The sequence below is a fragment of the Zingiber officinale genome, chromosome 7A (assembly GCF_018446385.1).
Source record: "Zingiber officinale cultivar Zhangliang chromosome 7A, Zo_v1.1, whole genome shotgun sequence".
NCBI classification, from domain to species: domain Eukaryota; kingdom Viridiplantae; phylum Streptophyta; class Magnoliopsida; order Zingiberales; family Zingiberaceae; genus Zingiber; species Zingiber officinale.
The window spans coordinates 25650580-25719312 of NC_055998.1; the positions used below are offsets into that span (position 1 = coordinate 25650580).

The following is a 68733-nucleotide window of genomic DNA, read 5'->3' on the forward strand; positions in this document are numbered from 1 at the left end:
TCCGTGGATCGATCAGCAGCGATCAATAGCTCGATCGCTTTCGATCGCCATGGACCGATCGATAACTTACAAGAACCACTATTTGGTTAGCGAATACCAAACCGATCGATAAACTGAGTATCATGGATCGGTCACCGACCGATCCAATGCCTTAGAGCTTCCGACCCTAAATCCTAAAGCCTTCTCGGTCCAGAGAACGAGCCACCGAGCCCTCTCGGACCTAGTCCGAGAAACGAGCCACCGAGCCCTCTCCGACTTCCATGTCCGGTCCAGAGAACGAGCTACCGAGCCCTCTCCTAGTCCGGAGAACGAGCTACCGAGCCCTCTCCGACTTCCACGTCCGGTCCAGAGAACGAGCTACCGAGCCCTCTCTGACCTAGTCTGGAGAACGAGCTACCGAGCCCTCTCCGACTTCATCTGCTCCAGAGAACGAGCTACTGAGCCCTCTCTGACCTAGTCCGGAGAACGAGCTACCGAGCCCTCTCCGACTTCATCCGGTCCAGAGAAAGAGCTACCGAGCCCTTCTGACCTAGTCCGGAGAACGAGCTACCGAGCCCTCTTCGACTTCATCCGGTCCAGAGAACGAGCTACCGAGCCCTCTTTGACCTAGTCCGGAGAACGAGCTGCCGAGCCCTCTCCGACTTCATCTGGTCCAGAGAACGAGCTCCCGAGCCCTCTCTGACCTAGTCCAGAGAACGAGCTGTCGAGCCCTCTCCGACTTCCCATGCCAAGCTTCCATACTTGGACTTCTCCCGTGCCAAGCTCCCTGCTTGGACTTTTCCGTGACAAGTCTCCATACTTAGACTTTTCCCGTGCCAAGTCTCCATACTTGGACTTTTCCCCGTGCCAAGCTCCCTGCTTGGACTTTTCCGTGCCAAGTCTCCATACTTGGACTTTTCCCGTGCCAAGTCTCCATACTTGGACTTTACCGAATCAAGTCAACTCAAGTCGGGTCAACCAGGTCAACCTTGACCAAAGGTTGCATCCACAATCTCCCAAGTTTATATTCTTGTCAAACATCAAGATACAACTTTTCTATTCTCGTCAAACATCAAAATACAACTCGAGTCAGGTCAACTCGAGTCGGGTCAACCTTGACCTAAGGTTGCACCAACACTTGTAACATTGGCAATGCTCCTAAACCCATTTAGAAGCATAAGTAATGAGCGGTATCTAGCAACACATCATTACTACCCAACTTACAAGAATGTTGAGATCCAACTCGTGTAAGCATCAACTCGTGTTGCTTCTGAAGCTCAAAGTTCATGTTCGCGAGAATAAGACATGGCACATCTAATGTGTCATCTTGATGCTTCTTGTAAGCATCACGATCAGCTCACGTGGCAGTGGCAGGAGGTGTCTCAGGAATGGGCTACTCTAGGACGTACAGTTTTCGTTCCTGTGTGAGAACTATTCTCAGGTTCCTGTACCAATCCAGGAAGTTAGCTCCATTGAGCTTGTCCTTATCGAGGACAGAACGCGGGGAGAAGGAGTTCGTGTTTGACGACATGGTAATCTACAACAGAAAAATGCAGAAAAATAAATATCATATTCTAATTAATCATCTAATTAGGCCTTTAATTAAATGATGCTCCCACTGAATTCTATAATTCAAGTGGGACAAGATCCACATCATACTACGCCTTGAGTTAGCTTTGGCTAAATAGCCCAAGACTTAGTATGATCGGTAGGTAACTAATTACCAATTACATCTCTATGCAACTCTTGTTTATAGGATCAAGATCCGCATTTATATTAAAACTCGAGTTAGCTTTGGCTAATACGCCCAAGAGTTAATATAAACGTGATTTTGTCTCATCTTCCAACTATTGGATAAATGCCTACAGTTAAACTTGATTTAACTAGTTGTACTCAATCTAATTGAGTTTTTACTCACCCATGCGTTGATAGGCGGGACCAAGATTGTCCCTCCGTACCCTACCAAGATAATATGTGTTGCTCTGCTTTGGCAGATTCAACAACAACATGTGATCGAGGTAGTGATAAGTATCACGGCATAGTAGGCATTTTTGAGTTGACGCGATTGAGATCTAATCTAATCGACGATGTGTATCATATACTTGATTTAGATCTAATCTAATCGTGGAGGTGCATCATGTGCGCGACTTAGATCTAATCTAATCGTTAAGGCACTAATTAATTACTAATCTAGCATGCATCACATAAACACATACAAGCAATTAATTAATTTTGTGATTAGTCATGACCCTACTACGATCTTCTCAAGCGAATGAGAAGATCGGATGGTCAACCTAAGGTCAACAGCTTCTTAAGCTCCTTCCTTTGACCACATTGTGTTGCTCGCACCCTCCTCATAACTCCGTCTCGAGTGAACCTTCCACCGCCTCATTTTGTACATTACAAAAGGTGAAACTCAAGTTACATTCGAGTCTAAACTATTTACAACAAGAATAAATAAATAGAAAGGCACGACGCGGAGGTTGCGTATCAAATATACAACACCCACAATCACATGACGGTACGCATGCCGTATTATAAATTACAACACAATTTCCAATAAAATTGGGGTCTTTTGGGTCATGAACATCACAAAATGATACACAATTCTAAATTATATAATTTTCATAAATTTCTGAAATTTTTGTCTAATATTTTTATGATTTTATGAGTAAAAATTCCCGGTGGTCCCGTTTAGCGATTTTCGGGTGCAATCGCGGAACGAAGCCCCTTGCGGAGTTAGGGGCAGCACCCGTACCCGTGATATAACCATCGCGAGCGTTCCTAAGCGATCCTATAGCGCCTTAGCCCGCTGTCCCAAAACGATTTGGGGCGAAACCTTGCCATTTCGGAAAAAATTTCTCGGTAGTCGAAGCCTACAAGTGTCTAAACTCTTGTGCTTCGCTTCTACGAGAAAAATACCCATAAAATCTATAAAAATAGTAAATTTACAGAATATTACAGAACTGATATTTTTCATAAAAAACAAATAGAAACTCGTACGCGCTTCGCACGTGGCTCTGATACCACTGTTGGATTTTTTGGGCCACAAAAATCGCTTTTTGCGTTGCGGAAACCCTGAAACCCCGCCACTGGATCCGTGCGAAGAAATAAAATTTACGTAAAACTTCAAGTACGAGTTTCTAGCCTAGATCTAAACTAGATCTACAAAGGAGAAGAGTTTTACCCTTAATGTGATGCCCTTGGCTAATCCCGCTCGTCTCAGGTTCGTCGGATCTCGAGAGTATCAAAGTAGATACTCCTTTATGTGTATCCACACAAACAAGAGATGGAGAAACCAAACAAAAGGTGTGCTAGCACCTTTGAAGGTCTCGGCCAAGGAGGAGGAGAGGGAGAGAAGAAGCAAGGAATGAGGAAGAAGATGGGAGTTACACCAAGCACATCAAATGCCCACATAATGTGGCCGGCCACATCAAAAGGGTTTTAAACCTCCATGGGATACCAAGGGTCACAACTCTTGGTCTCACTCATGAGGTGGCACACCACATAAGCAACCATGATGATGTGGACAATCATCATTGGTCCACTGTTTGCCAACTTAAAAATGAGGTGGCAAATGGTCAAGTCAAACTTGACTCTTCATCTTCCTCTCAAGTCAAGTCAAACTTGACCACTTCTCTCCCATGGTTGATCAAATCTAACCATTGGTTTAAGTCAATTTTAATTTAATAAATCTCTATTCATTGAATTAAATTGACTCAATGAGTCTAAGTCCAAATTAGACTCATCTAACACATGAACCAAATTGAGTCCAACTCAATTAGCCTAATTTGGATTACTCTTAATCCAATTTGGTTCATCACATGGACCTAATCCTTTAGGTTCATCAAATGAACCTAATCTCCATCTAATTGCCCTTTGTGTGTGACCCTATAGGTTCTTGTAATGTTGGCAATGCTCCTAAACCCATTTAGAAGCATAAGTAATGAGCGGTATCTAACAACACATCATTACTACCCAAGTTACAAGAATGTTGAGATCCAACATTATCTTGTGACTACTAATTGTGACTCTTCACAATATATGACAAGTGTCCTTCTATCCTAGACATCTAGATTGATCAATGTGAGACATAGACCGTGTCATCCTCTAATCAATCTAAATCTTGAATCTCAAGTAGACTCACTCAAACAAATGAGCTCAACATCTCATATTGACTCATTTAGGCATGGCCATGCACTTAGTGGTCTCACTCTATTAAGAATATCGATGTCACTCCCATCATATAGGAGGGATAGATCCCATCTACATCACTCACATCCCTCCACATAATTTGTTACATACCCAGTAATCACCTTTATAGTCCACCCAATTACGGGTGACGTTTAACGAAGCTAAAGTATGTAACTCCTTATGTAGGAAACCATGGTGACTTCAGGTCCAAGAACTAATAGTCATACTAATAGCCACATGAGAAAGTATATCTCACTCATTTAACGATCCATGATACTTTCTCATGGCGGATCATTCAGTTTACATTCTCCAATGCATACCCATGTGTCAACTTGATATCTCCATATCCATGACTTGTGAGATCAAGTCATCGAGTTGACCTACATGCTAGTCTCGTCGCATTAACATTGTCCCTGAATGCTAATACTTGACTAGGAATGATTAAGAGTAGTGTTCCCTATATCATCTCACTATCAATTCAACTAACCGATTGATATAGGTAAGAACCTTCTACTCAAGGACGCTATTATACTTAGTTATTTGGCACCAATACAAGTAAGCATAATAACCATAAGCAAATTCCTTTATATATATAAGAATATGATACAACGAGTCCATACAACAATCATCAAATGATTGGCTCTAGGACTCTAACTAACAAAGATATCAAGTTGACACATGGGTATGCATTGGAGAATGTATACTGAATGACCCGCCATGAGAAAGTATCATGGATCGTTATATGAGTGTCATATACTTTCTCATGTGGCTATTAGTATGACTATTAGTCCTTGGACCTGAAGTCACCATGGTTCCCTACATAAGTTGTTACATACTTTGGCTTCGTCAAACGTCACCCGTAACTAAGTGGACTATAAAGGCGATTACTGGGTATGTAACAAATTATGTGGAGGGATGTGAGTGATGTAGATGGGATCTATCCCTCCTATATGACGGGAGTGACATCGATATTCTTGATAGAGTGAGACTACTAAGTGCATGACCATGCCCAAATGAGTCAATATGAGATGTTGAACTCATTTGATTGAGTGAGTCTACTTGGGATTCAAAATTTAGATTGATTAGAGGATGACACAGTCTATGCCTCACATTGATCAATTTAGATGTCTAGGATAGAAGGACACTTGTCATATATTGTGAAGAGTCACAATTAGTAGTCACAAGGTGATGTTGGATCTCAACATTCTTATAACTTGGGTAGTAATGATGTGTTTCTAGATACCACTCATTACTTATGCTTCTAAATAGGTTTAGGAGCATTGTCAATGTTATAAGAACCTATAGGGTCAGACACAAAGGGAAATTAGATAGAGATTAGGTCCATTTGATGAATCTAAAGGATTAGGTCCATGTGATGAACCAAATTGGATTAAGAGTAATCCAAATTAGGCTAATTGAGTTGGACTCAATTTGGTTCATGTGTTAGATGAGTCTAATTTGGACTTAGACTCATTGAGTCAATTTAATTCAATGAATAGAGATTTATTAAATTAAAATTGACTTGAACCAATGGTTAGATTTGATCAACCATGGGAGAGAAGTGGTCAAATTTGACTTGACTTGAGAGGAAGATGAAGAGTCAAGTTTGGCTTGACCATTTGCCACCTCATTGGTGAGTTGGCAAAGAGTGGACCAATGATGATGCTCCACATCATCATGGTTGCTTAAGTGGAATGCCACCTCATGGGAGTTACCAAGAGTTGTGACTCTTGGTATTCCATGGAGGTTATTAACCTAATTCATGTGGTCGACCACTTATGGATTGGGTGAGTTTCATTTTTTTTGTGTAACTCTCATCTTCTTCCTCAAGCTCTCTCTTCTCTCCCTCTCCTCCACCTTGGCTGGACCTTTCAAAGGTGCTAGCAAACCTTTTGTTTGGTTTCTTCATCTCTTGCTTGTGTGGATACACATAGAGGAGTATCTACTTTGATACTCTCGAGATCCGGCGAACCTTGGACGAGCGGGATTAGTGAAGGGCATCGCATCAAGGGTAAAGCTCTTCTCCTTTGTAGATCTAGTTTAGATCTAGGCTAGAAACTCGTACTTGAAGTTTTACGTAAATTTTATTTCTTCGCACGGATCCGGTGGCGAGGTTTCGGGGTTTCCGCAACGCAAAAAGCGATTTTTACGGCCCGAAAAACACAACAAACATGTATGCACACACAACACACAATAGATCAGAATCATGATCCATCAATCACATATACCTATATGTATGAAAAGATCCAACATGTGTCTACCAACAACATCTATAATACGTAGCAGCACCTATACACGTGTGCACACTAATATATGCATAATCAACATGATAACTCCTATAACACACACCAACCTCATGTGTGCACTACTGCATATAAACAATCTAAATGTAAATTTCTACCGTACACACCATACACATGTGCACTCTACAGAATAGGAATATCAAACAGTGAGACTGTATAGACAATAAAGAGATCATCTTAAAGATCAAGCATATAAGTATTAAACACAAATAAAATACGAGTGATGTCAAGATAAAGCAATCTAATCCATAAGATAATCCATGCACTAAGTTCAAAGAACTATAGAGGTCAAGGAAGAAGTACCCGCCTTTAATATGTAGATTACACCAAAAATATCCTCATATTAAATGTTGGTGTCGTATTAATGTCCTACACCACATGATACATATTATAACTAAGTTATACATAAACCCATTAGCTAACCCTAATCTTTTCCATACACAAATACATTAGGGTTTATATCAAGTTCATCACCCAAAACTCACCCAAATCCAAGATGGTCACTGATGGCTCATAGTCGGCGGAGTTCACTGCTAGAACATGATGGTTGGAACTATGGATAGCCTATGAACTGTGCTGGCCTGAGTTGTGTTGGCCGAAACCAAGATAGCACACACAACACACCCATTAGAGCATGCACAACCTCTGGTTCATGGTTGGAGCAAGGGCACAATGGCAGCGGCCGACTAGCTCAGTACTAATGAAGGGCGATGGCGCACAGGGAGAGAAACACCCAACAGTGGAGCTACACTCACTTGTTGGAGGATTCAGAGCCAATAGGTGGTCGTGTAGAGGGTGGCGATGAAGCGGAGATCCATGGCGACAATAGCAACGGTGGCTGATTGCAGTCATCGTGGTGCTTGTCGCGACCACGACCTACTCTAGCGAAGGTCAGTGCAACAAGGTCATCACCGACATCGATGACATCGACATCGGTGGTTAGCAATTGAGGGAGAAGCCGAGACGAGGGAAAATCTGACACTAGGGTTCACGCGAAGGAGGCTCGGTCGGCGCTGAGAGGCAGTGGTGGAGACTTGAGGGAGAGGGGATCGAAATGGGGGAAAGAAGGTCAGAGTTGACGGTGGGCTCACGGTCGGTCAATGTGGCGACCATCGGTGTGGACGGCGATCAGCGTAGGGAGGGGGTGGCCCGATTTGTGCTACTTGGCCCGAGGAGGTCGGGAGAGGGCTAGCCTCCGCTCCCGTCACGGTCATGTCCAGAGTTGATGGCAGTGAAGGCTACGCCGAAGGTGTCCGACCCTTCATGGTCGTCAGCGTTGACGCACGGCAACGGCGCGCGAGGAGAGGGGAATCGGAAGAAGAGAAGGGGTGGCGAAGGATGAGAATCGGGAGAAGGGAGAGGAGAAAGGAATATACTTATGATGTGTTTGGTTGGGGGTTATCCTTGATAACCTTGATTATCCATCCAAGATTATCAACGAAAATCATGTTTGGTTTAGGTAATCGATGATTCTCGAGTAATGTTCCATGCTCGACACGTCAGCAAAAGGGGCATGCAACCAAGAATCGGAAGACTGAGGTTTTTCTTGATTCCGAGGTTAACAATTTTTTTTACCAAAAATATCCTCTAGAGAAAAACATAAAAACAAATTTTTAAAAAAACTTAAAAAAAGAAAAAAGACATAAAAAAAATTAAAAAAAAAGTTAAAAAATATAACAAAGAAAACGTAAAAAAATGTAAAAAAAACGTAAAAAATAAAAAATAAAAAATGTAAAAATGTAAAAATCAATTAAAAATAAAAAACTTTTAAAAATTTTAAAAAACATAAAATAAAGTAAAATAAAATCGTAAAAAAATAAAAAACGCAAAAAAAACATTAAAAAAGTTTTAAAAATAAAATAAAATTACTTAAAAATAAAAAAAAACGTAAAAAAAAATAAGAAAATGTAAAAATAAAAAATAAAAAAACACATAAAAAAACATAAAACAAGAAAAACAAAAAAATAAAAATGAAAAAAAAGTAATATGTATAACTTAATTGAGTGTTCTAAATGGACTTTCTCCGTTCAATCGATTCACCCTCTTAAATGTATAATACGGACTCTGTTTAAATTTTAAAAAACTTTTAAAAATTTAAAAAAAAATCTTATAAGATTATTTCTCTAATAATATTTATTATTTAATTATTATTTGAATATCGTAGTATTGACTAATTTTTTTACTAATTAATTATTTACATATGTACTAATTAATAACTACTCATTTATTATGTAGTTATTTTAAAATGCATCCATGAACGTACTAGTCGTTATTTTAGCAGTATGAGCTTTAATAGAACATATCTTGCGTAACTTAAATTTGTTTTATAAAAAAAAGCCTACATATATTTTCTTTAAGTAAAAAATGTTTTTTTTCTATAAAATATAGAGTACAAAATAATTTTACAAGAAATTAAATTTGTTTTTTATAATCGAGATGTTTGAGCTTTTTAAATTAATCTTAAAAGTACAAAAACTTTTCTCTCGCGTAGTAAGCAAATCTAAAATATGCACATTTAGAACCTCCAAATTATTATTTATTATTCACTATTATTATTATTATAGAGCATATAATTTAAAATATATATATTAAAAAAAATACTTTTATCCGATATTATTATATTATTATAATAGTTGTAGTTCAAAATATTATAATTAGAACAATTTTGATTAAATCTAGAATCACCACTCTATATTGTAATGTATTGATAAAAATAACTTTGATATTATTTAACAAGTTTTAATCAAATTAGATTAATTTTGACTAAATTGAAATATTTTAATTAATAGTTAATTAATTTTGATCCATATTAAAATTATTTTGACTGTAATTATTTAATAATTTTGTGTATGTTGGAATATATTTATAATGATGAAAATATAGTATTTTTAAGGGTGTTTCCTTCATTGATAACAAAAATAAGTGCTCTTCTCATTTCTTTATTCCTTTGTGTCTTTATTTGTTTTTAAAATAAAGTTGGATTACAAAGGTTTGTTTTTGGTAAACAAATGATGGAATTGAAAAGAATTATTTGATGAATAAGAATCCACAAGAAAAGTTTGATGGATTGAATGAGGTGTTGGTGGACTGTACAATCCAGATATTTAACTGGTCAAATCTATTAATTTTAGAGATAGAGAATCCGATCTCCTTAAAATTTTTATTGATAATAAGGATAAATCTATAGGTACAAACAACATATCTATCCGTGGTCAATATCCCAAGGTTGTTTTTCTATGGGAGGAAATTAATCTGTAATGTGTCATACGTAGAAATTAACCTATGAGTAGACCCGACTATAGCTCAGAACTGACAGTTCGACGATTCCTAGCAAGTTGACTCTTTACCTTAATCATCCAAATAATTACATTTCATCACAGTTTACCACAATTCAAGATTATTATAATAATCAAGTCTTATCCCACTATGTGAGATCAGTTATATAAATGATTATAAGTCATTAAGTTTTAACTTCTACTATATCATTATCTATATTTAAATAAATTTTATCATATTTTATTATTGCTAACTAAGACTTTTTTGCTCTTCCTTTTCCTTATTTAATGTGTATTTATTATAATTTTATATAATATGGGTCTTAGAGTTTTCTCTCAATAGATAAAACTTTAACTTTCTCTCTAATACTCTCATTTCTTATTTTATCCATCATTGTATGTCGACACATTCATCTTAACATCCTCATCACTATAACACTCATCTATTGTTCATGTACTCGAGTCATAACCCAACTCATTCAATATTATTATATTAAAAAAAATAAAATTGTAAATTCATTAAAAAAAAAAAAGAATAAGGGTTTGACACATATTTAAGTTGCCTATGTATCTTCTTAGAGTATAGGAGAACCAAAGTCTACATAGTTTTATTACCTTTTTATCCTTTTACCTTATGAAGTAATGTTGTTACTCACTTCCATTTTTCATTCCCGTAGTATTCATTCATTTGGTATCAAATTCTTCGACTTCGTTATTTGAAAGTTGTATTCCTTGAATTTTTTTCCCCGCTCTGGTTTAATCGTCGAGTAATGCTTAAGCTTCCAACAAGTCAGGAGACAAAGTCAATCATTGTTCATCCAATATGTTATCGTCGGCACTGAACGTATGCTCCATAATAATTATTGACACTGAACAAACTAAAATTTCTTTGATGATTATGGAAAGGAAGGAAAAACTTTGAGTCTTCTATAACCACCATCTTAGAATATTAAAATTGTTAGGACACTTGAGAGTTAGAGGGAAGTGAATAGCTTCTTTCACTTCTTGTTGATGATTTGCAACGAAAAATTCGAAGCAATGCTAATACCTTCATGTTACTTGGTCTTCACCTCCTTGAGATGACTAATCTAATGGTCCGCTTCTCACACTCACAAATGCACTATGAAACCTCCTTCCCAGAGGCGGAGAAACCTGTAAAAGATTGAATACAATAAATATAACAAGAAATGCAAACTAGGTTACACAAGAAATAAAAAACGATTACAATAATGAACCTTGTTTTGTTTGTTTTTTTCTTTCTTGGAATAACCTCTTGATGCTTGGAAAGTGCAGTAACACTTCTTTTCCAAACCCTTAAGAACTAGTGTGAATGATTGTTGTGAGTCGTGTTGGATCATAAAGATGCTAGAGGGGGTGAATAGCGTTTGTCGCTTTTTCAGAAATCATGAGAATACGCAGCGGAAAACAAACAAACTTAATATGCTAACATAGTAGTTTTTACTTTGTTTAGAGCCTTCGATGACCCCTACTCTAAGGTCCACACTCGCTGAATGCTTTCTTTGGGTAATTACTATAATCATGAAGCAATTACAAATTTTAAGTACAATTGCAAGGATTAAATTAGACCGACAATACATCTTTGAAAACTTGAGCACAGGTTGTCGGTGTAGCTTTTAGATATCCCGGAGACCTTTTCGAAGCAGCGTGTGAGTACAAAAATTGTAACAATTGTTCTTCTAAAGTTGCAGGTCAAAGTCTCCTTTTATAGCCCCATCCAGGCACCTGGATCCCCTCCAAGGCTCCTAAACTATGCTGACATGGTGATTTCTCATCGAAACTTCATCCTTGAAATTTATTTACCTCCGGGCGCCCAGACCCCTCCAGGCGCTTGGACTGTTGACTTGGGTTGGCTAGTTGTCACACTCTAACTTAACTTCTAGATAAACTTTTTTGGTTTGGACGCCTGGACTAACTCCGAGCTCCCGGACCGCCCAGGTACTTGGCTAGACACCTGCCCTGCCTCAAAACTGGTCCGGGTGCTTGGACTAATTCCAGGCGCCTAGACCAACTCTGGCACCCGAGCAACTCTCTTTCACCGTTCACTTTCGTGTAAAAAAGGGTTAGTTCAAGCAACCATAATATGTTTTTCCTATAAAATAGAGTTAGTACAATAAGGTAGTAGTATTAATTAGATCCTATCTCTTCGAAACCAGGATCTAGTCACGGTCTCAGCTTAGGTTTTCCTAAATCGGGAATGCATCCTCACTGGATTTCTTTCCTCCAGTGACTTACCTTACTTACCATTTGCAGACTTCCTTGATGTCAGGTCTTTTAACCCACCACGACTTCCTGCTAGATTTCAACAAATCTAGAATTCAGTCAGTTGTCAACCCAACTAGACTTCCTCTTGCCAGATCTCAACCAATCTGGACTTCCTACTAGTTGTCAATCTAACTGGACTTCAGCCTAGTGTTTCGATCCTCTAGACCCATCAAATCTTGCACACTTAGTAAAAGGTTAGATAAACAACACATCTAACTTTAACTTATTTGTCATACATCAAAACCTAATTATTAGTGCAATCTGCATCAACAATCTCTCCTTATTTAATGTAATGGCAACCTGAGTTAAAGTTAGAAAAAAAAATCAATGCAAATAAGCATTAAACATGTGATGGCCTTTAAGTTTTTTCTAAATTTGAGTAAAGTGAGTTGATTTTTCTAACCTAATACACTATCCTCCCCCCTTTGCCATAAATCAAAAAAATAACACAACGCATTCAGCACAAATTTTCAATTGTTCATAAAAGTTTTAAAAAAGTTAGAAATATTTAAAATAATTGTTTGGCTAATATTTGGAAAATTTTGAACAATTTAAATAAAGGTTTAACAAAATGAATAAACTTTCCAAACTAAGTTTTTCAAACAAGTTTTCAAATAATGATTTCAAATTTTTAAATAATAATTTTGAAAACGAGTTTTTGAAAACCAACTATTTCAAATAGAAAGTGCTATTTTTGAAAGAATTTTTAAGGGTAATTTTCACAAAGGTAAAGTAATTTGAGAGGAACTTTTTAAACTTTACAAAGTAATTTTGAAAATTAAATTTTGCAAGAATAAAATATTTTCCAAAGCTAAATTTTATAAAGCATTTATAAATAATTTTCAAAAAGAATTTTTTAAAAAATACCTTTTAAAGCAAATTTGTGAAAATAATTTATACAATATTTTTCAAAACATTTTACATAAAGACTTTGTAAAATATTCTCAAAGAAATTTTCAAAGTAAATAAATTGTTAAGTGAGGTTTTGAAATAGATAAACATATTTTTCAATATACTTTTGGAAAATAAGTATTTTTAAAGCATTTTTATAAATAAGTAATATTAAAACAATGATTTTTTTCAAAAGAAAAGGTTTTCAAGTATTGTCAAAGTCATTTTCAAAAAATATTTTTATAAAAATAATTTTAATCAATTTTCAAAATAAACATTTGATAAGTAAGTTTTTGAAGCCATTTTTGAAGTTATTCGTACTAAGGTTTTGACATGTTAAATAATTAGTTCAACATATTTTCAAGGCACTTTTTCTCCCTTAACTTAGCATCTTCTAATTATCTTTGTTAACTATAAGAAGTTCTACCTAATGTTCAAGAGAATTAGTATTAGTAACACTTATGTTTAGTAAATATATTATTTACATAAGTCTTTTCTATATACCTATTATAATTATTCATTTAACTTTGATTAATTAAAAAATATTATTTAAATTAATCATTGATCAATTATTCTTAAAAAAATTAACATTATATTAAGTTAATTAAGTTAAAATTAAGTTTCAAGTTAAATGAAATGATTTGTTACTAACTCAATAATAATTAATCATTATCAATAGTTTATTGATTAACTTTAACTTAATTCATTTATAACTTAAATTTCATATTAATTGATTAATGAGAGTATTAGTTTTAATTTTATATTTTAATTTACTTCATCTTCTTTAAGTTTTGATTAGATTTATCTTAAATTAAATTATTAATTAAAGTTAATTTAAATTAGGATTAACTAAGTTTAGAGTTAGTTAGATTGTAAGTTTGAATAAGTTATAATTTTAGCAAGTATTAACGATAGGTTAGATTAAGATAAATATTTTAATTCATTAAATTAAGATTGAGTTAAGTTTTAGATAAATTTTGAAGTATGGTTAAGTTAGATTAATGTTTTGAGTTTAATTCAATTAAGTTTTAATTTTTTAATGATTAATTACTTTAATTAATTCTTAAATTTAAGTTAATTAAATTATAATTGATTTAATTATTTATTTAATTAAAATTTAGGTTTAAATTAATTAATTAAACTTTAAGTTAAGGATTTCATTAAAGTTAGATTTTTAAAATACATTTTAAAGGATTTTTAAAATAATTTTTAAAATAATTTTTACAGGATTTTCAAAATAATTTTTTAAAACAATTTTAAAAATAATTTTTACAGGATTTTCAAAATATTTTTTTTAAAAATAATTTCCAAAATAATTTTTAAAAGATTTTCAAAATATTTTTAAAAAATAATTTCCAAAATAATTTTTACAGGATTTTCAAAATATTTTTTAAAAAATAATTTCCAAAATAATTTTTAAAGGATTTTAAAAATATTTTTAAAAGGATTTTTTAAAATAGTTTTTAAAAGGATTTTTAAAATATTTTAATGTAATACGTTAATTAACTTTGTTAATTCAATTTTAATTTTAAGGTTTAATTAAAATAATATTAATATTAATATTTAATTTCATTTTTATTTTATTTTAACTTAATTTAATTTGCTCTGATTTGTTTTAATTTAATTTAATTTTTATTTCAATTGAATTGAATTAAATTTAACTTAATTGAATTGAATTTAATTTAAGGTAATTTAATTTAATTTAAATTTAATTTATTTTTATTTATTTTAATTTTATTTTAGTTTAATTCTTATTCATCTTACCTAATATATATTTTTAATCAGGGAATTATATAATTTTGTAAGATGAGTTAAGGTTGAATTTCAAGGTTTAGTTTATCTTGTGTTAGATTCAAGTTTACCTTTAGGTTTAACAAACATGTATTTTTTAGATAAATATCTAAGCTGTGGTGAGTCACTTGGACATCATTAGAGTAACCATGCCTTCGAAATTTTTTAAATAATCCTGCCACTGAACTTAGTAAAAAATTTAATCTAACTAGCTAGGATTTGTAAGGGGTAGCTTTAGTTAGTTCCACTAAGCCAAATACATCAGGTTGAAGTCATATATTTCTAAACATACATAGATAGTGAGTGCTTTTCTAACCTACTATCATCCAAAACTTCTTCAATATTATTTGTCAAGCTAAACTTTTGTCTCTAATTAAACTAGTCCTAATTATCTAGTCGAGTAAACTATTATTTTTGGAGGTGCCAATTAATTTAAGTACTTCCTCTTGAATTATTGAACTTGGGCTATGCTTAATTAAGATTAATTAAGTTTTAGTTAAGTTTAATTAATTTTTAATTTAGTTTTTAAGGTCAATTTTAATTTTTAATTTTATGTTTATTTTTTAAGTTTTTAATTTTGAATTAATTACGTTGATTAAATTATATTTCTTTTAAAAGATTATCTTTAATATATAACTTTTTATTAATTTTAAATTTTAAATTAATTAAATGGGTTGTGTTTAAGATTTCGTTTTTAGTGTTTATCTTTTTAGTAATTTTGAATTAGTATGATGTAGTTTTGATTATACAAATTAATTTTATCTATAGGTTTATCCTTAAGATTTAAATTCTTATTTATTAAATTATTTTTGTTTTGGATAAAAATTCTTAGATTAATATTATCTAGATTATCAAATATTTTATTAAAAAATTTATCAATTTTATCTAGATCAATACTAACTTCATCATTTTTATCATTTGAATTTTTAAATCTATTTAAGTTTACATTTTTGTTATTATTTGAATTTTTAAGATTATTATTAATTTATTTATTTAAATTCAAATTCAAATTTGGTGAATTAATTAAATCAAATTTTTTATTAATTAATTTATTTGTTTTTATATTTTCTTTAATTAAATCTAAATTATTTAATATGTTTATAGGAGTATTTTCATAAATATCTAAATTATCATGCATATTTATAGAAAAAAAATTCTAAACTATTATGTACATTATTTAAATTGCTATTGATAGGGGTATTTTAGTGAATATTACTAACCTTAAGCACGGTCCCTAATTCTGTAGGTTTCTCCATTGGATTGAACTCGAACCTAGATTCATTTTTATCTTATTCCTCCAGTTTCAAAGGCTCCTTATGAAACTTGGTTAGGCGAGTTCAAAATTTGTAGGCATCTTGGTGTTCTCCAATTCTGCATGTAATTTCGTTAGGTAATAAATTTGAAATTAACTTTATTTCCTTTTGATTTGCTTTGGAGTTCTGAGAAGATCGCTTCAGTGCCATGCCACTTTCAAAATCATTCATTAGGATGAAGCTTTCCATTTGCATCTTCCATAAATTGAATTCATCCTTCTTGTATATCTCGTATAGAGGTGGTTGGTTGACATTCCACCCAAGCGTCTCTTTGTGCTCCATTTCACTTACACAACACAATTTCATAGAGAAATTCCAAGACTAGGTTTTGGGGTAAGTAGTGTGGGAGGATGGTAAGTATAAAAAGTAACTTGATTAGTGTTGCATCAATTCAGAGTATTTTGCAACGTGAAAAGCTTGTCCAAAAGAGGTAATTGCACCAATTTGAACTAGGTCGAAAATCTTAAAATCAAACAAGATTTAAAAAGAAAGAAAATAAACGAACCCCCTTTTGCTCGATTGGTGGTTGCACTAATTCAGAGCGGTACCTCGCTCTGATACCATTTGTTGGATCATAAAGACGTTAGAGGGGGGGTGAATAGCGTCCGACGCTTTTTCAGAAATCACGAGAATACGTAGCGGAAAACAAATAAACTCAACACGCTAATACAGTAGTTTTTACTTGGTTCGAAACCTTCGACGACTCATACTCCAAGGTCTACACTCACCAAGTGATTTCGTTGGGCAATCACTATAATCATGAAGTAATTACAAATTTTAAGTACAATTGCAGGAATTAAATTATACTGATAATACAACTTTGAAAACTTGAGTGCAGGTTGTCGGTGCAGCTTTTAGGTATCTCGAAGACCTTTTCGAAGTAGCGCGTGAGTACAAAAGTTGTAGCAATTATTCTTTTGAAGCTACTAATTGAAGCAATCTTTTATAGCCCTGTCCAAGCACATGGATCCCCTCCCGGGTGCCTGTACTATGCTAATGCGGTGAGCTCTCATCAAAACTTCATCCCTGAAGTTTATCCACCTATGGGCACCCGGACCCTAGGCTCCTGGACTGTTGACATGGGTCAGCTAGTTGTCGCACTCCAACTTAGCTTCTGGATGAAGTTTTCTGGTCCACGCGCTTGGACCAACTCCAGGCGTTGGGACCGCACGGGTGCCTGGCCAGGCACTTGCCCGGCCTTGAAACTAGTCCGAGCGCCCGGATTCTTCTAGGCGCCCAGACAACTCTCTTTCACCATTCACTTTCCTGTAAAAAAAAGTGTTAGTCCAAGCAATCATAATATGTTTATCCTGCAAAATAAAGTTAGCACAATAAGATAATAGTATTAATTAGATCTTGTCTCCCTGAGACTAGGATCTAGTCATAGTCTCAGGTTAGGTATCCCAAATGGACTTAAGCTTGACCAATGTCTACTGTTCCCTCAATCTAAAATGCATCCTCACTGGATCTCTCTCCTCCAATAATTTACCTTACTTACCATTTGCAGACTTCTTTAATGTCAGGTCCCTTAAACCACTAGAACTTCCTGCCATATTTCAACCAATCTAGACTTCAGCCAGTTGTCAGCCCAATTGGACTTCCTCCTGCTAGATCTCAACCAATCTGGACTTCCTGCTAGTTGTCAACCCAACTAGATTTCAGCCTAGTGTTTCAATCTTCTAGACCCATTAAGTTTTGCACACTTGTTAAAATGTTAGACAAACAATATATCTAACTTTAACCTATTTGTCATACATTATAACCTAATTATTAGTGCAATCTGCACCAACAAGTCATGCCTTTAAACCTTCACGAAAATCCTTTTCTAGGGTTCACTTGATGTCGCCAATCGATTCAACTTTTCCCTAATCGATTGTCATGTAAACTGACCATTTGAATATTTGCAGAACAACTCTTTTTGAACCCTTATCGATTGATGAGTCATTCCAATTGATTCAGAAGCTTCAAATCGATTGATCAATCGATTCTGAAGTTTACTATTTGCTTGCGAGCTCTTACCAATTGATTATGCAAACTCTTAATTGATTCGGCTCTTCGCAAACAACCTTCCCAATTGATTGGGTACCTTTCCAATCGATTCAACAACTTTGTGTGAAACCAGTGTGCTTCATGAAAATCACTAAGGATGTAAATGAACCAAACTGTTCGCAAGTTATTCGGAGCTCAATTCGGTAAAAAGCTCATTCGAGTTCGTTCGTTTATCTTATCAAGCCGAGCTCGAGCTCGATTTCGAGCTCGATAGTTTTATCGAGCCAAGCTTGAGCTTAAGGATATTCGGCTCATGAGTTCATGAATATGTTCGTTTATAGGCTCGCGAGCCAAAAAAACGATCCTTAAATCGAGCCAAAAAATGAGCCTTAAACCGAGCCAAAAAATGAGCTCTAAAACGAGCCTTAAAATGAGTTTTAAAATGAGTCAAAAAATGAGCTCTAAACGAGCCCGAAAACGAGCCCGAACTCGCTTAACGAGTTAGGCTCGTTAACTTTGATAATCGAGCTAATAACGAGCCGAGCTCGAGCTGTTCGTGAGCTTGATAATTCTAAAATGAGCCGAGCTCGAGCCTTGTGATAAAAGCTTGATTCGAGTTCGAGTCGATCTCGAGCCCGAATATAACTTAAACGAGCCGAGCTCGAGCCTAATACTGTTCAGCTCGGTTCAGCTTGTTTACATCCCTAAAAATCACACTCTAATCTATTGGATCAATTAATTGGAGGAGGCTTAATCAATTGCCCCAATCGATTCATAGCCTTTCTGTGTTCTTAGCCAAAACATGCTAATCGATTGACCCCAGCCTCACTATGCTCTTGCGAAAACCTCCAAATCGATTGTCCTAGGGTTGGGCAATCCATTAGGGTAATCGATTGGCTTAGGATCAATCGATTACCCTAATCGATTACCCAGCCCTAACTCTCTTGATCTAAGTCTAGGGTTTCCTTACCCGACATCTAGTTAATCATGACCTGTTGAGACTTTTCATTGCCTAACATCTAGTCAACCTTGACCTATAAGGGCTTCCACACTAAGTGTCGGCCAACCTTTGACCCACTTGGACTTTCTCTTTGTCAAATTTTCGTCAAACTTTCGATCACCAAGTGCGGTCCTCCTTTACCTACTTGGATTTTCCTGTTGCCTACACTCCAGTTTGTTGGTGCAACCTTAGGTCAAGGTTGACCTGGGTGACCCGACTCGAGTTGACCTGACTCGAGGTATATTTTGATGTTTGACAAGAATGGAGAAGTTATATTTTGATGTTTGACAAGAATAGGAACTTGGGGGATTGTGGGTGCAACCTTTGGTCAAGGTTGACCTGGTTGACCCGACTTGAGTTGACCTGATTACGGAAAAGTCCAAGTATGGAGACTTGGCACGGAAAGGTCCAAGCAGGGAGCTTGGCACGGGAAAAGTCCAAGTATGGAGACTTGGCACGGAAAAGTCCAAGAAGGGAGCTGGGCACGGGGAAAAGTCCAAGTATGGAAGCTTGGCATGGGAGGTCGGAGAGGGCTCGGTAGCTAGTTCTCTGGACTGGATAGAGTCGGAGAGGGCTCGGTAGCTCGTTCTCCGGACTAGGTCAGAGAGGGCTCGATAGCTCGTTCTCTGGACTGGATGGAGTCGGAGAGGGCTCGGTAGCTCGTTCTCCGGACTAGGTCCGAGAGGGCTCGGTAGCTCGTTCTCTGGACTGGATGGAGTCGGAGAGGGCTCGGTAGCTCGTTCTCTGGACTAGGTCAGAGAGGGCTCGGTAGCTCGTTCTCTGGACCGGACGAAGTTGGAGAGGGCTCGGTAGCTCGTTCTCTAGACTAGGTCAGAGAGGGCTCGGTAGCTCGTTCTCTGGACCAGACGTGGAAGTCGGAGAGGGCTCGGTAGCTCGTTCTCCGGACTAGGTCAGAGAGGGCTCGGTAGCTCGTTCTCTAGATCAGGAAGGCTTTAGGGTTTAAGGCTGGGAAATTGGATCGGTCTACTGACCGATCCAGTGATGCACTGATTCTCACTGTGGGTCATCTGATCGGTCTGGTGACCGATCAGTAACCAAACAGATTGGAGAAGGAATAGGAGGGATCGGTCTGTGGACCGATCCACCTATGGCCTGATCGGTCCACAGACCGATCAGGGCTCTGCAACCAACTCTCTGTAAGAGTTGGGATCGGTCTGGGGACCGATCAGCCTAGGGCCTGATCGGTCCCTTGACCGATCAGATCCATCCTGGATCGATCAGGGTGGAGCCTGATCGGTCCAGGCCTAGCCGTTGAGTCACAACGACTAGATTTCTATGTCTTCTTTGTCTTCTTCGCAGGTTCAGGTTATAAATCGAGGTTGAAGGCCTCTACAAAAGGAATGTGAAGTGGACTTCTTCTTGCTCCTGCGATCTGAGCTTTGTTGAGCTCTCCACTGCTGAAGCTTCGTGTGAGCTTCCGTCGGCTGGACTCCAACTGATCAGTTGCTGCTGTTGTTGGCATCCGTGAAGTGGTTGCTTCATCACCAGTTGACGAGAAGGCAAGCAAACTAGTGTTTTTACATTCATATTGTTCTTGGCTTCTTGCTTTATCTTTGTACTCCAATCTTGCTGTTGCAAGAGAGATTGTGGCGAGGTTTCTCCACCCAGAAGGATTTTTTATTAGCCGGTTTTTCGGGGTCTCATCCACCGACGGATTGATAGGATTGATCCACCTTACGGACACGCCGAGGAGTAGGAGTATCATCTCCGAACCTCGTTATATCGTCGCGTTTGAGGTTTGATATTCTCCCGTTTCGTTTCTATCTTTTATTTCCGCTGCACTAACTAAAATTGTAGGAAGAAACATGAATTTGGGGTCGGCTATTCACACCCCCCCCTCTCTAGCCACGTCCGAAGGTCCTAACAAGTGGTATCAGAGCAAGGTCGCTCTTCGTCGGATTAACACCCGGGGGAGCACGAGCTAGAGAATGGATCAACTTGGAGAAGACGTCACGATTCCACCCTTCTACGATCGCGACGACTTCGCGTATTGAAAGGTAAGAATGAAGTATTTTCTTATGACTAACCTAGTAAATTGGAATTGTGTACAAGTAGGTTTTATTCCTCCGGTGGATAAAGAAGGAGAACCTCTCGAGAAGAAGAAGTGGATGAAGGAACAAATCCACCAATCCATAATCAACGACGAGGTAACGAAAATCTTTGAATTTTCATTACCTAATGATATCTTGTGTAAGATAGGTGGATACAACAATGCCAAGGATTTGTGGAATAACTTGGCTAAGTTCCATGAGGAGAGCTCCAATTCAAGTCATGAAGAGGAGTCAAGTTAGCCAAGTAGCTCACATCATGGAGGTATGGAATTAGAAGTTGAGGGCTACTCAACATCTAAGGAAGAAGAGGAGGAGAGTTCTTCTTCAAGACTGGAGCAAGAAGAAGAAGCCTCTACCTCCGGAAGGGATGAAGGAGAGAGCTTATATCCATCCTCAACCCTAGGTAACTCAAGCAACTTAATTTCAAGTAAATTACATATAATGTGCTTTGAGTGTAGGGAATATGGGCATTACAAAAGTAAATGTCCAAAGAGGATTAGGAAGACTCCACCGGCACCAAAAGTCAAGGAAGCCGGAGTCTCGATACGCAAGGGCAAGGAGCACGTGGTGTGTTTCCAATGCAAGCAAAGGGGACATTATAGGAGTCAATGTCCAAGGGGGAGGCAACCTCACAAGGACAAGAGACCAAGCACATCTATGGGGGGAGCTAAGGCAAACCCTAAGGTATCCTTTAAGGCACATTCTTGCAATTCTAATAAGACACATGTTAGTAGTTTTATTGCAATTGTCAATAATGATAATCATGATAACCATAGAAACCGATCCATGTGCTTAGGTGCCAAACATGTTAGCCTAGATAAGGACAATGCTAGAAATGCCAATCCTAGAGTTAACTCATCTAAGGTTAAGGAAAACCTAGATAGGAATCCCAAAACAACTAGACATATTCCTAGGAATACCTCAAAGAAAAATGAAAAATTAAAGCTTGAGGTATAAAGAAGGAAAATCAAGTCTTGAGGTCAAGACTTGACACTTTAGAAAAGGCTCTTAAGAATTTGGAGAAGTCAACTCTAGGGTCTAAGGGTCAAAAATCAAAGCCCAAGGACATGAGAGGTTTGGGTCACAAACCTAAGTCTCAAGTGGTCAAGCCCGCTTACCATAATGTTCCATTCGATTATGGAACAAGACCTAGGGCTAAGAAGACCATCACCAAGGTCACAAGGGGAGTCACCCCTAGAGTTGGTCTTGATGAGTCCCAAATGACCAAGGCTTTAAAGCCTAGGAGGGTCATTAGGAGGGTTGCTAGGGAAGTCATCCCTAGTGAATATTTAGTGAACCCAATGAGCTCAAATAGGTATTGGGTTCCTAGGAGCGTGATTCCTTCACGCTAGATGGTTTAGGGTGTGCCAACCTTAATTGGATAGGTAGTTAACCTACTCATGGCAAAAGGTGACATTTTAGGAATTTTCAAGGTGTAATCAAGCCTTGAAAATGAAATTAAAAATTATTCCTAAGGTGATTAGGATGTGCCAACCACATTTGAGGAGTTTCTAGGGTCAATCTAATTGACACATAGTGATCTAAAAATCTTTAGTATATGATTTTAGGTCTATTACACTTGGGAATATAGAATTTATGGTAAAATGATCTAGAATTAGGTATTTTCTATACCTTTATATGTTATTTGCCATACATTGTTTGTCATATGTCATGTCATGACATCATATTTATTTTATTATCATTTGAAATGTCACGATAATGCTTAGGTTAGTTATATGTCATGTCTTATTTAAGTTTCATACTTGATGACATGACATCATGACATTGGCACATGTTTCCACTTATGATATTATTATATACCATGTCATCATCTCTTGCATTTATGATCAATTAATTTGATTTAAGGATAGAAACACAATTTGATATGGAGATCAAATTGTTGTTTAGAAAATGCATGAGAACTTAGCTTAAGATGACCTAAACCCATATCTCACATCAAAATTGACTTGGATGTGTTTGATACACCTTAGATGTGTGTGAGATATTAGGATTATGAGTTAGGATCAAGGTGCATAGTTCTTGTACCTAGATGAGCCTAATTCGAATTTGAGGATCATAGGAAAAACTTGTGTACAAGTCATGTACATTTAGCCCTAAGATTGTGGTCCTAAATTGAATGGTTTAAGATCATTTCAAAATTGATTTAAAAAACCTTGATGAAGCTTTTCTAGTGATAACATTCATCATTGAGCAAGTTGATACAAAGATGGATTAACCTTAAGCTATTTAAAAGTCTTTCGAACTTTGTATCAAGATTAAAAAATGGGAGTTATTTTCATATAAAACTATTTTTCCATGATAATATATGTGATGAGGAATGTATCCTCAAAATTTTACAATTTTTAAAATTTTCTGTAATTTTTTAGGGGTTTCTGAATTTCGGGAGAAAAATCAGAAATTCTTATCAGAGAATTGTGGACCGATCAGAGAAGATTCTGATCGGTCCAAGGAAGTCTGGATCGGTCACTGGACCGATCCAGGGCAGTGTGGATCGGTCTAGTGACCGATCCAGTGGAATCCTGATCAGTCTGGTGACCGATCAGAGCGTGCCAAAATACTGATATTCGACTGTTGTCTGAAATTTCAGCTATGTAAGTTGGTGCTTTAGATTTCTAAAGGGTTGAAACTCTCCAAGACATTGTTGGTGCAATGGTCAAGGAGGAGTTGAACTTTAGGGGGAGTTTTACCTAATGGTCAAGGGGGAGTTGACTTTTAGGGGGGATTTTTGCTAGTCAAGTTTTTTTTAAGTGATTATCACTAAGTTGATTGTTGATTTTAGTATCAAGGGGGAAATTAAGGGTTTCAATGAAAGGTATGGGACTTTCATTAGGAAGAAACTCTTGACCTTGATTCACTCCTTTTGATGTGTGTCAAAAAGGGGGAGAATGTCCAGAGAATGTTCAAGGAAGAACATTGGAGTTTGGGGAGAATGTTCAGAGAATGTTCAAGGAAGAACATTGGAGAACTATTGGAAAACCTAAGTTAGGTTATCGGGTTAACCTAACTTGATTATGGTTTTTGTCAAACATCAAAAAGGGGGAGATTGTTGGTGCAACCTTAGGTCAAGGTTGACCTGGGTGACCCGACTCGAGTTGACCTGACTCGAGGTATATTTTGATGTTTGACAAGAATGGAGAAGTTATATTTTGATGTTTGACAAGAATAGGAACTTGGGGGATTGTGGATGCAACCTTTGGTCAAGGTTGACCTGGTTGACCCGACTTGAGTTGACCTGATTACGGAAAAGTCCAAGTATGGAGACTTGGCACGGAAAGGTCCAAGCAGGGAGCTTGGCACGGGAAAAGTCCAAGTATGGAGACTTGGCACGGAAAAGTCCAAGCAGGGAGCTGGGCACGGGGAAAAGTCCAAGTATGGAAGCTTGGCATGGGAGGTCGGAGAGGGCTCGGTAGCTCGTTCTCTGGACTGGATAGAGTCGGAGAGGGCTCGGTAGCTCGTTCTCCGGACTAGGTCAGAGAGGGCTCGGTAGCTCGTTCTCTGGACTGGATGGAGTCGGAGAGGGCTCGGTAACTCGTTCTCCGGACTAGGTCCGAGAGGGCTCGGTAGCTCGTTCTTTGGACTGGATGGAGTCGGAGAGGGCTCGGTAGCTCGTTCTCTGGACTAGGTCAGAGAGGGCTCGGTAGCTCGTTCTCTGGACCGGACGAAGTTGGAGAGGGCTCGGTAGCTCGTTCTCTGGACTAGGTCAGAGAGGGCTCGGTAGCTCGTTCTCTGGACCAGACGTGGAAGTCGGAGAGGGCTCGGTAGCTCGTTCTCCAGACTAGGTCAGAGAGGGCTCGGTAGCTCGTTCTCTAGATCAGGAAGGCTTTAGGGTTTAAGGCTGGGAAATTGGATCGGTCTGCTGACCGATCCAGTGATACTATGGATATCTTGATCGGTCTGCTGACCGATCCAGTGATGCACTGATTCTCACTGTGGGTCATCTGATCGGTCTGGTGACCGATCAGTAACCAAACAAATTGGGAGAAAGAATAGGAGGGATCGGTCTGTGGACCGATCCACCTATGGCCTGATCGGTCCACAGATCGATCAGGGCTCTGCAACCAACTCTCTGTGAGAGTTGGGATCGGTCTGGGGACCGATCAGCCTAGGGCCTGATCGGTCCCCTAACCGATCAGGTCCATCCTGGATCGATCAGGGTGGAGCCTGATCGGTCCAGGCCTAACCGTTGAGTCACAATGGCTAGATTTCTGTGTCTTCTTTGTCTTTTTCGCAGGTTCAGGTTATAAATCGAGGTTGAAGGCCTCTACAAAAGGAATGTGAAGTGGACTTCTTCTTACTCCTGTGATCTGAGCTTTGTTAAGCTCTCCACTGCTGAAGCTTTGTGTGAGCTTCCCTCGGCTGGACTCCAACTGATCAGTTGCTGCTGTTGTTGGCATCCGTGAAGTGGTTGCTTCATCACCAGTCGACGAGAAGGCAAGCAAACTAGTGTTTTTACATTCATATTGTTCTTGGCTTTTTGCTTTATCTTTGTACTCCGATCTTGCTGTTGCAAGATAGATTGTGGCGAGGTTTCTCCACCCAGAAGGAGTTTTTATTAGCCGATTTTTCGGGGTCTCATCCATCGACGGATTGATAGGATTCGTCCACCTTACGGACACGCCGAGGAGTAGGAGTATCATCTCCGAACCTCGTTATATCGTCGCGTTTGAGGTTTGATATTCTCCCGTTTCGTTTCTATCTTTTATTTCCGCTGCACTAACTAAAATTGTAGGAAGAAACGTGAATTTAGGGTCGGCTATTCACACCCCCCCTCTCTAGCCGCGTTCGAAGGTCCTAACACAGTTAAGACTAGTCACTCGGTAAATTTCCGTCCTACCTAACCTCAATTAGGATTTTTCCTTGTCTAATCGTAATTAGGGTTTTCCTTTGCCAACATGTGATCCTCCTTGACCCATTTGGACTTTTCTTTTCTTACCACAATTAGGACTAGGCATTCGGTAGACTTCCACCTTGGCTAGCCTCAGTTAGGGCTTTCCTTTGCCAATGTGTGATTCTCTTTGATCCACTTGGACTTTTCTTTACTTAACCGCAGTTAGGACTAGTCAGTCATTCAGTAGACTTCCACCCTGTCTAACTTTAGTTAGGGCTTTCGTTTACCAACATGCGGTCCTCGACCTACTTGGACTTTCCTTTATCTAACTGCAGTTAGGGCATTGCCTAACCTTCAATTAGGAGTTTGCCTTGCATTACCTCTAGTTAGGACTTTCCCTTTCCTAACCCTCGAGTTAGGACTTTGTTTAACCTCTAGTTAGGATTTTGTCTTGCCTAACCTCTAATTAGAACTTTCCGAATAAAGTATCTGATGCTTTATAACCTACTTGACTTCTCTCTTACATATTGTCAAGTATTCAGTCAATCCTGATATACTTGACTTATTTATCCAAATATTGAAACTCAAGCTTGAATCCACTCGAGTTTAGTCAAACTGTCAATCTTGACCCGGGGACAATTGCATCAATAATCTTCCAATAGAAATCTGCTCTGCTATCTGATCCATTAAAATCAAAAGAAGTCGTAAAATAATTTTCAAATTTCTCTGTGGAACTTGAGGATTCTCGTGAATGTTTCGTCTGTTCTTTTAATAAAACATGTGATTTTGGATGTTTTAAATTACTACTACTTGTATTTTATATTTCAAAAATATTTATTTGTATTTCATATTTTATATTATATATATTATTTATAAATATCATATAAATATTTTCTAAGATTGTATATATTTTTAGAAAATATATACAATCTTATTAGGACGAGAGGAAGAATTTTTAAATGGAATTAAAATATTATAATATAAAGCTAACATTTATTGTTAATTATAATTTATCTCTAGGGTCTAAAGTAAAAATAATTAAATAAATTTTAGGAATTTGAACAAAATAATTTTTCTATTTCATTTTCATTTGTACTATATTCATTTAAAACTAATAATACCACACTACAAAAAAAATTTTAAACTAAATGAGAAGTAAGATAAAAAAATAAAAAGTTATTTGATTGCATCATTAAATATTTTTAAAATTTTACAAATACTATTATAAATATTTCATTGATATGAAATAAATATATATTAATATTATTAATATTTTATATAAAAAATGAACATAATAATTCTTTATATTAACTTGAATCTTATAATAATTGATATGTTGAATTCTAACGTATTACTATATCAATTGAAAATTTTCTAGGTCTAATTCTATTATTTTTATAAAATGTACCCACTTTTCATTATAAACCGATACGACCATAAATAGGAAATAACAGTTTTAATTGATTTTCATAAGATTTTTTAAAATTTATAATTTATCTTGAATATATAAATTTAAAATATAACATACTCAACTAATATGAAAAAATAAATTATTATAAATTTTAGTTCATCAATACTAAAACTAGCATTATCAAATGATATTGAAAATATTTTATGAGTTAATTCATATTCTTTGAAAATTAAATATAATAATTGTGTGATGTTGTTAGCACTATGTGATTAATCAAAAATTCAATATTTTTTTGGGATATTCCATGAGTTATCGAACAACTGATAAGTCACACTCATATATGAATGTATTTGTAAATGATCACTCCAAATATCATAATATAAAAAATTATTATTTAATTTAGTAAATTCTTCAATTAATTTTTTTTCTTATTTTACTAATTTTAATTATACAAATATAGTTTTAAGAATATGTTTAGTAGATGAATTAAGATATTATTTATAAAAATCTTCAATAGTGGATTTAGATTAAAATTAAATGAAAAATATTCTATGAAAATAAATATAGCTAATGATTTTATTAATTTATTATTAGAATATAAAAATAAATTAGAAACCGTATTTCAATTAGTGAAAAATCTTTACACTTGAATGGTGTACTCCATATTTTGTTGAGTGCTTCACTTCTATATTTTATTTATTTCAATGACTCATAGCCGCCATCGGCTTAGAATTTGTAAGAAACATTGCAGTATTTAAATTTTACATATAATTCTCCCAACGAAAGAGTGACATTTTTAAAATGTTTAGTAAAAATATAAGATTTTAAGGGAGGAACTTCCCAAACCTAAAAAGTAAGTACATCGGTACTTCTTTTTACTTCGGGTGTTAGAATTTGTTAGGCCTCATCATTGGTAGATTGAATGTTGAACTCATCATTCGGATTCATTATTTTCTTACCTATGGAAATGATGAACTTTCTCGTCCTCCTTCCATTGTAGTCGAAAGCATGTAAAATTGGAGTTGAAAGTATATAGAGATTGTGGAATTAAGAATAATTAAAGTACTAGATGTAGAAATAATGAAATAAACTTTCTATTTATAAAATTTGGAGAGTTACATACATTAAATCGTAACTATTAATAAAAAAATGATTAAATGATCTCAATCATTAAAAAAAATATAAAAAATTTCCCCTTTATCCCAACCGCCAATCGATAGTTTCGACGTTCAAAAGAAAAAAAAAACAAAATAAAAACCTAAATCGGTGGGTCGAATCAATGGTTAACCACTGATTCAATAATTTTTTTTAGACTAGAACCATAATCGATTCGGCACCCTGTGAATCTGATTAATAGGTACTTTACTCATTGATCCAATTAACTGATGATCTATCATTCTAACTTTTTTAGGTTAACTGATTATTAGAGAAAATTCAACTATTAATTTATCGGAATCAAAGCTTAATCTTTAAATACCTTTTTAAAAAAATTGAAAAGAGCCTGTCGCTGTACTGTTGAACTATATTTAGTGAGTTAATAAATGGAACTAAGAATATTAATTAAATAGGGGCAAAATTGTTGCATTGGTCGAGGGCAATTGCTTGTGAACATGTCACAAACTCGACAAAATGTTTTTTTAAAAAAAATTTATTTTGACTATCATTTTATTATTATTACAATTTTTTGCTTTGACAAATTGATTTATCACGATCCAGTAAAATTGCGTCAAGGTATTTTAAATTGGGTGCATTACCTAAAAATTAAATTTGGTAAATTTTAAATTAGCTTTGACAAATTATGCTACATGATATTTAAATTATTATTATATTTTGCCAAGATAGCAAATAAATTGGGTGCATTACCTAAAAATTAAATTTGGTAAATTTTAATTTCACTTTAACATTTTTTTTCCTATAATAATATATATATTTTTAATCAAATTAATCAGATCCAATTTAATATGATTCCCGCATCTGATCGCAATGGCGTGTGATAATCGATCGTACAAAATTAATCACAGTCCGAATTCAACGTATGGAATTGTTTGGTGAGAGAAACGAATCATTCTTTGTCATTTTGAAATATTATATTATATATATTTTTTAAGAAAATATTTTTCTAAGATTCTCGAACCAATTATTTGGAGATTCTTGCAAGAATCCAACTCCCAGACGTTGACGTCAGAACATGGAGAGAAAAACACATGCATCCATCGGTTGGCGAACAAAACAACCGGAACCGGTTGGTGGGCGAGAAGGATGCGCTTGGTATTCGTTCAAACATTTCCCTCGCAATTAATTAAGACATCCACTTCCATAGACAACTCACTCAACCTATCTGCTCTTGTTCCCATCCAAATATTGGCGTTTTATCGGATGATTTTTTGTCATTAAGGTCATTATTTTGTTCGAATTCTATATATACGAAGTTATTATTATTTTTTATCGGACAATATCCAAGTAAATCCATAAACTTGGTGATGTGGTAAAGATAACGATACCACATGGTCCGAGTCATAACTTGGTCATTACGGCTCTCTCCGCGACTTAATCAATCGATAAAATTCGATCCCACAAAAGTCGACCCAGCACAAATCGACTTGACGTACACCTGACGTACCTAAAGATTTTGGCCACGGATATATCACTGGGCACTCGGTTATCTTTTAATTTAAAATACATTTAAAAAGAATCATTTGCTTTGTCTTCTATTATTATTTAAAAAAAAAATCATTTTCCATGCATTAGTTGTGGCTTGTGGCCCTCACCAGCTCATTCTGACCTCGCAACCACTCTCTGCCTTCCCTCGCATAGCTTGGAGATACAATGCATTTCAAGCTTAAGAATGATTTGAAAGTGAGAGCTCCAAAAAACCGAAGCTCTTTTCTCCTATCGTGGCATAAGATAAATATAGCATTAAATAAATTGATAAAAGTTCACAACAAACAAGCACAGTTAGTTGAATTTCTTTAGTACCAGACATATGTTTACCAGCTGGATTACAGAGAACCGACAAAAAATAACATAAATATAATGAGGGGCTGTAAGTGAAATGTAATCTTCACCAGAATACAAAAAGCTTGTATACAACTAACCAGCCGCCGTTTCACTCACAGCCAAAACCAATTGCGTCAAGGTAACAAGAGAGGTTTGGTGAGTGGGGCAGAATCTAGCTAGCACAATTACAAATTTATAGGACGGTAATTAAACGTGTTTATGAATAAGGTTGATATTCAATTTGATAAGAATTTATTTATATTCATTTAATACATATAAAATTAATTAAAAGAATAAATTTGAATAATTTATTAATATTCATGAACAACATTTATCAATAAGGCTATAATCAATATGTTAAATAAAATAAATAAATAAGTTTGTATTATCAAACTCAATAATTAAAAAAAAGAATATTTAACTCCTTAGAACTTGGTTGAAGATAAAGGTGTTTTAGTGAATCTGCAAATATTAAAAAAAATGAAAAGAAAGTTGCATATGTATGGATAGTGCTGCAGAATGAAAAGATGTGCTGAAGAAATTAGAAGAGCTCAAGGAATTGATAAAACAATTTATATCAGAAGCATCCATCTGCAGGAGAGTAAAAAAGAGTTAAATATATCATGACTATTTCTGGGGTTAGTAACAAAAGTATAATCCCTTGTTGAGTCTAATGAATGCCTTAACAAAATTATGCACCCTAGCAAAGTGGATTCTGTACCCTATTGTGAGACCAAACATTAGGAGACCACTCAGCAAGCTTTATATGTAGATTAAGTAGACATTCTGCCTTCGTTTCAAAAAAGGGATTAATCGGAGGGAGTAATGCAAAAATCCATAAGTGGGAATCCATGCAATTTAACAGTTTTGTATCTACTAAAAAATGTTCTCCATGCTCATGCTTTTGGGCACAATTTCCTTTCACTGACCAACTCAAGAAACCTACTTTGTTCACACAGCAAAATAGTAGGGACAATGACATTTATCCATGATGCATTCCTCTGCAAACTGGATTGGGACTTACGTTACTAAAGCCTGTCAGTTATTAATCCCCTAATTGATTTGATGAAGTGCTGAAGCCAAAACAGATGGTTTGGAACATTGAACATTTAAGGCTCCAAATCTGTGGTAAAGGAAAATCAATTGAAAAGGAGCTCATACACTGGACAATATACTTAATGATAGTTAATGAAGAAAAGTTCATTTAAATAGTTCGAAACTTTACTACAAACTTGCTCTAACATAGGAGTCATATAATTTTTCTTCCATAGTCTTGAGGGAAGCAATTGGGCACTCAATCAACAAAATAAGAGACAGAAGATTTATTTTTGTTCAAAGCAAAAGGCCTAAAGCCAAATTCATCTCAATGATACGTACTAAAGGGAAGACGGCACAAAAAATTAAGGTTTATGTCCAGTTAGGAGAGAGAGGAGTTTGCAGTCTGGAAGTGGAATGAAGTAATGATGAACAGACCAGTAGGTAATGTTTTAGGGTGTCACACAGGCTATTTACATGTTTATCACGTATCGAGGACACTGAGCAACCTTGGCTTGAACATTTTCACTGGAATAAAATTTAGAGGTGAAGGACCAACACCCGAGTTCCATGCTTTCCTAGATATATAATTCAGACAAACTTAGATTCAACAAAGTCGAAGACTTTTCCACAACTCTGATTCAGAGCATAAATGAAAACCAAACTTCATTGGTTTCTCAAGCTGATGGCTGTAAGTAATCATTTGAGCAAAATGCCAAGATAGAAGAACACCAGCAAGTTTTGTTGATACCTACACTGCAAACAGCAGGAATTAGAAAGCAAAAGAGCAATTCGAGAAATTGAATTTTAAAAAATAGAATCATGTTATAAAATTGCTATTATGTTCTCATTAAGAAAGTTTTAAATGTGTCGATGGATCAAGAGACTTGAAACAAAATCACTAGAATAAAAAAGCCACAATGGACACTTCTAGCGATAAGGAAACACATTGAATTTGAGCTGGACACTTGGAAAGCACTTTCTTTCTCCATGAACAGAGTATAATGATCCACTGAGTGACTTCAATAATAAAAGGAACCTAAAATACAATGTTGTGAGTGAAAGAGAAAAAAAAGGACTTGACTCTCATTTTTCCAACAAAAACAAACATTTAACAAAGCTAGTAAATTTATACCACCTGGCCATCATTCAGGTTCAGCAGACTTGATTTCACTGTTGGAAGCATCCTCTCCCTCAGCTGTCTACTAACAGCATTTTGAACAGATAGACAATAATTCACGTTGGTAATTCTTACAGAAAAAAAGTTAATTAAACTTAACACATGAACTATATTTTTTAATACAATTTTCAAAGTATTTGTTTCACTTGCTTTTATTGTCGCCCCAAAAAAGCTAACATAGTATATTCGTGCCCCATAGAGCATGGATGAGCTGAAGTAGCCAGGCACATCCAGAAAATTGCCCACGACTATCTCACAACTCTTGACCTTAATAATTTGTATCCGGCTCTCAATCTCACAACCCTTAACCAGTTTAATGGAATATCAGAAAAGTTGTCAGAAAAGATTTGACACGGTTCATAGAAGTAGACACATAATTTATATTCTAATTACAAGATGGAAGAATTGTGTAAAGAAACCTTCAGTATCAGTCCTCTGACTGCCCAGTCCACAGCCTAGGTCACTTCGCAACAATCCCTGAACTGTCACCTACGCCATGTCGCCATCATTTAAAATGTCTAGTAGGTTGCTTAGATTGTTAACAAGCATCGGCAAAAAAATAATTGATCATACACACGAATCTATGATCAATATGCACATCGCAAAAATCTATGCGTTCCAAATCTCTAGGGCTAGATTGTTTGAAAATGAACTCCCAAAAATGCATTAGCAAATAGGCTGGAGGATAGATCTATGTCCAAGTCTCCAGTAGCAGAATGAACTCTTTCCGAATCTGTAGACTTGCCAAGGTGCGGCATAATTGAAGTCGAAAATAAACCCCAGAGACACACCAGAAAGATCTAGAGCCAAGCACGATGAGGGAGTGATCGATTCCGGAAACACCAGGAACCGGATAACCTAATCCGAAATAGAAAAGGGATCAAGGGAGCGGGAGGATCCCAATAGGCGAGAAGGGTTCACAAACCAATCCAGCCGGCGGATCATGAGCATACCTTTGAAGGCAAGGGGGTAGGTGACTCGAATCGGCAGATAGCTGCCTGCCTGCAGCGAGATCATCGGAAGCGACCGAAGATGACGGTGATTGCAGAGTTGCTGCTGATCACAATTCACAATACAGTGTTAACCACTTAAACTGCCTCTCTGCAGATTCTCTCTTGCACCCTGCTTTTATTAAAATCGAACTGGAAATAGAAACTCGGATTGCTGTTTCACTAATTGACTCAATGGATCGATTCGTCGCATAGGATTTCAATATGTATGGTTCATTGACAAAAAAAAAAAAAACATAAATACAAAATATTGAGCTCCCAGGAGGTACCGTGCAACACAAAAATACTTCCGCAGTTAATTAAGCATGCACGAATTTGATTTTTAACTAACGCATTGTCAGCACCGGTCCTTCGACACAGGGGGCCAGGGCGAAAAAATTAATTTGCATTCTGTCCTTCACTTAATCTCTTCTTAGTAGTAACGATCACAGATTCTTCCTCTCCGGCAATGGCAGACGAGAACGGGAAGCAAACTGAGACGGAGAGCAGGCCGTGGCATCAAACGGTAACCCTCTTACTCGTATCACTAAGGTTGGCAATTCTTGTGGCCACCTCCACGGTTGCAGGGCTCATGGCATTCAACAAGGAGACAAAAACAACCACAGTGGTCGTGGTAGGGACCAACCCCATTCTCCAGTCCTTCACTGCGGCATTTCAGCAAACACCTGCCTTTGTGTAAGCTTCCTTCTCTAGCGTCGATATTTGAGATCCATTACGATTTAGCATTTTGACATTTGGCTTCGTCACAGATACTTCGTGCTTGCCAATGCCATAGCGAGCCTGTATAACCTACTGGCGATGCTGCTCCAGCCATGCTTGAAGAACATAGGGCGTCAAGTTTTAGTGCATCTTTTGCAGCTCCGGTCGGGCCCTCTTAAATTATGGGCCCAGGGTCGTCGCCCAGTGCCGCCCTCCTCCAAGGCCGGCCCTGCGCATTGTAGATTAAATTTACTAATGGTAGATAACTTTAGAACGTTGATGGTAGAGTGATAGAATATTCATGCTTCCGGATTTATTTTAGTGATCCATAAAAGATTTTTATGGGATCAGACTGATCACTAGGGTTATAAATAAACAACACGTACGTGAATAAGTTTTGTATTCATTTTGATAAAAGTACATTCAATACACAAGATTTAATTAAATAAATAAGTTTAAATAATTCGTTAAACTAAATAAATAAACTTGTATACATATATGTTCAGTTTGTTAACGTTTATAAACAATGTTCTCGAACTTATTTATTAATAAAACTATTATCAACTTATTAAATAAATAAAAAAATATTTAAAATAAATAAATATGTTTGAATTACTATGCTCAATAACTTATCAAACAAATAAAAATTTTAAATAATTAAATAAACCTAAATTGAGAGCTCAATAACATTTAAACAAATCAAATTCCAATCAAGCTTAAACTAAACTCATGCTCATAAAATAAAATAAACAAACTTGAATAATCATTTCAATGAATTGATTCATATTAAACTCAACACAGTTATCTTTTCAAATAGACTTAGATACTTTGAAACATGACTCGGCTAAACTTATATATCGTCTTATTAGTCATCTCCAAGATTAATCAATTTAAAGAATTAAATATCTGAATTCTAAAAAAAAATTGATAAAATTTTAAGCCATATACTTAGTTTTTAAATACCTTATAAAAGCGCACGTAAACAAAACCAAAAAAAAGATGAATCTCTTGTATTTACCAATTGTAGCGGTAAAAGGTGATACCACGCACCCCTACCCCGTGAGGTTTTTTAAGTGACCCGCAATGTATTCACGAATGGTGGCAACACCAATCTATCATATTAAAGTGGATAAATGAATACTTAAGAACATATTAAACAACTGATAGATTCGTTCCAATTTTTGACAAAACTAGCTAATCTTCCTACTTTAGCACAAAATCACTTATTTCAACCGATTTGTACGTGGCCAACTGCACATCCAACCATCTTACATAACCAAACTAAATCAGAGTTTTTTATAATCAGACCGAGATCAGTGCTATTTTCGAGAAATAAAACCGTGATTTCCAAGTCATATTATTTATCGAATGTCCATGGGATGGTAGTGACGATCAAAAACCAAACCGAAATCATAACTCCAAAATTTAACTAGCCTAATAAATTTGATGAATAACAAAATAAAAATGATCCCACATATGAACCGACGATAAGCCAAATTAGATGGAATAAAAGCATTGAGTTGGAAGGGGCGAGTCCAAAAATACAAGCAACTCATCAAATTTAGCAATTTAGTTACAGTATTATGAAATGACGAAATTCCATTAGAACATAAAGAATAACCTTCGTAACGTTGGTATAACCTTCCCCACGAATGCCTGATAGTTTAAGGTCTAGCTTGCAAGCATTATCCTTGATCAATTGATAAACTAGTATTACCGTCTCTTCTTTGTAGCAAAACACAGGCAGCATGAATAAATTATATCTGATCGTTCCGTGGAGGATTGTCTCGGTAAGAAATCCAAAGTCGTGCTCTAAAATACGACAGTGTCCAACATGGTCCCTAGAGTCTGGATTATGTTGGACGACATCAAGTTTGACACATGCTCTTCCAGATGTTTCTTGGCGTCCTGCCTTCCAACGTTTGCGATGGCCAATTTTTCAGGTGGAAGCTCGTCCTCCTCCTGAACTGCTTTGTTATATTTGATAGCCAGATCCAACATTTCCTGATGAGGCAGCAATGAGACTCTATCATCAATGATCATCAAGAGAGAGAAATATAGAAATTTGATATTCCAGCATGTTCTATGGAAAATATAATATAATTAATTAGATGAAGCATGAGAACATATTGCATACCTGGACTGTCTGCTCATTGGTTTTGGAATGAGTGTCAAATGGCCGAAGTATCAAACCATCAGTCCATTTCTTTTTATGCAGGTTGAGCAACATTTTCTCCTCAAGCTCATTCTTCCTATAATTTATTGCAATTGAATAATAATGCCGGTTTAATCCATGGATAAGTGCCTGATAAACAACACCTAGATGTAAACCAAGTGTAGAAAGATAACTCATTCAGACGACTGAAAACAATATTCAACATGCAGTTAACCTGAATGGATGGCTTATTGAGATGCCCAACATTGGACGTTGTTTGGCGAGGTTCCTGGCCAAGCATCATTGTCTGAGGATTGATCAAGCGAAAAGCATCAATAACCACCTTCCCCTTTACACTCTGGATTGGGTCTACTACAACAGCTATCGCCCTTGGATTGAGGGCTTCAAAACTCTGCAGGAAGCCCAAGGAAGGCATCAGATTGTCTTGCATCCATTTTAGTTACACTTCTAAAACTTTAAAAATTTTAGTTAAACGATAAGAGCAAAGGCAAACTCACATGTATTCAGGCAGTTCAAGACCATAGACATCAACATTAGGATTTGTCAAACAAGGATGTATGTTTATCAATCAACTTATATTGTTTGGATGGGAAAAGATATACTATGTCAAATCAAGAAATCAGCATTTCTTGTTAATCTAACAGAGACATGAGAGATTAGGATGAATACATACCTGCTGTGTGTTTATGTCAACACCAGAAAGCCAGCAACCAAAGCCTGGGTGAGAATGGTACCATCCGACAACCATTTCAGGTCTGCAACATTAGAATCATAATGAAACAATTCCATATCTAGAATCTAGAAACCAAAATCTCAAAAAATTCAATAGCACTCAAATGATTGAATGATATATCTAGAGCATAAGAAAAAGCACACATATAAGGTTATTTGGGAAAAGCCAAGAAAGAAAAAACCCATTGTTGCTGGTACAAAGGACACACATTTCACTCAAACCAAATGAGGGCATACAATGATACCTTTCTCAAACCCTGTTGCCTAGTGGTTGACTAAACGAAGGAAACCAGCCAAGAAGTGGTGAAGGTTCAACCACTCCCTTTTCCACATTTGTATGCCCATAGGATTATGGAACCAAATATATGTTCCATTATAATTTTTGTAGCCATCCGCATAATCTCATCACATCTACTCTGAGTACAAGAAAAACTACTTTGTTCTGTCTGATCCAAATTTCTCCATGGAACTCCCACAGATTTCACATTTAATGTGGCACTCACTCCTATAACTCCAATGCTATCTCAATGAACAGCAACTTCTACCGCTTTTATTAGCCTATAAAGGCACAATCTTCCATATCTTCAGCCTATGCTTGTTTTTCACAATGGATCATTGTTTAAATTATCTAGGATAAAGATGTACGACTGAAAAGTTAGGTATCCTAAATGCTAGCAAACAAGCTCTTGCCAGTCCTTAAGTAATCACAATCTAAAGCTCTGCAGATGGCAATAAAATAAAAGTAATGGAACAATTAACATTCAATAAACAAGTTCAATTTACCCAAGTTTATCCACACATTGATAGATGCAGTAGCCTTACTATTTAAGAAGCGGTCAAGAAAAAACAATACTATACGCTCAAAAAGGGGAATGAAACAAATATGAGTATGAAAAGTATCATAGCAGAATCAACTGTCTATGCAACAACAGAAACCGTAACATTCAGAAACATTGATTTATGTAAGATCTCAACAAACATGGGAACTGATGCTCCAAATTGACAATGAAACCACTACTGGAAAACAGCAACATTATGTAATCATCATTGCTCTCTAGAGACACTAGATAGGTAAAAATAGGAAGGACTATCATCAATCAATTGAAGCTTAAAACTCGAAATTCAAACATGAAAAAGAGCACAACTCCTTTATGTGAAATACAACATATCATTTAAAAAAAATCTCTAGAAATTCTAAATCATGGAATGCTCGTGTAAAAATAATGTCATTTGAACAAAATTGAACACATAATAGTTTCACAATATCAAACAAACCCAGTGGACAACGGCTGTAGACTATGAATAAGAGATATTTATCTAAGGTTCTATTAGGAAGATGCTTGTGATAAGCAACTTTCCCAAAAAAAAGGTTAAGAAAGCAAACAAAGAAAGGACAGAAGTTGCCATCTTTATTTGCCCCAAATTGGTAAACTGAAATGAGCAAGAAACAAAATAATGTAGAAATAATTACATGAAAGACATCTTGACCCTTTTCATTTCCACCTATAAGATGATCAAGGTATCAACACAAGGAAAATGATCAAGGTATCAACATAGCAAAAATGTTGGATCAGCAAAAGAAAAAATATATTCATCAAACCAAGACAGATTACTCGTGATGCACATTCAGTAGAATATAAAAGCCTAAGTAATAAAAATGCATTTCCATTGGCCACCTGGAACATAATTCTACCCACCTTGCCAAGTGTAATTGGATAAAAAGAGTAATCGACCAGAGTATATTTAGGTTAAGAAAGAGTGCAACGTTGCAAATCCCAAACAGAGATCAGTATCAACTCAAAATGCTGCTACCTAATTCCAAATATAGGCCTTATTGTCTTTTATCTTGGTGAGGTGCAAGCCCTTTCCAACATCTTACATTGATTTATATATGCAGGAAATCCTAGATAAGAAAAATCAATACATGATGTACTAGAAGTTAGCATGGGACATCTGAAATCAAGATTGTTGATAGTGGCATCCAATATTTTGATAGAAACAAATTAATCATGGAAATCTGCTTTGGAAGCACATTTAGTTTCAAACAAAATTACTAGCCTCTTATTGTTTTTTCAAAAATGATCTGCAAAAAAATGCAAGGCAAACTTTTACTTAGTTTGGAACAACACCCACCCTAACCTGATCAAATCCCAATCTCAACAAATTTTCAAAAAAATGAAAAGGATCTGTATCTCCCAGTAGACGTACATGCCTGCATAACTGGTCCAACCTATGAATTGCAACCTACCTAGTAATTTTGCCTTCAAAGGTTCATTATGAGCACAACGAATAGCTTGACTAATGGAGATTCATTATGACCATATAACTAAAAGAGATCAAAGTTATAAAGCGTACTGATTTGTCTTTATGAATACAAAATTGAAAAAAATCCTAGAGTCGTAAGCATCAACTACAGCTAGAATCACCAGTACATACATCGGCAAAAGGTACAAGAATAGTACCAAAACAAATATGTATTGCGTAGTCAAAATAATAAAATAAAAGGATGGGCTAAAAGAAGCAGTAGATTGCTATCTAACCCCAAGCACGCAGATCTAGAACAGGTCAGCAGTTCTGGAAAAGAAATAACAGCAGCAGCAGCAGCAGAAGAAGAAGAAGAAGAAGAAGAAGAAAAAGAGAGACCTTCCCGTCTGCTTCAGCATGTCAAGCATGTTGGTTTGGAAGACGTGATCAACTGCCTCGACACTGACGCCCGTCCCGCTCTGCGGCATTGCGAAGACGTCGACGACCCTAACGGTGTACTCGTCAACGAATTCACCCAGCATGAGCCCCATCACCTCCATGGGAACACCAGCTCTCCCTGTTTCCCAAACATTAACAAAAAAACCCTAATCTTAGATCAAAGAAAAAAATCGCCATCGGGGTTATCAAACTAGCATAAAGGGTAGAACCGGAAACGTAAGGTCGTCGATCGCAATTACCGTGCTTGAGCATCTTGAGGAGAGCGAGAGAGGAGATGTAGACCTGCTCGGCGGAGTCGAGCTGAGGGGAATCGGTCGGCGGGTGGCCCATCCCGCCGGCGCCTGAGAAGATACGATGCAGTCTTTCCATCCCTCGGATTTCTTCCCTTACGCCTCTCCTAATGCCCTAGCGATCGTTGCTGCCCAGTTCGGATGGAAGCTTTCGTTGCTTCGAGTCGGAAACCCTTGGCTCTGCGACAAAGGGGAGAGCGAGAAGCTAAATCGAGAAAGGATGCCTCCGTCAGTGTTCTTAGAATATGCTATCGACCGTAAGATTCTCATCAAACGGATCATAGCACTTCTAGACCTCGAGTTAACTTTCTATGTTAGCGTTGCTAAGCCAACGAGCCGAATCATATTTGCTTGAAATCCATGAAATCAAACCGATAAATATTTATATAAATATATTTTGGAGTTAAGTAGTAATTTTTTATATGTCACTATGGTTGATGTGCTTATTAATAGAAAACCCTAAACCCTATTAGTAGCAGGTTTAATAATAGAAAATTAAAAATAACGTTTGATACTGCAAATAAGGAGGGTCTGGAGGTCAATGGATCGGTATAGGTGACAATGAAAGTCTAAGGGAATAATTTATCAGGTGGGATTTCCCCACATCGATCGATCACCTTATGAAAGATTGATTCCCTGTTCACGGCCCATCTCTTGACTAGAGATGTATCTTTGCATAAGTACGATACATGAGTTTGTTAGAGAAGCAGAGAATTGTATCTTTGCATAAATACGTAATATTTCACCCATACCTACGATAGGAGAGATATAGTGGAAACATGATAATTAGATGATCTATCTAGTAGTGATATGATGTCTCATTAAGTGTAGAGATTATAGAGGTATTATAAAAAGGGTCCTTCTCTGTTGGCACAAGTACGCGAGTCTATTGTCTTTCTTCAATTATGCCACTGCTCTTCTTCTTTTGATAATCCTGACTTAATCATCAGAGTAGTTGTGTCAGGACCCCTTACCTGTTTATTGATAGTTTTTCTTCTCATTCTACTCTTGTTTGTTGGCGTTTCCAGTTTAAAATCTTCTTTTGATCAACCTCCAAACCAGCTAATCTACCTTCCATTACTCATCGTTTTCAGACGGAATCATTCTCGATGACTTTTATTGTGAAATAAATAAATCATAATTTTAAAAAATTGCACTGGCAACTTAAAAGACAGATTGCACTGGCAACTTAAAAAATTGCACTGATAACTAAATTTTTCTTTCCATTATGACAACTATTGTTTCGATCATTTTGACTAAAAACTGCAAAGAACACCAAGACTGAGAGGTCAAATATATGTTCAGAGGCATTGTGTAAAAGTAAGATTAATTTCTTTCTTAAACATGGAGGTTGTAAAAAAGATTTATGGAATAATAAGGGCACTGACTAAGATTGTAAAAGGTTGCAAGAATAATACTGTGTTAATCATTAGTTCATTACTATTAAGATTTTTTAAGTTTTTTTATCAAGTATTCTGACTGAATTTTTTTTATCAAGTATCCTGACTGAATTCTTTTAAGTTCGATCTATAATGAATTAGATTTCTATATAAGGAAAGGTCATGTTGGATTAGAGTATCTTGATAGAACCCTTGTTCCCCATTGACAAGTATTTATGACATCATCATCCTAGATCCTCCAAAAACCTTTTGTCTTGATTCTGCTTATTTTTCTTCCTCACGGGCAATGCTCTACGACAATAGTCATTCTGCTGTCAAGTTCGTTGTCGTTGTTTATACATTGTAATTTTTGTATATCATGCTTTCGTTGAAACTAGATCTAGCGTATATAATTGTTTTCTCTTGTTATGAATTCCTTTTATTCTTAGAATTCATTTGGTTAGGAGGTAACTGTAATTCTATCAATTTGTATCATAGCCATAAATTCGGTTTCATCATTTTTCATAGCAATAAAGTTAAGATTTTTCATCGATTTCATTGTTTTATGCTAGATTTGGTTTTCTGTAAAAACCAATGTTTGATCGTCGAAGATCGGGCAAAGAAAACTTAGGAAAGACTTGATCTTTTAGGTTTTTCGTGATTTCCATAAAGAATAGTGTTGAACCCTCGCCGTCTGCGGGGAAGAGCTGTCGTGTTTGATATGTTTTTAGGCCAAATAGTGATGGTGTAATAAATTGCTTTGATTGGGCAATCAATTGGCATGCCAAAATTTATGAATAAAATCATCTAGAATTGACTGACCTGATTGATTAATTTCCATTAATTGATTGCCTGAACAAGGCAATCAATTGACAACTAAACTCGGGTGTAAATTGATTTGAATTGATTATGAGATACTACCAATCGATTGTCACTCTTGCCAATTGATTGATGGTCTTGTTGTGAGACACAAAATCAATTTGCATCAATCAAGTTGCTACCAATAGATTGACAATTTAAGCCAATCAATTATCAACCTTAAAATCATGATCAAATCGGTTTAATTGATCAATCAACTCAATTGTAGACACCAATCGATTGATTAACTGACGATCAAGAATAAAAGGTTTTGAAATTGATTGGTAGATTAATTGGTCATTACTAATCAATTGTAGATCTATTAGTTATTACTAATTGATTACCAAAAATCACTAATCAATTGAAATTTATGTTGTCAAATATATAATGTTCTTGATTGACTAGCAAGATTGATTGGGTGATACTAATTGATTGACACACATCATCAATCAATTTAATGATCCTGAAGTCACGTACAGTAGGCTTTCAAATCAGTTACGGTATTAGGTGATACTAATAGATTGTCATATGATATCAATTGATTGATAAGTCTAATTCTTGAGCTATTAAGGTTGATTATGTGTTTATCTGTTCAGTTAAAGTTCTTAGAATTTTCTTGGGTCTATTTACACACGTGCTACTAAATTGAATTATTGTGTCAGTCCAAAAGAAGACACATTAGGTAAGTCTAGTGCATTTTATATCGGTAAATGTATATTTATGCTAAAAGTAATTAGCTAAAAAGAAAATTACTTTTATGTTAGATATATATTTATATATAACTTACAATTATGTAACAAAATTATTCTTATTCATATCATGCACAAAATATGTCGGCCTAAAAAAGCATATTGCATGATTGATTAAGGCTATTGTGAGCTATGAACTAATATATAACTCATATAAAATATTAAGTTAAGCACACAATGGGTCAACTCAAATGAAGACATATTGTGTGGCTAACTAAAGGTTAAGTTTTATTTGAGAGTACAGTTAACAAATTACATTTTAGTACAAAGAGTAAACTACAATGTTGTATTTGGTATCTTATAAAAGCACATTCATATACATTAAATTTTTTTATGCATAATCTTATGTTTTTTTATTTGTAGTTAATAAATTCTTATCTTTAATTAAATTGTGAACTTACATTATTTTCTCTCTTTAATTTAAGTACAATATGTAATTGCCAGTATTAATAACATCTCCACATCAACTTGTTTAAATTTTACTAAATGAAAAGAATATGTTATCATAGTCTTAGGTTGTATGGACTTAAACTATGTATTGAGACATGATCGCCCCGCACCCTTGACTAGTGCTAGTATTATAGAGCAGAGGGTTGAATTTGAAAAGTGGAAGCGATCAAATTGCATGAATCTAAGTATCATAAAACTTTCCATTTCGACACAAATTAAAGGCTCTATAATTGAGGGAGAGGATGGTAGGAGTTTTCTTAACCAATTAACAGATCATTTCATGGCAAACGAAAAGGTCAAGACTACTACACTTCTTTCGAAGTTAGTAACTATGCAATATAATGACAAAGAAAACATCAGAGAGTACATTATGGAGATGTCCAATATCGCCACAATTCTGAAAGGACAAACTCAAAATATCTAAGTGTATGTTAATGCATTTCGTCTTGATATCTCTGTTTATATAGTTCACTACTTTTAAAATATCTTATAATATTCAAAAGGAAAAGTGAATATTAAATGAGCTTATAGCTCAGTGCATGCAAGAGGAGGAGAGACTGAGATGTGAGACATTTGAAAGTGCTCACTTAGCATCTAGTTCCCATGGTTCAAGTAAGAAGCGGAAAAGGATCAACAATATAAGAAGCACAAGAAATAGGATAAGGAGTTCACTTGTTTCTTCTGTAAAAAAATGTCATATAAAGAAAGAATGTCCTAAATACGTCAACTGATGTGTGAAGAAGGGTAAACTTCTCAACTTTGTTAGTTTAGAAGTAATTTGGCTATTATACCTACTAACACTTGGTGGATAGATATTGGTACTACTACTCACATAAGTGTCACTATGCAAGATTATCGCAGGAGCCGTCTTCCGCTTGATGATGAAAAATACATCTATACGGGGAATTGAAATAATGCTAAAGTAGAGTCGATTAATGTTTCTAGGCTTTGTTTTGGAACTGATGTTTTTCTAGATTTAGAAAATATATTTATTGTACTATCTTTTCGTTAGAATTTAATTTTAATTTCTTATTTGGACAAATCAGATTATTCTTATTCATTTGAAAATTAAATTTTTAGTATTTTCTTTAAGTTAGTGTTGGTTGACAATGATTCCTTAGTTGATAAATTTTATAAATTAAACATCATAACTCCTACGGTTGACAACGTGATTTTGTATAATATAGGTATACAACACAAATTGACTATGAAAATTCATCCATGTTGTGGCATATGCGTTTAATACATATATTCAAATAATGCTTAGAAAGGTTAATGTCACATGGAATTTTTGATTCCCTTGGCATGCCAGACTTTGATGTTTACATAGGGCGTGTTAAGGAGAAAAAAACTAACAAAACAAATAAGAAAGCAAGTCGATGTAGTAATGTCTCGAAACTAATACATACGAACATTTATGGCTCATTTTCTAAGGCATCTTGGAATGAAAATATATATTTTATTAGCTTTATAGATGATTACTCTTGATTCCACTATCTGTACCTTATTTACAGGGAGGGATATTCTGTACCCATAAAGTTATACTTGTATATCATATACACATCACATGTAGCCCATGTGGGAGATTATTGTATTTAATCTCTTTAATGTGGACTTAATGTAATTTGTATATACAAATATAAACTGAATATTTAAGTGATCTAACTTGATGTTATTGGATTTCAAGTTATTGGATGTGGGTTGAATATGTAGAACTCTTTAGCCCCGATTTATTATCATCTATGGGTTGATAATGAATTGGATTCCTATATAAGAGAGTGAGGTCCCGATTGGATTAGGGAATCTTAATAGAATCCTTGTTCCCCATTGACGAGAATTTACAACACCGTCACCTTAGATCCTTTGGAAGAACTTCCTCTTGCTTCCGTTTTTTCTTCTTTCTTAGGGATTTCAGGATCAAGCAAGCGACACTCTGCGATAATAGTCATTTCGTTTCAATCAGGTTCGTTGTTTATATTGTAATTATTGTATGACATATTTTCGTTGAAACTAGATCTAGTGTCTAGAATTGTTTTCTCACGAATTCCGTTTGTTCCTAGAATTCATGTGGTTAGATAACTATAACTCTACCATGGCCTTTGCCTGTGGAGGCACAACGCATGGATGCGTGGTTCAAGACAGTGTTGGAATTGGATTAGAGTCACAAGAAGACGGATCAGGAAGGGTTCCTTAGCCAACGGGCGACCAAGCAGTGGGAGCAGCTCAGTCGACAAGAGCGGACAACAGGGAGTTGGAGGTGAGCCTACTCATGCACGAAGAACTATCTGATGGCAAACATAGGATGTGTGACATGGACATTGAACAGGCTACGAAGCTCGTGCGGTTGGCGGAGATGAAGCTGGTACTTGTGTGCAATAGAGTCGAGAGGGAGAAGGTGAGGACCTGTTGGTTGCTACTCGGAAAACCTAGAGGTTCCACTGTACAAAAATTTTGTACAAAGGTCTGAACCTTTTCCTAGCTACCATGTGTTCTTTTAAATTAAATTTTGAATCGCCTGCGGAACTTAACACGTTTGATCCAAAACTTAATATATTTGTTCTTTTAGGTTTTGACTTGGATCTCCTGCGGAACTTAACACGTTTGATCCAAATCACCTAAGTTATTAATTCCATTAAATATTAATTTCCAAAATTGGTTCCCAGTACTGACGTGGCGAGACACATGACCTTCTTGGATATGGGAGCAACCACCACCGACTAGACAAAACCTTTTAAGGAAAGCTAATATTTAATTTCCTAAAATAACTTTAGGTCAACCGAAAAGAACAATCAAATCACAAGGAAAAGAAAAACAAAAGAACACTATATCGAAAACAAATTCGAAACACTAGAATCGTATGCCTCTTGTATTTAGTATTATTTCCAAAAATAACTAGTATGATGCGGAAAGAAAAATTACTAGTTATACCTTTTAGAAAAACCTCTTGATCTTCTACCGTATTCCTCTTCTAACATCGGACGTTGTGTGTGCAACGATCTTCCGAGATGAGAACCACCTAGGCACCTTCTTCCTTCTTCCTTCAAGTTTCGGCCAAGCACAAGAACTTTCAAAGGATGAAGAATTTTCCACCAACCAAGCTCCAAGGGATGCGTGCTTTCTCTCCTTCTTCTCCTTCCTTGATCTGGCCACATCCTCCAAGCTCCAAGAGATGATAGATTTCGGCCACAACAAGAGGAGAGAAGAGAAAGGGAAGGGCCGGCCACCACACCAAGGAAAAGAGGGAGAAAAATAGAATAGAGTCCTTAGCCTTGAAGCCTCCTCTACTCCTCTTTTATAATCCTTGGTCTTGGCAAATAAGGAAAATTTAATAAAAACTTCCTTAATTCTTTTGCCGTTGAAAAGGAAAATTTATTTAATTAAAACAATTTTCTCTTTTCAAATTACAATGGCCGACCATAACAAATAATATCTCCAAGCAAATAAAATTTTAAACACCAATTAAAACTTCCTTATTTGCTTCCGGAAATTTATAAAAATTTCTCCAATAATTTTATCCCTTCATGATTGGTTTATAAAAAAGAAATTTAATAAATTAAAATCTTTCTTTTAAACATGTGGATAAAAAGAAAGTTATCTCTATAAATTAAAATCTCTTTTAATCTACAAATAAGGAAAGATATGAAATCTTTTCTTAATCTTTTGTAGAAACTTATAAAAGAGAATATTTAATTTTAAACTCTCTTTTAAATCATGAACATGGTTAAAAAGGAAAGTTTTCTTAAAATTTAAAATCCTCCTTCAATCAACAAATAAGGAAATATTTCAAATTTTAAACTCTCTTTTAAACATGTAGATGATTTACAAATAAGGAAAGTTTTTACCAAAAATTAAAACCATCCTTTTTAAACTATAAATAAGGAAAGAGATTAATCTCTTCTCTTAATCTTTTGTAGAAAGCTATAAAAGGAAATTTTTAATTTTTAAACTCTCTTTTAAAATCATGATATCCACATAAGAAATAATTTTAATAAAAATCCTCTTTAATATTCTAGTGGTCGACCACCTAAGCTTGAGACCCAAGCTTTGGCCAGCCACCTACATGGCTCATCCACTTGGTCTTGGCCGGCCCTAGCTTGGGTTCCAAGCTAGCTTGGCCGACCCCATTGGATGGGTAAGAAGGTGGGTATAAGGTGGGTATAAATCTCTATATACTAGAGGTTACGATAGGGACCGAGAGGAGGAATTGGTTTTGGTCTCCCGATAAAATTAAGCATCCCGTGCTCGCCCCGAACACACAACTTAATTTTATCAATAATAATTCATTCAACTAGAGAACTATTATTGAACTACCGCACCAATCCCAAATTACATTTTGGGCTCCTTCTTATCATTAGTGTGTTAGTCTCCCTGTGTTTAAGATAACAAATGTCCACTAATTAAGTAAGTTACTGGCAACTCACTTAATTAATATCTAGCTCCAAGAGTAGTACCACTCAACTTCATCATCATGTCGGACTAAGTACACTTGCAGGGTTTAACATGACAATCCTTATGAACTCCTTTTGGGGACATTCTCAACCTAGATTACTAGGACACAGTTTCCTTCTATAATCAACAACACACACTATAAGTGATATCATTTCCCAACTTATTGGGCTTATTGATTCATCGAACTAAATCTCACCCATTGATAAATTAAAGAAATAAATATCAAATATATGTGCTTGTTATTATATTAGGATTAAGAGCACACACTTCCATAATAACTGAGGTCTTTGTTCCTTTATAAAGTCAGTATAAAAGAAACGACCTCTAATGGTCCTACTCAATACACTCTTAGTGTACTAGTGTAATTATATAGTTAAGATAAACTAACACCTAATTACACTACGACCTTCCAATGGTTTGTTCCTTTCCATCATGGTCGTGAGCTACTGTTTATAATTTATAAGGTACTGATAACATGATCTTCTGTGTGTGACACCACACACCATGTTATCTACAATATAAATTAATTGAACAACTACATTTATCACAAATGTAGACATTTGACCAATGTGATTCTTATTTCCAGATAAATGTTTTATACCAAAAGCTAGGCTTTTAGTATACATTCTAACAGGACCGTGGTGGAGTCGCCGCAGCAGGCGACATGGATAGAATTTGTGGAGTTGGTGTTCAGTATCGTACCATCGTCTTGCTTTGAGATCGAGTCGCTGGAATTGGATTACCCTCCATGGTAGGCTCCGTTGAGCGTCTTCAACGACTTCTATTGACCAGATGATGATGAATTGAGGCTCCGTTGAGCTTCTTCAATGACTTGAATTGATAAGATGATGATGAATTGATTGCATCATCAATAATTTCCTTGGTGTTGTTTACAAATTACTTTTTTGTGATCTAAAAAAACTTTCTATGATGGTGATTGATCCTATCTGGAATCTGAGTCAGACGAATGTCGACTGAGATGTCGTTGGTGTTGACGGAGAGGCGAGTTGGACACTCCTAGCGTATGCCCATGAAAACAAACCCCCACATGGGACTGACGGACGACGATGACTAAACCAGCGGTACTTGAGCTCTGTGAACACTCAGACAGGCACATGGAACATTAGAGACCATAAACTAGAGAAAAAGTCCCCGGTGCAGGCCCTCTGACGCTCAAGTCAGGTACTTTTTCTCTAGAAGAACAGTGTATGAAGAAAAAAAAGTATAGAAGATAAGTGCGAATGTGCGTGCACCTGCTCAAGGGAGAGAACCTCCCTTTTTATATGATCGTGCGTACCTCTGGAGCCTGACCGATATCAGAGAATGTCAGGTGTCAGAGCCTGTTGGGTGATGGAGGACGTGTGGCACGCTCTTATGGATTGAAAGAAGGTTCTACTCGCAGATGACAGCAGACCATTGGAATATTCCCTGACATATAGCAGTTATTCCCTAACAGGCAGTTACGATTCTCTGACATTGTTGTCGCTTAGTACCTTCTGTCCTGCCCAAGTTTGGCTACGGGCAGTTCGAGCTGACCGATAGGGTGTAACGCATGACCCAAGTCCTGACATATAGCAGTTATTCCCTAACAGGCAGTTACGATTCTCTGACATTGTTGTCGCCTAGTACCTTCTGTCCCACCCAGGTTTGGCTACAGGCAGTTCGGGCTGACCGATAGGGTGTAACGCATGACCCAAGTCTTGATGAAGGAGACGAGCTGCAACAAGGGTCCCATCTTTCATGCTTTGGAGTACTGAAGGGCCGATCGGGAGTTGTCTTACTAAAAGTACCATGCCTGTCTAGGTAGATCAGGTTGAGGAAATCAGACCAGTCAGGGAAGGTCAGGCCTTACTCCAGGCTGCGTCTCATGTCTCTGATCTGGGATCCTGATCTGTCAGTACCCAACTGGAAATTATGCGGCTGATGATGTCAGGCTATCTAACTCCTTTCTCCTAACTGTTGACTATCATACCCCCTTGACTTCTGACTACCATGCCCCCCTAACTTTTGACTGTCACACCCCCCTAATTTCTGACTACCACGTCCTCTTGACTTCTGACTGCCTGGCCTTATCGGACCATATCTTTATGCACCGTATCACAAGCCTTCCCTTCAAGTCTAGTCGAAGGAGGCTCAGGTCCGATTGACTAGACCCAAACCCTGGTTTCATTTACTTCACCATTATGACTATAAATGCTGCTCCTTTTTCCCAGACCCTTGGTAGTGCAACCCGTTTAATTGCTTAATCATCCTGGGGGGAAGGGCCACTTTAATCTCTACAGAGGTTGACCTCTACCCTCCTCCTCTTTAAAAGGGGCTAATATCCATCTATAGAGATGTACTTTCTTTTAACTGACACCCCTTAATCATGGATTTGAATTCTGAGTTGGATTAACTACAACACCTCTGTCAATAATTGTATCATATGACCCAACTGCTTACCCAAAAGGGTAAGGCCTTAACCGAGATGATGCATGATAGGGATCTCCAATCTTCCCTTCGCTGAGAAATTGATGAACTTTGGTTAACCGCTAAATCTCGGGCTCGGGCTGAGGTAGCGTTGAAACATAAAGCTTATGTAGACCTGGAGAGCTAAGCCTAATTCCTGATCTATTTGAAAGAGAAACACGCCTCTTCCATATCCCTTCTTCAAGAAGAATCCCAGATTAAAGATGAAATCATTGCTCAACACCGACGCATCATTCATTTGACTCAGGCCGAGCTGACACAAGCTCGAATCCATCTAGAGCAAGAAGGTCAAGCAGAACGCTTTTGCCCAAGGTGCTGAATCGCGGCTGACCCTGGAAGAGAACTCTGAGCACTTAGATGTCCTTTATGCCTTTACAGATGTAAGAATGATATTTTGAGGAGCGTCCCCCACACTTTATCAAGTAAATGTAGATCAGATTAGGTTTCAATTTTTATCCCTGTCTCTTTACTCCTTTCCCCACTGACACTCTCTTACTTTATGCAGACCTCTTTAACAGAAAGGGCATTTTTGTATATCCATGAGTGGTGCGATGATAGTGATGCTCATTTTCCCCAGAAAAATTACTTGTGTGAGCCATGGTAAGGGCCTTGCCCACATATCACATTCGATGTGGTGAGTTTAGAATATTGACCAAGAGGTAGTTGGTGAAGGCTTTGCTTGCTTATAAACCGCGCGGGGGCAAGAGTATAGAAAGCTGATCAATAAGTCATTGGGCGCGAGGGTCTGCTCGCTTATAACTTGCGTTGGGGCGAGAGTTTGGAAGCGTGAGAGCATGTTCACTTATAACTCGCGATGGGACGAGAGTCTGGAAGCGTGAGAGCATGCTCACTTATAACTTGTGCTCAAGTAGGAGTCTGGAATCTCGATTGAGATGTCATTGGTCGTGAGAGCATACTCACTTATAACTCGCGCTCGGGTGAGAGTCTGGAATCCCGACCGAGAGGTCATTGGTCATAAGAGCATGCTCACTTATAACTCACACTTGGGCGAGAGTCTGGAATTTTGACCAAGAGGTCATTGGTCTGAGAGCATTCTCACTTATAAATCACTCTGGGGCGAGAGTCTGGAAGCGTGAGAGCATGCTCACTTATAACTCGCACTAGGATAAGAGTCTGGAATCCTGACCGAGAGGTCGTTGGTCGTGAGAGCATGCTCACTTATAACTCGTGTTAGGGCGAGAGTCTGGAATTCCGACTGAGAGGTCATTGGTCATGAGAGCATGCTCACTTATAACTTGCTCTGAGGCGAGAGTCTGGAAGTGTGAGAGCATGCTCACTTATAACTCGTGCTGGGGCGAGAGTCTGGAGCCCGACCATGAAGTCGTTGGTCATGAGAGCATGTTCACTTATAACTCACACTAGGGCGAGAGTCTGGAATCCCGATTGAGAGGTCGTTGGTCATGAGACCACATTCACTTATAACTCGCGCTATGGCAAGAGTATGAAATCTCGATCGAGAGGTTGTTGGTCGTGAGAGCACGCTCACTTATAACTCGTGCTGACATGAGAGTTTGGAATCCCGACTGAGAGGTTATTGGTCATGAGAGCACACTCACTTATAACTCATGCTAGGGCGAGAGTCTAGAAGCATTCTCACTTATAACTCATGCTGGGGTGAGAGTTTGGAATCCCGACCGAGAGGTCATTGGTCGTAAGAGCATGCTCACTTATAACTCACTCTGAGGTGAGAGTCTGGAAGCGTGAGAGTATGCTCACTTATAACTCGCGCTAGGGCGAGAGTCTAGAGCCTCGACTGAGAGGTCATTGGTCGTGAGAGCATGTTTACTTATAACTCACTCTGGGGAGAGAGTTTGGAAGTGTGAGAGCATGCTCACTTATAACTCGCGCTGGGGTGAGAGTCTAGAATCCCGACCGAGAGGCCATTGGGGATTGAAGGAGATGCGCCTGTGGACTTAGCCCAATCTACCTGCGATCATGAAGTGTATTACATAAGTCATTAGTTAAAATTTGAATTTTACTCTGATTCCGAGGTTGAGATGATGCGCCAAATTTTTATCAACGCTTCCCTCCGCCTTCTACTCCATTTCCCGAGGTAGTCGCATGGAATTTTCGGTCCTTGAGGCATGATCTTCATGAGGTATGATGCTACTGTTTGCATATCAACTCTATGATTTTCCTGTCCTTTCCATCATAAATGTCATTTCATAGGGAGCTGACACGTGCCCCATGAACTTTTCTTGTTATGATGCTTGACGCACGCTTTTTGCACGCGACCTAAGGGTGCTTCCCTCTCTTGATCTGACGGCTATCGTGTGCCCCACCGTTTCAATTGTTCGGCTTGAATCCCAATTCGCCTTAGTCATTTGACACCGATACAAGTAAGTATAATAAATATAAAGAAATGTCTTTATAAGTATATAGGAATATGATACATCGAGTCCATACAACAATCATCATATGACTGGCTCTAGGGCTCTAACTAACAATCTCCCACTAGCACTAGTGCCAATCAATGTAGGCTCTAAGGCCCAATGACCTAGTGTGATCATCATGTTTCTCTATGCCAAAGCTTTGGTCAAGGGATCAGCGATGTTAACCTCTGTGGGTACTCTGTAAATCTTCACATCTCCTATATCGATAATCTCTCGAATGATATGGAAGCGCCGCAAAATGTGTTTGGTCCGCTGGTGTGAGCGAGGCTCCTTAGCCTGTGCAATTGCTCCATTGTTATCACAATAGAGCTCTAGGAACCACCCCAAGCTCAGTAATGAACTTGTGGATCCAAACTGCCTCCTTTGCTGCCTCTGATGCAACAATATACTCGGTCTCTGTTGTAAAATCAGCAACTGTGTCCTGCTTCGAACTCTTTCAGCTCACAGCATCACAATTCAAGCAAAACATGAACCCAGACTGCGATCTATAATCATCCTGGTCAGTTTGGAAGCTGGCATCACTGTAACCCTTTACAGCTAGCTCACCATCACCTCCAAATATCAAGAAATATTCTTTAGTCCTTCTCAAGTACTTAAGAATATTCTTGACTGCTATCCAGTGACGTTCACCTGAATTTGACTGATATCTGCTCGTCATGCTCAAAGCATATGAAACATCAGAACGAGTACATAGCATGATGTACATGATAGATCCTATGGCTGAAGCATAAGGGATCTTATCCATGCGGTCTCTCTCCTCTCTAGAAGAGGGACTTTGAGTCTTCGAAAGACTCACACAATGTGACATCGGCAGAAATCCTTTCTTGGAATTCTGCATGGCAAACCGTAGTAATACCTTGTTAATATATGAACTCTGACTTAGGCCAAACAATCTCTTAGATCTATCTCTATAGATCTTTATACCTAAAATACAGGCAGTTTCACCTAAGTCCTTCATTGAGAAATAATTCCCTAGCCAAGTCTTTACAGACTGCAGCAAAGGGATGTCGTTTCCAATGAGTAGTATGTCATCCACATACAATACAATGAAGACAACTGTGTTCCCATCAACCTTCTTGTAGACACAGGGCTCATCTTCATTCTTGATGAAACCAAACTGTTTGATCGCATCATCGAATCGAAGATTCCAACTCGGAGAAGCTTGCTTCAGTCCATAAATGGCTTTATGCAGCTTGCATACTCTTCCAGTATGTAGTGGATCTACAAAACCCTCAGGTTGTGTCATGTACACATCCTCGAGCAAGTTTCCATTCAGAAACGCGGTTTTGACATCCATCTGCCAGATCTCATAATCGTGGTATGCTGAAATAGCAAGCATGATTCGAATGGACTTAAACATCGCTACTGGAGAAAAGGTTTCATCATAGTCAATACCATGAATTTGCTTGAAACCTTTAGGTACCAAACAACCCTTATAGGTAATAAGTCCATCCATGTCAGTCTTTCTGTTAAAGACTCACTTACACCCAATGGGTTTGACGCCTTCAGGTGGATCAACCAAAGTCCATACTTGGTTAGCGTACATGGATTCCATCTTAGATCTCATGACCTCTAGCCATGACTCAGAATCTGGTCTCATCACAGCTTCCTGATAGGAGGTAGGCTCATTCTCAACGAGCATAACGTCATCATGGTTAGAGAAGAGAAATGAGTATCTCTCAAGCTGACAACGTACCCTATCAGACCTGCGAAGAGGTAGGTCTACTTGAACTGGTTGTTGTTCCTCAACTCTTTATGAAACAATCTTATCATCCACAATATTTTGTGGTTCCAGTTCAACTTCCATCAAGACCTCAGTGCTATGGTCTATATCTTGAACTTCTTCAAGATCGAACGTACTCCCACTAGTTTTTCTAGAAATACCCTAGTTTTAGCCACAAACACTTTATGTTGACTGGGAATATAGAAGTAATATCCTTTCGTTTCCTTGGGATATCCAATAAAATAGCACTTATCAGATTTGGGTCCCAGTTTGTCCGAGACTTGACGTCGAACATAAGCCTCACAACCCCAAATCCTTATAAAAGACACCTGAGCATCTCTCCCAGTCCATATCTTATATGGTGTCTTTATCACAACCTTGGATGGAACACGGTTAAGTGTGAAGGTTGCTGTGTCTAGAGCATATCCCCAAAAGGATATAGGAAGTGTTGGTTGCTACTCGGAAAACCTAATGGTTCCACTGTACAAAAATTTTGTACAAAGGTCTGAACCTTTTTCCTAGCTATCATGTGTTCTTTTAAATTAAACTTGGATCGCCTGCGGAACTTAACACGTTTGATCCAAATTTAATCTATTTGTTCTTTTAGGTTTTGACTTGGATCTCCTGCGGAACTTTACACGTTCGATCCAAATCACCTAGGTTATTAATTCCATTAAATATTAATTTCCATAATTGGTTCCCAGTACTGACGTGGCGAGGCACATGACCTTCTTGGATATGGGAGCAACCACCACCGACTAGACAAAACCTTTTAAGGAAAGCTAATATTTAATTTCCTAAAATAACTTTAGGTCAACCGAAAAGAACAATCAAATCACAAGGAAAAGAAAAACAAAAGAACATTACATCGAAAACAAATTCGAAACACTAAAATCGTATGCCTCTTGTATTTAGTATTATTTCCAAAAATAACTAGTATGATGCGGAAAGGAAAACTACTAGTTATACCTTCTAGAAAGACCTCTTAATCTTCTACCGTATTCCTCTTCTAACCTCGGACGTTGTGTGGGCAACGATCTTCCAAGATGAGGACCACCAAAGCACCTTCTTCTCCTCCTTGCTAGGTTCGGCCAAATCAAAAGCTTTACCAAGGATGAAGAAAAAACACCAACCAAACTCCAAGGGATGAAAGCTTTCTCTCCTTCTTCTTCTTCTTCTTCTCCAAGTAGTATCCGGCCACCACAAGAGCTCCAAGCAAGAGAAGGTTTCGGCCACCACAAAGAGGAAGAGAGGGAGAGAGGATGACCGACCACAACACCAAGGAAAAGAGGGAGAGAATAATAGAGGTTGTGTCTCATGAAGGCACCCCAACCCCCTCTTTTATATTCCTTAGCTTTGGTAAATAAGGAAATTTAATTACAATTGATCCTATCCGAATGTTGAATCAGCGGACGCTGGGCACGGGGCGCTCTCCGACTGCTGACGTGGATCTTCGACTGGTGGCACGAAGCTCCGGCGAATCTGCACAGAAGTCGGGCCGGGAAGGGGTTCCCGACGGCGACCCTTCGACGCTCAAGTCAGGTAAGCAAATGGTGGAAAAATTAGCTCCAAAGATGTCTCATGCGTACCTCCGGCGAAGTATGAGGCTCGTTATATAGGATGGTGAAAAGGTTCCTGTGCGTCCACCGAGGCACATACATGTCCGCAACCCATACTTCGGTATGTGTCTGTCAGAATGCTTACCTGACGTCATACTGCTATAGTCCAATCACGTCTTCGATGGGACAGAAGAACACCCCGTTGTCAGACTTGGAGTATGGCCTAGCCATAGGACTTGACGGCTGTCAGAAGATGTTCCTGTTCTCCTTTACACACCGCCGGTCGGGACGTCTGTCCGTCCGGCTGAATGGGGAGTTCACGCGCCGGCCGGACGGATCTCATCTCATGCGTAGTCCAGGCGGCACTCTCCTCACGTCCGGACTGCCGTTTCCAGCGATATGCTGGGGAGAACTTCGGTAGGGTGCTATGTAAGAACTGTTAGCAGTACATCACCTTCTCTTAGGCCTTCCGCTCGGCTCTTTGCTACTATTCCATTGAGCGTCGGAACCCCAACTTTAGTCGGAGCGCCTATTGCCTCAGCTATTCACCGGTCGGTCTGCATAGGTCGGTCGGTCTGCCTATCCGGTCGGCCACTTGGCCTTTTGACTCCAGCGTGGCATGGACCTCTCAGAATGGGGGTCCCCTGTTCTAACCGCTGGATCACTTGCCTCCCCCTCAAGTCTAGTAGAAGGAGGCGAAGTCCGACTGACTGGACTGCCGATCTGATTGAGTAACGACCGCTCTATTAGTCCGCTCGGCCAGGTTTAGGAGTGCTCATCCGTTCGGCTGTATCTTGTCCATGCCTTGTATTCTTCTGGACTCCATGACCAATGCTCTCCCCTACTGCCCATCAAGTGTGCTGCGCACAGTAAGGGGCGCTCATTAAATGCGACCAGTCTTCTGCTGACACGTGGCGATCGTGCGTTTGTCAGAGTATGCCGGCGACGTCACTTCTGATGGGACATCCACCGTTTGAAATGAACGGCTGGATGATGACCTCGTTATCGATGACCTGGATTGGACGGTGTAAATTAATCGCGGCCGCCCTTATATAGCTCCCGACCCCAGCTCTTCGCCGCATTTCGACCTTATCGTCTCCAGCCATCCCTCTGTTCCTTTTTTCCGACGACCTTGCGTTTCAGCTCTCCGACGACTCTACAGCCCCCTTTGATCATCTTCTTTGCCCGTAAGGATTCCTTTTCCTTGCTGCCTCTCCTTTTTTCTCTCTATTAGCTATTTCTTTCATCATCCCGCATTCTTTCCCTGTTTTTGTTTCTCCCTCCTTCCATCGCACGTCTATCCCTAGCCTTATACCATGACCAACACCTCACAGCCGACCGGCGGTGCTCCGGGTCTTTGGTATTCGACCATGGAAAGCCGGTTCGACGAGGAGGACGCGTTGCGTCTAACTCGGACTTACGACATTCCTTCCGACCACCAAATAGTATTAGTCACACCGGCCGATCGGCCTCATGAACCGCCGTCCGGCACAGTTCTTTTTTTCCGAGACCAATTTTTGGCCGGGCTGCGTTTTCCACCCCACAAGTTCTTCTTACAAGTCTGCAATTATTTTCGCATTCCGCTCGGCCAAGTAGTCCCTAACTCCATTAGGCTGTTGAGTGGAGTGATAGTCCTTTTTAAACTGAACAACATCCCCCTCGACCCCAAGATTTTTCACTACTTTTTTTATCCCAAGCAAGCCGAGTGGGGTACCTTTATTTTCCAGTCTAGGATAGGTTTCGTCCTTTTTGATAGTATGCCGAGCTCCAACAAACATTGGAAGGAGCACTTTTTCTATGTGCGTTTTCCCGAGCTGCCAACTTTTCATACCAAGTGGCAGACGGCGATGCCGGCGCAACCGGAGCTCGGCAAATTTAGGGGTGATGCGGCCTACCTTCATGTGGCCGAGCGGTTGGTGGGTCAGCGCTATCACATTGACAAGCTGCTCCTCCCAGGAGTAATGCATATATTCGGCCTGTCTTCCACCCCAGCCGATCTGCCCTGCAGCATGAGTAAGCGATTCTCATCCCTCTTTTTTCTTTTGTTCTAATTGATTTAATCTTTATTTCTGCAGCTGAAGTCATGTGGCGTGCTAAGGCGACCGAGAAGTTCAAATTGAAAGCCGCTCAGATTGAGGCGGTGACGAACAAGGAGGTCGCCGAGCGGGGCCTTGATCCAGCCGATCCGACCGGCGAATTAGGTGAGGGGACTCAGGATGCCCCTGAAGCCTTAGCAGCTGCTACCTCCCACGACGAGGCAGCGGGCGACACAGAACCTTCTACCCAAGCCGAGGTGGAAGGCCGTTCGGCCGATGATGTTCCCCTGCTCACTCGGAAACGCAGACGACCAGAGCAGGCATCTGCATCAACTGCCTTGGATGAGCCACAGCCCGAGCGGAGCGCGGATGCTCCGATGATATCGGGGACCATTTCTCTAGAGAGTACCCCGACCCAACATGGCTCTCCGAGGGCAAGCTATGAGGTGCCGCCGTCCAGCCCTTCAAGAACTCTGCGCCGTATCAGGCGTTTGGGCGAGCTTCCCTCCTCGTCCACCGGTGGGCCATCCGGTGAGGCCGATGCTTCTCAGAGAGAGCCGAGCGGCCAGAATTTAATAAAAACCGTCCTGCGCCTCCCCTTAGAGGAATACATGGCTGCTGCTGATCGGCCAGTGGTCCCCGAGCAGCAGATCACCTTGACGGGCCCTCTTGCAAAATCTTGGGAGGACGCTCGGCGCCGAATAAAAGCGATGACTCCCGGGCAGCTCGGCAACAGCAACCTTCAACAGGCCACCCGGGTATGCTCTTTTTCTTTGTTCGTGTATTTGAATTAAGTTTTTAACCTGTTCACTTTTGCTCGTAGAACTGGGTGGAGCAGATTGCCATTAGCAATCGGTTGGCCGAGCTAGAGGATGAATTGAAAAACTTAAAGCCGCCGGGGACAACCGACAATCGACGGCCACTTTGGAGCAGGCCAAAAAATTACTGGAAGCCGAACGGAAACGGGCTTCCGATCTGGCGAGCAAGGTCCTTCGGCTTGAAGCGATGGTCAAACAACGAGATAAGGAGATCAAGACGGCGACCACTCAGAAGCGACAGGCCATCGATGACATGGACCGAATGAAGGTGGAGATCAGAGGGCTGGAGGAACGCATCAAGGATCTGGATGCTCTTCTGGCCACCGAGAAGGAGAGCCGCTCGGCCGATCTTCAAAGATTTGATGGAGATTTGAAGGATCTCCAAGCTGCCAGCGACGCTGCCCACGCCGAGCTCAAAGAGTATCAAGAGGGGGAGTCGGCTCGCTCCGACGAGGTGAGGAAGGCATTCGTCCGCTCGGATGCCTTTGGGGAGAAATTTACTGACAAGATCTCCCTCACCTTTGAAGAGGTGATCAAAGCGGCTGTGGATCACTTAAAGGCCAAAGGCCACCTGCCCGCCGAGCTGACCATCCCTCCCGAGGACCTCGCGACCGTGATGGGCGCCATCCCTGATGCTCTTTTTGATTTCGACGCATGAGGAGTGTTTCTTATGAACTTTTTTGTATCCCCGCCGTTCAGCCAAACTTATTTTTACTGTAACTTTTTTGGTTAGCCCTGTGCTTAATAGATAATCTTTTCCTTTCCTTCAACTTTTGTTTTGGCAAGAAATTTTTCTCTCGTCATAAATAAAGTGTCCTTTAAAACTCCTCCGCTCGGCACCACGCTCTGTCAGACTAAAGTCGATTGTCTTTAATAACGTCTTTCATCATGCGACTGAGCAGCCGCTCGGCCTGAGAATGCCCTTCGTTGGTATGGTAATTATCTTTAGTTCTCATTGACCAATTTTTGCTTTGTGCCTTACCCTCAAAGGGGTTTTCCGTATATTTTTGATAAGCGAGCCGCTCAGCCGTATATTGGTCTTAACAACCAGGCTATCGTTGATTGTATCATGTGAATGGCTATCCGGTCGGACGTTTATAGACGTCGGCTCGTCTCTCGATTTTTAACGTCGGAGCTCGACCGTCTTCCGCTCGGACGTTTATAGACGCCGGCTCGTCTCTCGATTTTTAACGTCGGAGCTCGACGGTCTTCCGCTCGGACGTTTATAGACGCCGGCTCGTCTCTCGATTTTTAACGTCGAAGCTCGACGGCCTTCCGCTCGGACGTTTATAGACGCCGGCTCGTCTCTCGATTTTAACGTCGGAGCTCGACGGTCTTCCGCTCGGATGTTTATAGACGCCGGCTCGTCTCTCGATTTTTAACGTCGGAGCTCGACGGCCTTCCGCTCGGACGTTTATAGACGCCGGCTCGTCTCTCGATTTTTAACGTCGGAGCTCGACGGCCTTCCCCCCGGGCGGTTATAGACGGCTCGCCTCTCGATTTTGCGTGAGCTCGGCGGTCTTCCGCCGGATGTTTATAGCGCCGCTCGTCTCGATTTTAACGTCGGAGCTCGGCGGCCTTCCGCTCGGACGTTTATAGACGCCGGCTCGCCTCTCGATTTTTAACGCCGGAGCTCGGCGACCTTCCGCTCGGACGTTTATAGAGGCCGGCTCGTCTCTCGATTTTTAGCTCGACGGCCTTCCGCTCGGACGTTTATAGACGCCGGCTCGTCTCTCGATTTTTAACGTCGGAGCTCGACGGCCTTCCGCTCGGACGTTTATAGACGTCGGCTCGTCTCTCGATTTTTAACGTCGGAGCTCGACGGCCTTCTGCTCGGACGTTTATAGACGCCGGCTCGCCTCTCGATTTTTAACGTCGGAGCTCGACGGCCTTCATAGCTAATTTTTAACACAGCCGCTCGGCAGGAATGATAGCCATGCTTTTAATTCATTTCTGCTTCCTGCATTACAAGGACATAGGCCACTAGAATATATATAAATATGTGTTACACCAGTGCACCTTTCATCCGGCACGATAAGGCTGGAGATGATTCGCACTCCATGGCCGATCCAGCTACCGCCCGTCTTCATCCTCCAAATAATAAGCGCCCGAGCGGAGCTTTTCAATAACCTTGAAGGGGCCCGCCCACGGTGCCTCTAGCTTGCCAACGTCGCCAACCGGCTTGACTTTCTTCCAGACGAGATCGCCGACCTGGAATGATCTGGGGATTACGCGGCGGTTGTAGTTTTGCTTCATCCGCTGCCGGTACGCCATCAGCCGAACGGACGCCTTGGCTCTTTCTTCTTCGACCAAATCCAGCTCCATGTTCCTCCGCTCGGCGTTGTCCTCATCGTAATTTTGGATCCGAGCGGACTCGACGTCGACTTCAACAGGAATGATCGCTTCGCCGCCATACACCAAGTGGAAAGGCGTGATGCCCATCCCTTCCTTTGGAGTCGTTCGGATGGCCCATAAGACGCCCGACACTTCATCTACCCAACTTCCTCCCAAGTGATTGAGCCGAGCGCGTAGAATGCGAAGAATTTCCCGATTGGCTACCTCGGCTTAACCGTTACTTTGGGGATATGCCACGGACGTGAAGTGTTGCTCGATGCCATAGCTTTGGCACCAATCTTTGAGCAATTTTCCGGTGAACTGCCGTCCGTTGTCAGAAATAAGTCGTCGGGGGATGTCGAACCAACAGATGATGTTCTGCCAAATAAATTTCTTGACCATCTGCTCAATGATCGTGGCTAATGGCTCGGCCTCCACCCACTTGGAAAAATAATCGACCGCCACAAGCAGAAATTTCCGCTGTCCAGTCGCCATAGGAAATGGACCAACGATATCCATTCCCCACTGGTCGAACGGACATGAGACTGTCGACGCCTTCATTTCCTCTGTCAGTCGGTGATAGAAGTTATGGTACTTCTGGCACGAAAGGCACGTCGACACGGTCCGAGCGGCGTCTGCTTGTAAGGTTGGCCAGAAGTACCCGGCCAACAGGATCTTCTTAGCCAGCGATCGTCCGCCCGAATGTCCTCCGCAGGATCCTTGATGTACTTCTTGGAGGATGTAAGCCGAGTCCTCCGAACTCACGCATTTCAACAGCGGGCGTGAGAAAGCCTTCTTGTAAAGTTGATGTCGATGAGTGTGAACCGACCGACTCTCCTCCTTAGCAGCTGAGCTTCATTCTGATCGGACGACGTGGCGCCCGAGCGCAGAAACTCTGTGATGGGTGTCCTCCAGTCGCTCGGAAATGCGAGGCCCTCCCTCCGATCGACATGCGCCACCAAAGATACTTGTTCAATGGGCTGCTGGATGGCGATCGGCGTCATTGAACTTGCAAGTTTGGCTAGCTCATCAGCCGCTTGATTCTCCGCTCGGGGTATCTTTTGGATGATAACTTCTCGGAAGTCAGTCTTGAGCTTCTCGAAGGCTTGAGCGTAAAGCTTGAGCCGAGCGTTGTTGATTTCAAAGGTGTCTGTCAGCTGCTGAGCGACCAATTGGGAGTCTGAATGGAGTGTTACCCGTCCGGCACCTACATGCCGGGCGGCTTGTAAGCCGGCTATGAGGACCTCATATTCTGCTTCGTTGTTTGTAGCTTTATAATCCAGCCGGACGGATAAGTGCATTTTTTCTTCTTGAGGGGAGAGCAAAAGTATCCCAATCCCGCTTCCGAGCTGAGTGGATGATCCGTCCACAAATATTCTCCACATAGCTTCCGGCTCTGAATTCTGAACTTCAGCCACAAAATCCGCCAAGGACTGCGCTTTGATTGCCGAGCGGGGCTGGTATTGGATGTCAAATTCACTTAACTCCGTCGTCCATTTAATGAGCCGCTCGGACGCTTCTGGATTCAGCAGTACACGCACGAGCGGGCTATTGGTTTTGACAATGATCGTATGCGCCAGGAAATATGGACGAAGGCGCCGAGTGGCGAGGACCAAAGCGAAAGCTAGCTTTTCAAGCCCAGTGTAGCGAGATTCAGCATCTTTTAAAATGTGACTAAGGAAATACACAGGCTCCTCTCCGCTCGCTCTCACTAGTGCTGAGCCGATTGCCTGCTCGGTCGAGGATAGATAAATACAAAGTGGCTCACCAATAGTCGGCTTGGCTAATACCGGGAGCGAATTTAGATATGCCTTTAAATCTTCGAACGCCCAGTCGCATTCTTCGTCCCAGTGAAATTTTGTAGCCTTGCGTAAGATCTTGAAAAGAGGGAGGCTCCGGTCGACCGTTTTGGAGATGAATCTGGACAAAGCAGTTATCCGACCGGTCAAACGCTGCACTTCCCTTGTATTTCTTGGAGGCGGCATATCTTGTAGAGCTTTCACCTTGCTGGGATTTGCTTCTATGCCCCGCTCGGTCACTATGTACCCCAGAAAGCGCCCTCCTTTTGCTTCGAACAAGCACTTCTGGGGATTTAGCTTGACTCCATATTTGCGCAGCGTTCGGAAGGTTTCCTCCATGTCTTTGAAGAGATCGGCCGCTCGGACGGATTTGATGAGAATGTTGTCCACATAAACTTCTAGATTCCGCCCGATCTGCTCTCTGAATACTTTATTCATCAAGCGCTGATATGTGGCCCCCGCATTCTTTAATCCGAACGGCATCACATTATAGCAATATGTGCCGTCGGTCGTCACGAAGCTGACTTTTTCTTGATCTTCATGGGCGAGCGGCACTTGGTGATAGCCTTGGTAGGCGTCGAGCATACAGATTAATTCACAGCCGGCCGTAGAGTCCACCAGCTGATCTATCCGAGGCAGAGGATAAAAGTCTTTCAGGCAAGCTTTGTTGAGATCCCGAAAATCTATGCATACTTTCCACTTGTTGCCCGTCTTGGAGACTAATACTACGTTAGCCAACCAGCTCGGGAACTGCACCTCGCGGATATGGCCGGCCTCCAAGAGTTTCTCCACCTCCGCTCGGATGATGGCATTCTGCTCGGCGCTGAAATCTCTTTTTCTCTGCTTCACGGGTCGTGCGTCCGGTCGGACGTGTAGTTCATGCTGCGCTATACTTGGTGAAATTCCGGGCAGCTCGTGTGTCGACCAGACGAAGACATCATGGTTTCTCCTGAGGCATTGGATCACCTCCTCTTTCTGGTTGGCCTCCAGATCGGACGCGATGAATGTTGTAGCCTCCGATCGGGTGGGGTGTATCTGTACTTCCTCTTTTTCTTCGTAAACTAAAGAGGGAAGATTTTCAGTTATAGCATTCACCTCGATCCGTGGCGATTTCCGAGCGGAATTGACTTCTGCTCGGACCATCTCGATGTAGCATCGCCGAGCGGCCAGTTGGTCTCCCCGTACCTCTCCTACTTTGTCTTCGACGGGAAACTTGATCTTCTGGTGGAAGGTTGAGACGGCTGCCCGGAACTCGCTGAGCGCCGGTCGTCCCAAAATGACGTTGTAGGATGAGGGAGAGTCCACCACCACGAAGTTCACTGTCCTCGTCCTCCTGAGCGGCTCTTCTCCGAGTGAGATGGCTAGCCGGATTTGCCCGACCGGCAGGACTTCGTTGCCCGTGAACCCGTAGAGGGGGGTTGTCATGGGCAGCAGCTTGGCACGGTCAATTTGCAGCTGATCGAATGCTTTCTTGAAGATGATGTTGACCAAGCTCCCTGTATCAACAAAAACGCGGTGGATAGTATAATTCGCTATTACCGCTTTAATGAGCAGAGCGTCATCGTGGGGCACTTCAACTCCTTCCAAGTCCCCTGGACCGAAACAGATTTTCGGTCCGCTCGCCCGCTCTCGGCTACAGCCGACTGCATGGACCTGGAGCTGCCGGACGCCCGCCTTTCTTGCTCGGTTAGAGTCTCCTCCGGTCTGCCCACCAGCAATGATATTGATCTCGCCTCGGGAAGTATTGCTTCTATTTTCTTCCTCCCGAGCGGATGGTCGAGACCTTTCTCTTGACGCTCGGTGATTCTCTTGCCTTGGAGAACGATGCCGATCGGGAGTTTGTGGTTGTCGCCTATCAGCTCGCGTCCGATCGGCTTCATTAGGTCTCTGTCGCCTGTCGACTGAGGGAGATCGTCGTCCGGCATTCCGGGGCATGGGATGAGTCACGAAGGGAAGACTTCGGCAATCCCTTGTGTTGTGTGTATCCGTCCGGTGGAAGGAGCAGAACAACGGGGTCCATTTCTTCCTTGGCTTGGGCCGGGCGGCAGCTACCTCTTGCACATGGGACCTGGCATGGGGGGATCGAATTGCTTCGGCCCTTGGTCCTCTGGGCGGCTGATGAGCGGCGTGCTGTTTCAGCTCGGCAGGAGGAGCCCGCTCGGTTGGGGTTTCTTTTTTCCTGGCCGCTTGCGCTTCCTCCATGTTGATGTATTCGTTGGCCCGGTGTAGCATATGATCATAATCTCGAGGAGGCTTCCGAACGAGCGAGCGGAAGAAGTCCCCGTCCACGAGGCCTTGCGTAAGGGCATTCATCATAGTTTCCGAGGTGGCCGTTGGAATGTCCATCGCCACTTTGTTGAACCGCTGGATGTAAGCTCGGAGCGATTCACGGGCTTCTTGCTTGATGGCGAATAGGCTCACGCTCATTTTCTGGTAGCGCCGACTGCTCGCAAAATGGTGGAGGAAGGCCGTTCGGAAGTCCTTGAAGCTTGTGATGGATCCGTCCGGCAGCCTCCGAAACCACCGTTGAGCCGATCCCGAGAGAGTAGTAAGAAAAACTCGGCATTTCACTCCATCTGTGTATTGATGGAGCGTAGCTGTATTATCAAACTTACCCAGATGATCATCCGGGTCGGTTGTCCCATTATACTCACCGATCGTCGGAGGCACGTAGTGCTTCGGCAAGGGGTCTCTTAGAATGGCCTCCGAAAATTGGCGGTTAATTTGCTCGGGCGATGCTTCCGCTCGGGGGGCTTTTCCTTTTCTGTCCTCCCGTCTAGGCCTTTCATCAGAAGAAGATCCCCGATCTCTGTTAGTTGCTGCGGCCTCGGGGGTGCGGAATAGAGCCCGATGAAATGCAACGGTGGCCTGTGTTGCCTCCGCTCGGACACCAGACGCTGACGTTGCTTGCTGCTCCGGCCGCTCGGCTGTGGCTTTCTGTTTTTGCTCCACAAGCTTGACGGCCCTTATCTCGATCAAGGCGTCGAGTTCCTCCGTCGAAAGCGTCACCGTGTGTTGTTGTCCAGCCTCGTCCATTGTTTCCGTTCGGATGCAGGAGCGTTCCCACAAACGACGCCAATTTGATCTTGTCCGAATGTTGAATCAGCGAACGCTGGGCACGGGGCGCTCTCCGACTGCTGACGTGGATCTTCGACTGGTGGCACGAAGCTCCGGCGAATCTGCATAGAAGTCGGTCCGGGAAGGGGTTCCCGGCGGCGACCCTCCGACGCTCAAGTCAGGTAAGCAAATGGTGGAAAAATTAGCTCCAAAGATGTCTCATGCGTACCTCCGGCGAAGTATGAGGCTCGTTATATAGGATGGTGAAAAGGTTCCTGTGCGTCCACCGAGGCACATACATGTCCGCAACCCATACTTCGGTATGTGTCTATCAGAATGCTTACCTGACGTCATACTGCTACAGTCCAATCACGTCTTCGATGGGACAGCAGAACACCCCATTGTCAGACTTGGAGTATGGCCTAGCCATAGGACTTGACGGCTGTCAGAAGATGTTCCTGTTCTCCTTTACACACCGCCGGTCGGGACGTCTGTTCGTCCGACTGAACAGGGAGTTCACGCGCCGGCCAGACGGATCTCATCTCATGCGCAGTCCGGGCGGCACTCTCCTCACGTCCGGACTGCCGTTTGCAGCGATATGCTGGGGAGAACTTCGGTAGGGTGCTATGTAAGAACTGTTAGCAGTACATCACCTTCTCTTAGGCCTTCCGCTCGGCTCTTTGCTACTATTCCATTGAGCGTCGGAACCCCAACTTTAGTCAGGGCGCCTATTGGCTCAGCTATTCACCGGTTGGTCTGCATAGGCCGGTCGGTCTACCTATCCGGTCGGCCACTTGGCCTTTTGACTCCAGCGTGGCATGAACCTCTCAGAATGGGGGTCCCCTGTTCTAACCGCCGGATCAACAATAAAATTTCCTTAATTTTTCTTGACATGAATTAATTGAGAAAAATAAAATAAAATTTCCCAATTAAACTTGTAATGGCCAGCCACCTAATGGAGAGCAAACAAGACAATTTTCAATCAACAATTAAAAATTCCTTATTTGTCTTCGGAAATTTTAAAAAATAAAATTTCCCTTTAAAATCCCTTCATGGTTGATAAAAAGAAATTTCTATAATTTTAATCTTTCAACATGTGAATAATTTTCAAAGAGAAAAAATAAAATATCTTTCCTATCTACAAATAAGGAAAGAGATCTAATATCTTTTCTTAATCTTTTGTAAAAGAGATATTTTAATTTTAATTCTCTTCAATAAATTATATCTTCCACATAAGAAAATTTAAAATTCTTTTAAATTTAATGGGGGCCGACCACCTAAGCTTGGGTTCAAGCTAGGGTCGGCCACCCATGAACCAAGGCTTGGTCGACCCTAGCTTGAAACATAAGCTAGCTTGCCCGACCCCCTTATCATGGGTATGAAGGTGGGTATAGGTGGGTATAGTGCTCTATAAATAAGAGGTTACGATAGAGATCGAGAGAAGGAATTGGTTTTGGTCTCCCGATAAAATTAAGCATCCCGTGTTCGCCCCGAACACACAACTTAATTTTATCAATAATAATTCATTCCACTAGAGAACTATTATTGAACTACCGCACCAATTCCAAATTATATTTTTGGGCTCCTTCTTATTATGAGTATGTTAGTCTCCCTGTGTTTAAGATGTCGAATGTCCACTAATTAAGTGAGTTACTGACAACTCATTTAATTAATATCTTAATCCAAGAATAGTACCACTCAACCTTATCGTCATGTCGGACTAAGTCCACCTGCAGGGTTTAACATGACAATCTTTATGAGCTCATCTTGAGGACATTATCAACCTAGATTACTAGGACACAGTTTCCTTCTATAATCAACAACGCACACTATAAGTGATATCATTTCCCAACTTATCGAGCTTATTGATTCATCGAACTAAATCTCACCCATTGATAAATTAAAGAAATAAATATCAAATATATGTGCTTGTTATTATATTAGGATTAAGAGTACACACTTCCATAATAACTGAGGTATTTGTTCCTTTATAAAGTCAGTATAAAAGAAACAACCTCAAATGGTCCTACTCAATACACTCTAAGTGTACTAGTGTAATTATATAGTCAAGATAAACTAATTCCTAATTACACTACGACCTTCCAATGGTTTGTTCCTTTCCATTTTGGTCGTGAGCTACAGTTTATAATTTATAAGGTACTGATAACATCATCTTCTGTATGTGGCACCACATACTATGTTATCTACAATATAAATTAATTGAACAACTACAACTAAATGTAGACAATTTGACCAAATGTGATTCTTTATTTAAAATAAATGTTTACAAAAGCTTAGGCTTTCAGTATACACTCTAACAGGAAGATCTGTGTGACTCATCATAGATCGTACCATATCTAATAGGGTACGATTCCTCCTTTCGGATACACCATTCCACTATGGTGTTCCAGGAGGAGTGAGTTGGGATAGAATCCCACACTCAGCTAGATAGTCACGAAACTCATGG

General features: G+C 39.4%; 2 protein-coding genes and 1 long non-coding RNA gene across 3 annotated transcripts; 1 reads left to right on the plus strand and 2 right to left on the minus strand.

Moving 5' to 3' along the window:
- Positions 1 to 31648: 31648 nt before the first annotated feature.
- Positions 31649 to 33763, minus strand: LOC122000003. Its single transcript, XR_006116885.1, has 2 exons — positions 33516 to 33763; positions 31649 to 32138 (listed from the first exon to the last, which is right to left on the minus strand). It is a non-coding gene; the product is annotated as an uncharacterized LOC122000003 (long non-coding RNA).
- Positions 33764 to 33977: 214 nt separating this feature from the next.
- Positions 33978 to 34562, plus strand: LOC121999290 (CASP-like protein 1B2). Its single transcript, XM_042553990.1, has 2 exons — positions 33978 to 34247; positions 34322 to 34562. Exons 1-2 carry the CDS (start codon positions 34021 to 34023, stop codon positions 34560 to 34562), a joined length of 468 nt encoding a protein of 155 aa, XP_042409924.1. The 5' UTR covers positions 33978 to 34020.
- A 1206-nt stretch (positions 34563 to 35768) lies between these two features.
- Positions 35769 to 40376, minus strand: LOC122001192 (26S proteasome non-ATPase regulatory subunit 14 homolog). Its single transcript, XM_042555806.1, has 6 exons — positions 40122 to 40376; positions 39823 to 40000; positions 37121 to 37202; positions 36662 to 36838; positions 36409 to 36576; positions 35769 to 36275 (listed from the first exon to the last, which is right to left on the minus strand). Exons 1-6 carry the CDS (start codon positions 40249 to 40251, stop codon positions 36084 to 36086), a joined length of 927 nt encoding a protein of 308 aa, XP_042411740.1. The 5' UTR covers positions 40252 to 40376; the 3' UTR covers positions 35769 to 36083.
- Between the last annotated feature and the right edge of the window lie 28357 nt (positions 40377 to 68733).

What these genes read in the sequence shown, in the direction of transcription:
- LOC121999290 (XM_042553990.1), top strand. Translation starts at nt 34,021, where the DNA reads ATGGCAGACGAGAACGGGAAGCAAACTGAGACGGAGAGCAGGCCGTGG. An exon ending in CAGCAAACACCTGCCTTTGT is followed by an intron (nt 34,248 to 34,321) that starts GTAAGCTTCCTT and finishes GCTTCGTCACAG; the next exon opens with ATACTTCGTGCTTGCCAATG.
- LOC122001192 (XM_042555806.1), bottom strand. Translation starts at nt 40,251, where the DNA reads ATGGAAAGACTGCATCGTATCTTCTCAGGCGCCGGCGGGATGGGCCAC. An exon ending in TTGACATAAACACACAGCAG is followed by an intron (nt 36,839 to 37,120) that starts GTATGTATTCAT and finishes GGCTTCCTGCAG; the next exon opens with AGTTTTGAAGCCCTCAATCC. An exon ending in CCAATGAGCAGACAGTCCAG is followed by an intron (nt 36,276 to 36,408) that starts GTATGCAATATG and finishes CTGCCTCATCAG; the next exon opens with GAAATGTTGGATCTGGCTAT.